Source organism: Pristiophorus japonicus, chromosome 6, assembly GCF_044704955.1.
Source record: "Pristiophorus japonicus isolate sPriJap1 chromosome 6, sPriJap1.hap1, whole genome shotgun sequence".
NCBI lineage: Eukaryota > Metazoa > Chordata > Chondrichthyes > Pristiophoridae > Pristiophorus > Pristiophorus japonicus.
This window is the reverse complement of record NC_091982.1, coordinates 224,487,742-224,559,830: the sequence shown is the minus strand read 5'-3', so window position 1 is coordinate 224,559,830 and position 72,089 is coordinate 224,487,742. Positions and strand designations below refer to the sequence as shown.

Genomic DNA, 72,089 nt, shown 5'->3' with positions numbered 1-72,089 from the left:
CAAATCTAACTAAGGGGCCAGAAACGAAGGAGCAAACAGAATGGAGGTCGGCAGGGTATAAACTTACAGCCTTCCAGGGATGGTACCAGCCCAATTATGATAATAACCGTCAGCCTCCCTTCCTAAGCATTACTCCCAGAATAGGAAATCCTGAAGGTATAATATGCCTAGTGAGTAATGAGATTAAAGGACCAGAAATGGGATGCAGCAAGTGTTCTCAAATGACTAAATGGCAAGCCACAACTAATCCCACTGATGGGAGAAAGATAGCAACCGTTGGCTGGACAATGGTCCATAACAAAGCCCCAGGTGAAGGGTGGGAAGGTGAGACCACTCGAGTAGGGATGGCGCGAAAGGACCAGGAGCTGACGTCCTATAATTGCACCTACTTTATTTGTGGCCAGAAAGCCTACCCATGGTTACCAGCCAACTGGACAGGGTCCTGTTACTTAGGATATGTGGTACCCTTTATGAGATCAATAAAGACTCTAAGGGATGCCTATGGAAGTCATAGATTTAAACGGGATTTGACATGGCTAAACGGAATATTCAAGGTAATGGTGCCACCCTATGGAATAGCTTCAACCGAATGGCAGTTACGGGAACTGGCTAACTTAGTCAAATCAGTAGCCAATGCAACTTCCCAAGCCTTTGAAGGGGTAAATGATGAAATGGTAGCTATTCGAACAGTGGCTCTCCAAAATCGTATGGCCTTAGATTATCTCCTAGCCAAGGAGGGAGGGACATGCGCATTAATAGGTGAAGAATGCTGTACGTATATCCCAGATAAATCAGAAGAAATCGGCAGTCTAGCTGAATACATCAGGAAAAAGGTAATAGAGTATAAACAGACAGTTGGCCAGGACGGTATCACCTTGTGGGGCTGGGCATCGGGATGGTTGGGATCCCTAGGGAAATCTGTGGTACAGGGTTTGATCATATTCCTGCTGATAGTCATCGCCCTGTATCTATTATTTGTCGTCGTTAAGTGTTGCTGTGCCAGGGTGGGAGAAACTATGTTACCTACCGAGACCATGGCTAGAGTTATGGTAGCAACAACTGCTGAAGGCTCTTGTGTGGAAATGGAAATGGAGAGACGGTACAAGATCAGAATGGATTGAGTTGTCCTTGTGAAGGACAAAATGGGGGAATGTGGAAATGTATTTTTATCTAAGCTGATACCATACGGTATTTGTGTGCCCTTTGCAATATATATATAACAAAATGGAGCCCTGGTCCTTCCAGAACTTTCTGCATTTTAGCAGTCAGCTTGCATAAACAGCTAAACCTGGTTTGAGATGGCTGATGGCCATCAGACAGCTAGGAGACAAGTCATGCTGAGACAAGTACCCCCCCCCCCATGGTGCTCTCCTATTGTCTACATGACAAGAGTTCCATGTCACCCCACCCATTTCTTCTAGACTCAAACCACCAGCCATTATCTCTCGTAGAGACCTCATCCATTTGATGCAAACAGATAAACTGACTAGGAAACTGAACAATCCTGACACAATGCAAGACAGGTAATAGCTCATTACCTCACTCTCATGGAGTAATGGCCGGCTGGCCAACTAATAACCCTGACAAAAGGAAATATCTGGAAACCATGTCAGGACAAGGATGTAGTAATTAACTCTTTATCTGTATTCACGGACTACAAGACAGAGCCAATACACAGGGAGAGGCCATAACTTGGGTTTTACTGTATAAATATCTCGTGAAACTGTACCATTGTGGAGGTGTTCACTTAGCCCTTGACTGAGTGTGACCTGCCCCTTGCTAGCAAGTAAATTAAAGAAACTGCCGGAGCTGTAAATGTCGGAGTCATTCTTTTCGGAGGTCGAGATTTCGACACCCCCTTGGCTGTGACGTCACCTTTCGATTTCTTTCTACTTCTTTGTTTACCTTCTCACCCTGCTGCAGCTGCACGATAGGCATTTATAGAGCTCACCCACGCTGCTGCTCCGCCTCTCCGACTGCCGCCGATCCCTGGACTCCTGCTGGGCCTTTATAGGCCTCACCCAAGCTGCTGCTCTGCCTCTCCGACTGCCGCCAATCCCTGGACTCCCTCTGGGCCTTTATAGGCCACACCCACGCTGCTGCTCTGCCTCTGCGACTGCCGCGGATCCCCGGACTCCCGCTGGGCATTTATAGAAACATAGAAACATAGAAAATAGGTGCAGGAGTAGGCCATTCGGCCCTTCTAGCCTGCACCGCCATTCAATGAGTTCATGGCTGAACATGCAACTTCAGTACCCCATTCCTGCTTTCTCGCCATACCCCTTGATCCCCCTAGTAGTAAGGACTTCATCTAACTCCTTTTTGAATATATTTAGTGAATTGGCCTCAACAACTTTCTGTGGCAGAGAATTCAGGCCTCACCCACGCTGCTGCTCCGCCTCTCCGACTGCTGCCGATCCCCGGACTCCCGCTCGGCCTTTATAGGCCTCACCCACGCTGCCGCTCCGCCTCTCCGACTGGAGGTAGAGGGCTAACTCAGTATGAAGCGGCTGTCACCAACACAAAACAGCCAGCTACCTCTCTTACTCCTTTCACTCAGGAAGCACCTAGAAGGAGCAATAGGTTTGGTTCAAATCATGTATTATTTGGCTTGGCATTTAGGGTACAATGCACTAGGCACAAGCGTACTACATTTTAAGGAGATAAATTTCTGGTTGCACTGAAGTTTAGCTGTTTAGTATTCAGGATGTGGTGTTGGACACTGTATCAACAGTTATTAGGAATGAGACCCTTGGTAGTGTATTTGCAGTTTCAGACTCTATATGAAGGTAGATGTGGAGAGGACGGTTGATGTATTGGGTGAATGCGATACTCATCGTTGAGAACCTATTATATGTCTCTGGCAGCTTACAAAAGAACTTCTGGATGTTCCTGCTCTCCTTTATTTCCTTGCTGCTTTTGTTGTCCTTTTCCTCCAAATGTGCAAAAGTTATGCCTTGTTGGCCAACAACATTTTGTCACACAGCAGGCAATGATAGCCAAGAGATAGTGGCAAGGCTGCATTGAGGAATGTTCCGAGATCTGTCAGGCCATTTAAACGCAACTTCACCATGCTTATGATACATTCTATAATGATTTTGGTTACTTTGTGCACCTCATTGTACCTCTAGCATTTGAGGTTTATCAATGAAGCTTGCATAGCCACATGGGTGCTATCAATGGTATCTTGGACTCGAAGGAACCCTGTCCTTTGGAAAAGGTGCATGTGCCTTTCGTGCTGTTGTTGGTTGTCCATGGGAAATTGGATGAATTTGCTTGCTTTGTCAAACAGGGCATCAATTAGTTGCTTGATGCATCTGTGCAATGCTGATTGACTAATGTTTTTTTTAAATTATTTCTGGGATGTGGGCGTCGCTGGCAAGGCCAGCATTTATTGTCCATCCTAATTGCCCTCGAGAAGGTGGTGGTGAGCCACAGTCCGTGTGGTGAAGGTGCTCCCACAGTGCTGTGAGGGAGGGAGTTCCAGGATTGTGACCCAGCAACGATGAAGGAATGGAAATATATTTCCAAGTCAGGATGGTGTGTAACTTGGAGGGGTGCTTTCAGGAGATGGTGTTCCCATGCGCCTACTGCCCTTGTCCTTCAAGGTGGTAGAGGTCGCAGGTTTGGGTATTGCTGCCGAAGAAGCCTTGGTGAGTTGCTGCAGTGCATCTTATACATAGTACACACTGCAGCCATGATGCGCTGGCGATGAGGGAGTGAATGTTGAAGGTGGTGGATGGGCTGCTTTGTCCTGGATAGTGTCGAGCTTCTTGTGTTGTCAAAGCTGCACTCATCCAGGCAAGTGGAGAGTATTCCATCATACTCCTGACTTGTGCCTTGTTGATGGTGGAAAGGCTTTGGGGAGTCAGAAGGTGAGACACTCATCCAGAATACCCAGCTTCTGACCCGCTCGTTGCCACAGTATTTATGTGGCTGGTCCAGTTATGTTTCTGGTCAATGGTGACCCCCAGGATGTTGATGGTGGGGGATTCAGCGATGGTAATTGTTATGTTCAGAATAACTCCACAAGACTCTATGCTGTAAGCTCAAACTGATGTGACCTTAGTCTCTTTAATCAAACTCCAGAGTGCCTAAGTAGCATGGCAGACAACCTTTTATACATGCTTGCATGAGGTGCGCAGGTGATCCTTGGGTCTCCAATAGGTGCGTCCTCTGGTGACAAGTTTTACACTATTATAAAGTTTACATACATAACATCACCCCCCCCCCAAAGTTTTAGATACAAGTTATTTATAAGTTGAGGCAATCCGGGGCTCTTCGTTCCCGGGTTGATCACCTGAGTTGAAGTCCTGGCATGGGTGAGTTGCTGCGCTGCGGTGATCGGATTGTTGGGCATGGTGGGTTCATCCTCGTGATTGACAGCGAGGTCGATTGCTGGTTGGATGTGTGTTGGTGGATCAATGATGGTAATGTCCTCTTCAAACTATTCTTGGTTGTCAGTAAATTGCAGTTTGGTCTGATCCAAATGCTTTCTGCACGTTTGACCATTCAGAAGTTTGGCAACAAACACACTCTTCCCCTTCTGGCTAAAACAGTGCCAGCAACCCATTTGGGACCATGACCGTAATTAAGAACAAATACAGGGTCATTAACCTCAATGTCACGTGATACAGCCGTGTGATCGTGGTACATGTTATGTCGGTGACGGCGGGTTTCTACATGATCATTGAGATCTGGGTAGACTAAGGAGAGCCTGGTTTTAAGTGCTCTCTTCATTAACAATTCTGCCGGGATCCCTGGTAAGCGAGTGGGTCCGGTAGCTGAGCAGAACCCGAGATAACTGGGTCTGCAGGGAACTGTCCTTCAAGCTCTGCTTGATAGTTTGGACTGCCCGTTTCAAGCGTTTCAAGTTCGGCTTCATAGTTTGGACTGCCCGTTCCGCTTGACCGTTGGATGTGGGCTTAAACGGGGCAGAACTGACATGTTTGATGCCATTGCGGGCCATGAACTCGTTGAATTCTGAGCTGGTGAAACATGGTCCATTGTCACCAATAATGATGTCGGGCAAACCATGGGTAGTGAACATGGCCCGGAGGCTTTCAATGGTGGCAGTGGACTTACATGATGACATTATTACACATTCAATCCATTTAGAGTAAGCATCCTCTGCTACTAGGAACATCTTTCTTAGAAAAGGGCCAGAAAAATCTATATGGACCATGGACCACGGTTTGGAGGGCCATGACCACAGACTCAGTGGGGCCTCCCTTGGGGCATTTGTTCAACTGTGAGCAAGTGTTACATTGGTGAACGCATGACTCCAATTCCGAGTCAATGCCGGGCCACCAAACGTGCGACCTGGTGATATTCTTCCTCATGACTATGCCTGGGTAGGTACTGTGTAGGTCGAATATAAATGTTTCCCTGCCTTTTTTTGGCAAAACCACGCGATTCCCCCGTAGGAGACAATCCAATTGGATTGACATTTCATCCTTGCGTCGGTAAAACAGCTTAATTTCATCTTGCATTTCCCCGGAACAGCTGATCAGCTCCCATTAAGGACGCAGTTTTTTTTACTAGTGATAGCACAGGGTCCTGGCTAGTCCTCAAAAGCATCCATTACAAGAAGCAAGTCTGCGGGTTGCGCCATTTCCACCCTGGTGGTGGGCAATGGTAGCCGACTGACGGCATCAGCACAGTTCTCAGTGCCTGGTCTGTGGCGGATTACATAGTCAAAAGCAGATAATGTTAGTGCCCATCTTTGGATGCGGGACGAAGCAGTAGTGTTAATACCTTTGCTTTCTGAAAACAGCGAAGTGAGCGGTTTTGGTCGGTTTCGAGCTCGAACCGGAGTCCAAATAGGTATTGGTACATTTTCTTAACCCCATATACGCATTCTAATGCTTCTTTCTCAACCATACTGTAGGCTCTTTCAGCCTTAGATAAACTTCTGGAAGCATATGCAACCGGTTGCAATTTGCCTGACACATTGGCTTGCTGTAACACACAACCGAGTCCGTATGAATATGCATCGCAAGCTAGTACTAAACGTTTACACGGGTCATACAATACAAGTAACTTGTTACAACATAGCAGGTTCCTGGCCTTATCGAAGGTATCTCTTGAGATTTACCCCAAACCCAGTCGTTACCCTTACATAGCAATAAATGCAAAGATTCCAGCAAAGTGCTCAACCCGGGTATAAAGTTACCAAAATAGTTGAGGAGTCCCAGGAACGAATGCAGCTCCATCACATTCTGTGGTCTCGGTGCATTCTTGATGGCCTCCGTCTTGGAGTCCGTGGGTCTGATGCTGTCAGCCGCAATCTTTCTCCCCAGAAATTCGACCTCTGGCGCCATGAAAACACACTTGGAGCATTTCAGCCTGAGTCCCACTCTGTCCAGTCACTTTAGAACCTCTTCCAGTGTTTGGTAGTGTCTCGACCAGTGATCAGGATGTCGTCTTGGAACACAATGATGCGCGGAACCAATTTCAGCAGACTCTCCATGTTCCTCTGGAAGATGGCAGCAGCCGAGCGAATCCCAAAAGGGCATCTGTGGTATATGAACAGTCCTTTGTGCGTGTTGATGCATGTCAATCTTTTCGAAGATTCAGCCAGCTCCTGTGTCATGTAAGCAGAGGTTAGATCCAGCTTGGTGAATGACTTCCCCCCCCCACCACCCCCCCCCCCCCTGCTAGCATTGCAAACAGGACATCTGCTTTGGATAGTGGATACTGGTCCTGTAACAATATTCGGTTGATCGTTACTTTGTAGTCTCCGCAGATTCTGACCGTGCCATCGCCTTTCAACTGGAACAATTGGACTGGCCCACTCATTGAACTCGACTGGCGATATGATCCCCTCTTGTTGAACTCTGTCCAGTTCGATCTCGACCTTCTCCCGCATCATGTATGGAACCGCTCGGGCCCTGTGATGAATGGGTCATGCATCAGGACTAAATGGATCTGCACTTTGGCACCTGTGAAGTTGCCGATGCCTGGCTCAAATAGCGACGGAAATTTGTTTAGCACTTGAGCGCACGAGGCATCATCCTCCAAAGACAATGCTTTGATGTTGTCCCAGTTCCATCGGATCTTTACTAGCCAGCTTCTGCTGAACATCGTTGGGCCATCACCTGGTACAATCTATAGTGGTAAATCATTGATAGCTCCATCGTACGATACCTTCACTGCTGCACTGCCAATGATTGGTATGAGCGCTTTGGTGTAAGCGCACAGCTTTGTATGAATCGGGCTTAGTTTTGACCTTTGTGCCTTGTTGGTCCACAGTTTCTCAAAAGCCTTCTGGCTCATAATTGACTGACTCGCCCCCATGTCCAATTCCATGGAAACTGGAATGCCGTTTAATTTGACTTTCAACATTATCGGAGGGATTTTGGTGGTGAAGGAGTGTACCCCATACACTTTCTCTTCAGCCTCGGGTTGAGTTGCCTCTCTTACTCGTTCAACGTGATCTGTGCCGGATCGGTCATCTGGCGACTCTGCCACGTGGTGATAGGCTCGATGATTACCCCCACAGCGCCAACATGCTGCGAATGGGTTCGCATTCACGCCCCACAGCGGACTCTGAGTCATCCTAGGTCTGACCTCTGTAGGCGTGTAGAAACATAGAAACATAGAAAATAGGTGCAGGAGTAGGCCATTCGGTTCTTCGAGCCTGCATCGCCATTCAATAAGATCATGGCTGATCATTCCCTCAGTACCCCTTTCCTGCTTTCTCTCCATACCCCTTGATCGCCTTAGCTGTAAGGGCCATATCTAACTCCCTCTTGAATATATCCAATGAACTGGCATCAACAACTCTCTGCAGTAGGGAATTCCACAGGTTAACAACTCTCTGAGTGAAGAAGTTTCTCCTCATCTCAGTCCTAAATGGCCTATCCCTTATCCTAAGACTATGTCCCCTGGTTCTGGACTTCCCCAACATCGGGAACATTCTTCCCGCATCTAACCTGTCCTGTCCCGTCAGAATCTTATACGTTTCTATGAGATCATCTCTCATCCTTCTAAACTCCAGTGAATAAAGACCCAGTTGATCCAGTCGCTCCTCATATGACAGTCCAGCCATCCCTGAAATTAGTCTGGTGAACCTTTGCTGCACTCCCTCAATAGCAAGAACATCCTTCCTCAGATTAGGAGACCAAAACTCTTCACAATATTCCAGGTGAGGCCTCACTAAGGCTCTGTACAATTGCAGTAAGACCTCCCTACTCCTATATTCAAATCCCCTAGCTATGAAGGCCAACATACCATTTGCCACCCTCACCACCTGCTGTACCTGCATGCCAACCTTCAATGACTGATGAACCATGACACCCAGGTCTCGTTGCACCTCCCCTTTTCCAAATCTGCCGCCATTCAGATAATATTCTGCCTTCGTGATTTTGCCACCAAAATGGATAACCTCACATTTATCCACATTATACTGCATCTGCCATGCACTTGCCCACTCAACTAACCTGTCCAAGTCATCCTGCAGCCTCTTAGCGTCCCCCTCACAGCTCACACCGCCACCCAGTTTAGTGTCATCTGCAAACTTGGAGATATTGCACTCAATTCTTTCATCCAAATCGTTAATGTATATTGTAAAGAGCTGGGGTCCCAGCACTGAGCCCTGCGGCACTCCACTAGTCACTGCCTGCCATTCTGAAAAGGACTCGTTTATCCCGACTCTCTGCTTCCTGTCTGCCAACCAGTTCTCTATCCACATCAGTACATTACCCTCAATACCATGCGCTTTGATTTTGAACACCAATCTCTTATGTGGGACCTTGTCAAAAGCCTTTTGAAAGTCCAAATACACCACATCCACTGGTTCTCCCTTGTCCACTTTGCTAGTGACATCCTCAAAAAATTCCAGAAGATTCGTCAAGCATGATTTCTGTCATGTATGTAACCTTCATGTAACTGTAACCTTCATGTAACAACACTGTACACTGTATACACCTAAGAAATGCACACCTTGACCACAGGGGGTGAACTTGTGGGAGACACTCCTCACCTGGTCATCCAGGTATATAAAAGGAGGCCCCACGCAGGGTCAGCACTCCTTGGTCCTGTGAATAAAGGTACAGGTCACAGAGTGACCTTGTCTCCAGTATGTGCCTCACGTTGATTTGCAGTAGAGTGTAAGGACATAACATTTGGCAACGAGAAACGGGAATCAACGACTGACGAGAATGGCCACCGGTAGCACAGAGGAACGGTACTGTGTTGGTGAGGACTGGGACGATTTCGTTGAAAGGCTTCAGAAGAGCTTTGTCACGAAGGACTGGCTGGGAGCGGCAGTGACTGACCAGCGAAGGGCTCATCTACTGACCAGCTGTGGACCTAAGACGTACGTGCTGATGAAAGACATGCTCGCACCCGAGAAACCAGCGGACAAGACCTTTGAGGAGCTCAACAAACTGATCGGTGAGCATCTCAAACCGGCGAGCTGTATACACATGGCCCGACACCGTTTCTATACGCACCGACATCGGGAAGGGCAGAGCACACCGGACTTTGTTGCGGACCTTCGGCATTTGGCCAGCCTCTGTAAGTTCACAGACGCCTGCAGGGGGGAGATGTTGCGGGATTTCTTCATTGAGGGCATTGGTCATGCCGGGATTTTTAGGAAGCTAATTGAGACCAAGGACTTGACCTTGGAAGCAGCGGCGTTGATGGCTCAAACCTTCATGGCGGGGGAGGAGGAAACCAAGATCATATACGTGCGCATGTGGCGATGGAACAGGGAGTTAACATGGTAAACGCGACTCAGAACCCCGCAGGCAGGCAAGGGCAATTTGACACCAACCAGGCAAGTAACAGACTATAGGGTGGGTCCTCAACAGAGATAATGGCAGGTCGAACGGACAATTACACCATCACAAGGGACAATACGTCCCGGGATGGGGCCATTGACACCCACAAACAGAGTGCTCAAGAGTAATCAAAGAGACAATCAGAGAGGAATGCCTGGTAACAGCTCTTTTGTTCACAACAATCTGAGCTCATGCTGGAGGTGCGGGGGCAGACATGCTGCGAAAACCTGTAGGTTTCAACAATTTATCTGCAGAAATTGTAACTTCAGTGGACATTTGGCCAGAATGTGCAGGAAGCCCGCAGCGAGGCTGGTTTACTAAGCGGATGGACCACAAGAGGGGTCTGCAAGGCAGGGTTATGCTTGGGACACAGCAATGGACGTTGAAGTTCAGTGGGTTCAGGTGGCAAACATCCACAGCTCATACACAAAGACACCACCAATGATGATGATAGTACTGTTAAAAGGCATCCCGGTACGCATGGAGCTGGACACAGGAGCCAGCCAGTCACTTATGAGTGTCCAACAATTCGAGAAACAATGGCCACTCAGAGCTAGCAGATCCAAACTAGAACTCATTGACATGCAATTACGGACGTACACCAAAGAGATCATCCCAGTGCTAGGCAGTGCAATGTTGGTGGCCACACATAATGGATCAGAGAACCGGCTGCCACTCTGGATTGTCCCGGGAAATGGTCCCGCACTTTTGGGGAGGAGCTGGCTAGCCGAGATGAACTGGAAATGGGGGGATATGCAAACCATTTCATCTGTGGAGCGAAGTTCATGCTCACAGGTCCTACAAAAGTTTGAGTCACTATTTCAACCTGGTGTCGGTACTTTCAAAGGTACCAAAGTAGTGATACGCATCACCTCGGACGCCGGACCAGTGCACCACAAAGCCAGAGCTGAGCCATATGTGATGCGGGAGAAAATTGAGAGTGAGTTGGACAGGTTGCTAAGAGAGGGCATAATTTTGCACGTTGAATTCAGCGACTGGGCAAGCCCCATTGTCCCTGTCCTACAAAAGGATGGCTCGGTCAGGATCTGTGGCGACTACAAGGCCACCATCAACCGAGTGTCACTACAAGACCAATACCCGCTTCCGAGAGCGGAGGATCTTTTTGCCATCCTGGCAGGCGGCAAGCTGTTCACCAAGTTGGACCTCACTTCAGCCTACATGACCAGGGAACTGGCCGACGAATCTAAACTACTGACCACCATCATCACGCACAAGGGCTGTTTGTTTGCAACAGGTGTCGACTTGGCATTCGTTCAGCAGCCGCTATCTTTCAAAGGAACATGAAAAGCCTACTCAAATCCATCCCCGGAACAATGGTATTTCAGGACGACATCCTTATCGCGGGTTGAGACACTGAGGAACACCTCCACAACCTGGAGGAGGTGCTACGCCGACTGGACCGGGTAGGCCTGCGACTAAAGAAGTCTAAGTGTGTGTTTTTGGCCCCAGAGGTCGAGTTTTTGGGCAGGAGGGTTGCTGCAGACGGGATCCGGCCCACCGAATCTAAAACGGAGGTGATCCGTCACGCGCCCAGGCCCAACAACATATCGGAGTTGCGTTCATTTCTGGGACTATATTGAACTATTTCGGGAACTTTATGCCGAACTTAAGCACATTGTTGGAGCTGCTACACGTGCTCCTGCGTAAGGGTTGCGATTGGTTTTGGGGGGACTGTCAGGAACGGGCTTTCAATCGCGCGCGGAACCTGCTTTCTTCTAACAAGCTGTTGACTCTGTACAACCCCTGTAAGAAATTGGTTTTGACATGTGATGCATCATCCTATGGGGTTGGATGCGTGTTGCAGCAGAGTAATGATGAGCGCCAACTCCAACCTGTGGCTTATGCTTCCAGGTCGCTCTCCCAAGCAGAAAGGGGATATGGGATGGTTGAAAAGGAAGCACTTGCATGTGTCTATGGGATGAAAAAGATGCACCAGTATCTTTTTGGCAGAAGGTTCGAGTTAGAAACGGACCACAAGCCATTAACATCCCTGTTGTCCGACAGCAAAGCTGTCAATGCCAATGCATCAGCTCGCATACAGCGATGGGCTCTCACGCTGGGTGTGTATGACTACACCATACGGCACCGGTCAGGCACCGAAAATTGCGCTGACGCGCTCAGCAGGCTTCCAATGGCCACCACTGAGGGGGCAGCAGAGCAAAGCGCTGAGATGGTCATGGCTGTCGATGCTTTCGACAGCGCAGGCTCCCTCATCACAGCCCACCAGATCAAAACCTGAACAAACAGAGATCCCCTCCTATCCTTGATTAAGAAATGTGTCCTTACTGGGGATTGGGCGCCCGCACACAGAGCATGCCCTGAAAAGGTCAGACCGTTTCACAGACGGATGGATGAGCTCTCCATCCAAGCAGACTGCCTACTATGGGGCAGCCGGGTAGTCATGCCCCAGAAGGGAAGGGAAGCATTCATCAGGGAACTCCAAAGCGAGCACCCAGGCATTGTGCTAATGAAGGCCATTGCCCGGTCACATGTATGGTGGCCGGGAATTGATGCAGATCTGGAACATTGTGTTCGCAGGTGCACGACGTGTGCCCAGCTGGGCCATGGCCCCCAGGGAGGCCCCACTCAGCCCGTGTCCCTGGCCCATCAAGCCATGGTCACGTATTCACGTAGACTACGCGGGACCGTACATGGGGAAAATGTTCCTCATTGTTGTTGATGCATACTCGAAATGGATCAAGTGCATCATATTGAATTCATGCACAACATCCACCACAGTGGAGAGTCTGCGTGCGGTCTTTGCAACCCACGGCTTGCCAGGCATCCTGGTTAGTGACAACTGCCCAAGCTTCACTAGCTATGAATTCCGGGAGCTCATATCGGGTAATGGCATCAAACATGTCAGGACAGCACCATTCAAGCCAGCTTCCAATGGCCAGGCGGAACATGCGGTCCAAATCATAAAACAAGGCATGGTCAGGATTCAAGGACCCTCCCTTCAATGCCGCCTATCGCGCCTCCAGCTGGCCTATAGGTCCCGACCGCATTCGCTCACGGGAGTCCCGCCAGCGGAACAACTCATGAAGTGTACACTTAAAACTCGGCTGTCGCTCATTCATCCAGTCCTGTCAGACATTGTTGAGGGCAAGCGCCAATCCCAAAATGAGTGCCATGACCGTAACTCAAAGGGGAGATGTATAGAAATCGATGACCCTGTATTTGTTCTTAATCACGCTTTGGGGCCCAAGTGGCTTGAGGGTACTGTCATTGGTAAAGAGGGGAATAGGGTCATAATGGTCAGACTTAACAATGGACAGATATGCAGCAAGCATCTGGACCAATAAAAAAAAGGTTCAGCATGGACACTGAGGAACCTGAGGAAAATCATGAGATGTTGCCCACACCACTGCCAGTGAACGAGCAACAAGAACCTTCAGCAGCATGCACAGTCCCTGCGGCCAGCCCGTCAAGCCGGAATCACCACAGGTGTCAAAGACACATGCCAAGGCTCAACAACCAGAGCCCCAACTGCGGCGCTCCACGAGAGAGCATCGACCACCTGAAAGACTCAATCTTTGACCCAAAGACGTTGGGGGGGGAGGTGATGTCATGTATGTAACCTTCATTTAACTGTAACCTTCATGTAACAACATGGTACACTGTATACACCTGAGAAATGCACACCTTGACCACAGGGGGTGAACTTGTGGGAGACACTCCTCACCTGGTCATCCAGGTATATAAAGGGAGGTCCCACGCAGGGTCAGCACTCCTTGGTCCTGTGAATAAAGGTACAGGTCACAGAGTGACCTTGTCTCCAGTATGTGCCTCGTGTTGATTTGCAGTAGAGTGTAGGGGGATCAAGGGGTATGGCGTGAAAGCAGGAATGGGGTACTAAAGTTGCATGTTCAGCCATGAACCCATTGAATGGCGGTGCAGGCTCGAAGGGCCAAATGGCCTACTCCTGAATCTATTTTCTATGTTTCTATGTTTCTATGTAAGGACGTAACAATTCCCCTTTCATAAATCCATGCTGATTTGGACCGATCCTGTCACTGCTTTCCAAATACGCTGCTATTCATCCTTAATGATTGATTCCATCATTTTCCCCACTACTGATGTCACGCTAACCAGTCTATAATTACCCGTTTCTCTCTCTCTCCTTTTTTAAAAAATGGTTTACATTAGCTACCCTCCAGTCCATAGGAACTGATCCAGATCAATAGACTGTTGGAAAATGATCACCAATGCATCCACTATTTCTAGGGCCACTTCCTTAAGTACTCTGTGATATGTCCTTACAATACAGTATAAATGCACACGAGGCCCATACTTGAGAGAAGGTCACTCTATGACCAGTTACCTTTATTAACAAGACCTCAAGTGATGAAGGTGGGTGGAGCTTCCCCTTTTATACCTGAAAGTCCAGGTTAGGAGTGTCTCCCACAAGTTCAACCCCTTGTGGTCAATGTTCTCAAGGTGTACAACTTCGGTCAGCTTAGTACATGGGTTACACTGATCGTTGAATACATGACATCCCCTCCCCCCCAAAGTCTTATTGGGATCACAGGTTAAGTCTCTCTGGTGGTTTACGCTCCCTTGTAGAGCGCCTGAGTTGGGGCTCCGGTTGTTGGACGCTGGTCTGAGTGTCTGCTGTTTGCGGTGCCTCAGGCCTGTCCGGACTGCCCACAGTGACTGGGCTCTCCGCCACTTGGTTCCGGTGTTCGGTCACCTGTTCTGGGGTAAACTCTACGTGTAGTTGCTGAAACTCCTTTTAGTTTGATCCACGTTTGCGGCAGATTTGTCCATTAGTAAGTTTTACTACCAAAACCCTATTCCCCTCTTTGGCAATCACAGTGTCTGCAAGCCATTTGGGCCCTGCAGCGTAATTAAGGACAAAAACAGGGTCATTGACATCAATACATCACGCCCTCGCATTCCTGTCATGGTAGTCATATTGTGACTGATGCCTGCTCTCGGCAATTTATAAGGGATTATAAGGGATAACCTGGTTTTGAGCGTCCTTTTCATTAGTAGCTCTGCGGGTGGAACCCCTGTGAGTGAGTGTGGTCGGGATCTATTGGTCAACAGGAGGCGTGATAAGCGGCTTTGTAGGGAACCCTCTTGGATTCTGAGCATCTCCTGTTTGATTATCTGCACTGCTCGTTCCGCCTGGCCGTTTGAGGCCAGCTTGAATGGTGCCGTTCTGACATGGTTGATTCCATTGTCTGGCATGAAGTCCTGGAATTCAGTGCTTGTGAAGCACGGGCCATTGTCACTGACCAAGACCTCCGGTAGACCATGGGCGGCGAACATTGCCCGTCAACTTTCTACCGTAGCAGAGGATGTGCTTGAATTTAAAATGGCACATTCAATCCATTTGGAGTAGGTGTCTACTACAACCAAAAACATTATGAATTAAGAGTCTATCCTTGCGCCTATGAAACGGTTTAAATTCCTCAGGGCATGTCCCGTATGTAGCTGCCCAGTCCCCATTCAGGACACATTTCTTAACTAATGACAGTCGCGGGTCTTTATTTGTCCAGACTTTAATCTGACGGGCTGTCACAGGTGAGCCTTCACTTTCGAAAGCTTCAACAGCCATGACCATCTCAGCATCATGCTCAGTTGTCCCCTCAGTGGTGGCTAGTGGGAGCCTGCTGAGTGCATCGGCGCAGTTTTCAGTGCCCGGTCTGTGCCGAATTGTGTAGTCATTGGCGACAGACGTGAGTGCTCACCTCTGTATGTGGGCCGATGCATTCGCATATATGGCCTTGTTGTCGGCCAAAAGGGACGTTAGGGGTTTGTGACCTGTCTCCAGCTCAAATTTCCTGCCAAACAGGTACTGGTGCATTTTTTTTACTGCATAGACACATGCTAGTGCTTCCTTTTCTACCATCCTGTAGCCCCTTTCTGCCTTGGACAGACTTCTGGAGGCATAAGCTACCGACTGTAACTGACCATTGGCATTCACATGCTGCAACACACACCCGACCCCATAGGACGATGCATCACACGTTAAAACAAGTTTCTTTCATGGGTCATATAACATTAACAGTTTGTTGGAGCATAACAAATTGCGTGCTCTATCAAAAGCCCTAACCTAGCTGTCCCCCCAGACCCAATCGCGGCCTTTGCATAGGAGTACGTGTAGCGGCTCTAACAGCGTGCTCAATTTGGGAAGAAAGTTACCAAAATAGTTCAGGAGCCCCAGGAACGAACACAGCTCCATTGTGTTACGGGGTCTGGGTGCTCTCTGGATCGCTTCCGTTTTGGATGCAGTAGGTCTGATCCCGTCTACTGCTACCCTCCTCCCCAGGAATTCTACCTCTGGAGCTAAGAAGACGCACTTCGCCTTTTTCAGTCGCAGCCCTACCCGGTACAGTCTGCGTAGCACCTCCTCCAGGTTGTGGAGGTGTTCTTCAGTATCGCGACCCGTGATGAGGATGTCGTCTTGAAAAACCACTGTCCTTGGAATCGACTTGAGGAGGCTTTCCATATTCCGTTGAAAAATCGCGGCGGTCGAACGAATCCCGAACGGACATCTGTTATACTCAAATAACCCCTTGTGTGTCGTGATGGTGGTCAGCTTCTTCGACTCACTCGTCAGCTCCTGGGTCATGTAAGCTGAGGTCAGGTCCAATTTTGAAAAAAAGTTTGCCACCGGATAGCGTCGCAAAGAGGTCCTCCGCTCTCAGTAGCGGGTACTAGTCTTGGAGTGACACCCGATTGATGGTGACCTTGTAATCACCACATATCCTCACCGACCCATCCGCCTTGAGCACCGGCACAATTGGGCTCGCCCAGTCACTGAATTCGACTGGCGAGATGATGCCTTCCCTCAGCAGGCAGTCCAATTCACATTCTATCTTTTCCCGCATCACGTACGGCACCGCTCTGGCCTTGTGGTGTACTGGCCTGGCGTCCAGGTTTATGTGAATCACTACCTTGGCCCCCATGAAAGTGCCGATGCCGGGTTGAAATAATGAGTCAAATTTGTGCAGGACCTCTGAGCATGATACTCGCTCCACAGAAGAAATTGCATTGACATCGCCCATTTCCAGTTCATGACAGCAAGCCAACTCCTCCCCAGTAGTGCGGGACCGTTCCCCGAGACAATCCAGAGTGGCAACCTGTTCTCCGAATCTTTGTGGGTCACGACTACCGTGGCGCTGCCTAGCACCGGAATGATCTCATTTGTTTTTGTCCATTGCTGTGCGTCAATCAGCAATAATTTTGGCCTCCTGGCCTTGGACACCCACACCTTTCAAACTGTTTGATACTCATCAGGGACTGGCTGTCCCCCGTGTCTAGCTCCATTAATACTGGGATGCCATTGAGGAGCACTTTCATCATTATCCTGGTATATGAACTATATATGTGCTCCACATGAGCTCGCTGACCTTCAGCTTCCAGCGATATCCCCCAGTATTCATTTGGCCTCATAGGGCGTACATCGGGCCCGTCCTCCTCATACATCAACCTGGCTGCAGGCTTCCTGCACATACGCACCAAGTGACCGCTGACGTTGCAGTTTCTGCAGGTATATTGCTGATATCTGCAAGCTCTGGCTGGGTGTTTGCCTCCACGTTGTTGGAAACAAAAGGTCCATTCCCAGTCGATCGTCTCTGACTGTCTCTGTAACTGTCCTTAAGCGCACCATTAACAGGTGTTGATGGCCCCATTATTGGCTGCATTGTCCATTGCGATGGCATGAATCGCCATTCAGCTAGCCATTGTCTCTGTTGAATTCCCCCTTTTGGTTCGACTACATGCTGGGGCATGTCTGATTGCCCTTGTCTGCCTAGAGAACTGTGTGCCGCGTTAACAATGTTGACTCCCTGGTCGTTTGCCGCATTTGAGCTAAGGTTTTTGTCATACATCATTCTGGTCTCTTCCTTCCCTGAGATAAATGTCTGGGCCATCAGAGGCACTGCTTCCAAGGTCAAGTCTTTGGTCTCAATCAGTTTCCTGAAAACCCCAGCGTGCCCAATGTCCTCAATAAAAAAGTCTCGCAGCATCTCCACTCTGCATGCATCTGGGAACTTACATAGGCTCGCCAGTCATCGGAAATCTGCCATGAAGTCTGGAACGCTTTGCCCTTCTCGCCGCCGGTGCATGTAAAACCGGTGTCTCGCCATGTGCATGCTGCTCGCCGGTTTAAGGTGTTCCCCGATCAACTTACTGAGCTCTTCGAACATCTTGTGCGCCGGCTTCTCTGGCGCTAGAAGGTCCTTCATCACAGAGTACGTTCTGGATCCACAAACTGTCAGGAGATGAGCCCTGCGTTTGTCAGCCGAATTCTGTCCCAACCATTCCTTAGTGACAAAACTTTGCTGTAGTCTCTCAATAAAGTCATCCCAATCATCACCAATGCAGTACCTCTCTTCTGTGCTGCTAGTGGCCATGCTCGCGTGGTTTAAATCCCAGTTTCTCGTCGCCAATGATATGTCCTTACTATACAGTATTAATGCAAATGAGGCCCATACTTGAGGGAAAGTCACTCTGTGACCAGTTGCCTTTATTGCCAAGACCTCAAGTGATGAAGGTGGGTGGAGCTTCCTGTTTTATACCTGAAAGTCCAGGTTAGGAGTGTCTCCCACAAGTTCACCCCGTTGTTGTCAATGTTCTCAAGGTGTACAACTTAGGTCAGCTTATACATGGGTTACACTGATTGTCTGCATCCCAGAGTGTCATGTATTCAACTGTCAGGCCTCGGGTATTTATCGGCCTTCAATCCCATCAATTTCCCTAACACAATTTCCCGCCTAATAAGGATATCCTTCAGTTCCTCCTTCTCACTAGATCTTCAGTCTCCTAGTACATTCGGAAGGTTATTTGTGTCTTCCTTCGTGAAGACAGAACCAAAGTATTTGTTCAATTGGTCTGCCATTTCTTTGTTCCCCATTATAAATTCACCTGAATCCAACTTCAAGGGACCTACATTAGTCTTCACTAATCTTTTTCTCTTCACATATTTATAGAAGCTTTTGGAGTTAGTTTTTATGTTCCCTGCAAGCTTCCTCTCGTACTCTATTTTGCCTCTCTTAATTAAATCCTTCGTCCTCCTCTGTTGAATTCTAAATTTCTCCTAGTCCTCAGGTTTATTACTTTTTCTAACCAATTAATATGCCTCTTCCTTGGTTTTAACACTATCCTTAATTTCCCTTGTTAGCCACGATTGAGCCACCTTCCCCGTTTTATTTTTACTCCAGACAGGAATGTACAGTTGCTGAAGTTCATCCATGTGATCTTTAAATGTTTGCCATTGCTTATCCACTGTCAACCCTTTAAGTATCCTTTGCCAGTCTATTCTAGCCAATTCATGCCTCATACCGTCGAAGTTACCTTTCCTTAAGTTCAGGATCCTAGTTTCCGAATTAACTGTGTCACTCTCCATCTTAATAAAGAATTCTACCATATTATGGTCACTCTTCCCCAAGGGGCCTCGCACAACAAGATTGCAAATTCGTCCCTTCTCATTACACATCACCCAGTCTAGGATGGCCAGCTCTCTAGTTGGTTCCTCGAAATATTGGTCTAGAAAACCATGCCTAATACACTCCAGGAAATCCTCCTCCACCGCATTGCTACCAGTTTGGTTAGCCCAATCAATATGTAGATTAAAGTCGCCCATGATAACTGCTGTACCTTTATTGCACACATCCCTAATTTCTTGTTTGATGCTGTCCCCAACCTCACTACTACTGTTTGGTGGTCTGTACACAACTCCCACCAGCGTCTTCTGCCCTTTGGAATTCCGTAGCTCCACCCATACCAATTCACATCATCCAGGCTAATGTCCCTCCTTACTATTGCATTAATTTCCTCTTTAACCAGCAATGCTACCCTGCCTCCTTTTCCTCTCTGCCTAATCTTCCTAAATGTTGAATACCCTTGGATGTTGAGTTCCCAGCCTTGGTCACCCTGGAGCCATGTCTCCGTGATGCCAATTACATCATATCCATTAACTGCTGTCTGCGCAGTTAATTCGTCCACCTTATTCCGAATACTCCTCGCATTGAGGCACAGAGCCTTCAGGCTTGTCTTTTTAATACACTTTGCCCCTTCAGAATTTTTCTGTAATGTGGCCCTTTTTGTTTTTTGCCTTGGGTTTCTCTGCCCTCCATTTTTACTATTCTACTTTCTATCTTTTCCTTCTGTCTCCATTTTATTTCCCTCTGTTTCCCTACATAGGTTCCCATCCCCCTGCCATATTAGTTTAACTCCACCCCCCCCCCCCCACAGCACAAGCAAACACTCCCCCTAGGACATTGGTTCCGGTCCTGCCCAGGTGCAGGCCGTCCAGTTTGTACTGGTCCCACCTCCACCAGAACCGGTTCCAATGCCCCACGAATTTGAATCCCTCCCTCTTGCACCACTCCTCAAGCCACGTATTCATCTGGGCTATCCTGCGATTCCTACTCTGACTAGCATGTGGCACTGGTAGCAATCCTGAGATTACTACTTTTGAGGTCCTACTTTTTAAATTTAGCTCCTAGCTCCCTAAATTCGTCGCGTAGGACCTTATCCCGCTTTTTACCTATATCGTTGGTACCTATATGCACCACGACAACTGGCTGTTCACCCTCCCTTTTCAGAATGTCCTGCACCCGTTCCGAGTCATCCTTGACCCTTGCACCAGGGAGGCAACATACCATCCTGGAGTCTCGGTTGCGGCCGCAGAAATGCCTATCTATTCCCCTTACAATCGAATCCCCTATCACTATCGCTCTCCCACTCTTTTTCCTGCCCTCCTGTGCAGCAGAGCCACCCACAGTGCCATGAACTTGGCTGCTGCTGCCTTCCCCTGATGACTCATCCCCCTCAACAGTACCCAAAGCGGTGTATCTGTTTTGCAGGGGGATGAACGCAGGGGACCCCTGCACTATCTACCTTGCACTGCTCTTCCTGTTGGTCACACATTTACTATCTGGCTGTGTACTCTTTACCTGCGGTGAGACCAACTCGCTCAACGTGCTATTCACGTCATTCTCAGCATCGTGGATGTTCCAGAGTTCATCCACCTGCAGCTCCAGTGCCGCAATGCGGTCCGTCAGGAGCTGGTGGCCGATACACTTCCCACACATGTAGTCGTCAGGGACACTGGAAGCGTCCCTGACTTCCCACATAGTACAGGAGGAGCATAACACGTGTCCAAGCTGTCCTGCCATGACTTAAGCCTTTGACAAACTTAATTTGGCAACAACAATGCTAAATGTTACTTACTGATATAGGAAGGGAAAAGAAAAACTACTTACCAATCACCAGCCAATCACTTACCCCCTTGGCTGTGATGTCACCTTTCGATTTCTTTCTACTTCTTTTTTGCCTTCTCTCTCCACTGCAGCTGCACCGGCTGGGCCTTTATAGGCCTCACCAACGCCCCGAACTCCCGCCTCTCCTCTGCCGCCGCCTCCCGCTGCCGCTGGGCCTTTATAGGCTTCTCCACACACCTCAAACTCCCGCCTCTCCTCCCTGCCATGTACAGTTCTGCCTGCTGAAGGCGTTATTTTATGCACAGTACTTGCCGGTGAGCTTCGATGCTGAGAAGATATCTGCTTAGTGTTATTGTTCGTGGACATGAAAGCCTGGGCTATCGTGATGGCCTTGCTCAGATCTAGGGATACAGCAGAGAGCAGTTTGCGAAGAATGACCTCATGGCCGATGCCAAGCACGATAAAGTCCTGCAGCATTTCCTCCAAAAATCCAGCAAATTCGCACGGTCCTGCAAGGTGCCTTAGGCGGCGACATAGCTCACCACGCCCTCGCCCTCGGAGCAATGGTGCATATAAAAACGATACATGGCCATTAAGATGCTCTCCTTCGGCTTGAGGTGTTCCCGAACCAACGTGCATGACTCTTCATATGTCTTGTCCGTTGCTTTTGTCAATGCTAGCAGATTTTTGATGAGACCATATATTGTGGACCCACAAACGGTGAGGAGAATCACCCTGCACTTGACCGCGTTAGTGTCTGTATCCAGCTCGTTGGCCACGAAGTACTGGTCAAGATGCTCAACGAAGGCTTTCCAATCATCACCCTCAACAAATATCTCAAGAATACCAAAGGCAGCCTTGACCGCGTGAAAGTTTGTGATCTGTTACTCGTCGCCAATTGTTATGTTCAGAATAACTCCACAAGACTGTATGCTGTAAGCTCAAACTGATGTGACCATAGTCTATTTAATCAAACTCCAGAGTGATGAAGCAGCATGGCAGACAACCTTTTATACCTGCTTGCACGGGGTGCACAGGTGACCTTGAGGTCTCCAACAGGTACACCCCCTGGTGGCAAGTCTTACACTAGTATAAAGTTTATAAACATAACAGTAATGCCGTTGAATATCAAAAGGAGGTGGTTAGACTCTCGCTTCTTGGGGATGGTGATTGCCTGGCACTTGTGTGGTGTGAATGTTACTTGCCACTTATCAGCCCAAGCCTGAATGTTGTCCAGGTCTTGCTGCAGCAGGCATGGACTGCTTCATTTTCTGAGGAGTTGTGAATGGAACTGAACACAGTGCATTCATCAGCAAATCATCTGACAATATGATGGAGAGAAGATCATTGATGGAGCAGCTGAGGATGGTTGGGCTTGGACACTGTCCCGAGGAACTCCTGCAGTGATGTCCTGCCACTGAGATTCAACTACCATAACCATCTTCCTTTGTGCTAAGTACGACTGCAGCCAGTGGAGAGTTTTTCCTTGATTTCCATTGACTTCAATTTTACTAGGGATCCTTGATGTCATACTCGGTCAAATGCTGCCTTGATGTCAAGGGCAGTCCCTCTCACCTCATTAATATCCTTACTGGCATCCTAGAATGAGCCTGTTGTGCATGGAGAAAGAGTCAGACTGAACACTGTGAGCTCAAAGTAAAGTGTGACCTTAGTCTTTTATTGCACAATAATAGGAGACAAATGTATAACGCATGTTACGGATGAATCATATAATATCACCCAAGCCATTGATGCTATAAGAAAGCAGCTTGACGAGTTTAGACAAGGCCCAAAGAAGGGGAATAGCTGGCTTGACTGGCTATTAGGGGAATCCTGGGGATCCTATTTAACGCATGGAGTAGTTATTCTCGTTGTAATAATAATTACCTGTTGCTTGATCATCAGTTGTTTTAATGTCTGTTGTAAAGTCATGATGGCAAAGTTGGAAAACTCTCTTACGGCCATGGGCCCCCGGATTTTGGTCCAACAAACTAAAGACCGACTCGATGACAAAAAAGAGGATCAGGAGCGGGAATGCGAATGGCTAAACGCAATACTCCTGGATTAGCCACCAGAGTTATCATGAAATGATAAAAGGGGGGAATGAGAATGTGAGAAAGTGTAGAGGAATGTTGAAAGAATGTGAAATATGTATAAGGGATTGAACAGAATAACATGCTATGTCTCCATGAACTGTGGTCACCAGCTGGGGTGCTAAGTCAGCCTGAATCAACTAAAATGTGGTACAATAACAGGATTTGAAAAGGGAAGGACGGTGTAGCAGAACCAGATGGTGCATTACCAATATATTGTAAACATAGTCACGAGTGTAGAGGGAGAGGGAACTAAAGTAAGGCGGGCTGTGTCTGCCGACCATGTGCAGCTGAAAAGCCCTATTGGCCCAGAATGAAGTACGGAGGAAAATGATTGGATGAATCAATTACGCATGAGCCACTTGGAAAATGTATAACTACCGTGTGTATGCACTAAAACCTTGCTTGTCTTTATAAAGTCAACAAACTCCCAGAGAGTCGGTGCTCCTTTGCTCAGACAAGCCAGCATCGATGACGCATTAATAAAGTATAACTTGGTGTTCGTGTCAGTGTTTTCGCTGAGACAGATTGAGGGAAAAGAATCCATATCAACAAGAGAGCATGGTGACACACACATGCTGTGACGTTACTGTTGTGTATGGAGAAAGAGTCAGACTGAACACTGTGAGCTCAAAGTAAAGTGTGACCTTAGTCTTTTATTGCAGGTCTCCTGAGTGCCTCTCCAACCTGTGAGGCCTCCTTAAATACCTGTGCTTCCAAGGGATTATGGGACCCCTTGGGACTCCGGGGAATGAGCCCTCTGGTGGCTGTACAGAGTAAATACAAGTCCACATATATAACAACATTCCCCCCCAAAGTCAATAGTGTAACTATTTACAATGTGAGTCAATCTGGGGCCCTTCTTACCCTGGTTGATCATCTCGGTGTGAAAGCTGCTGTTGTTGAATCATTTGTTGGGCTCTCGCTGGGCTGCTGTGCAGCTGGCCTTGCTGGGCTGCCTGGTTTGTTGGGCCCTGCAGGGCTGCTGTGAATGATGGGTTCTGCTTCGTGTTCAACTGTGGTGTCGGTTGCCACTGGTGTGTGTGTTGGGGGATCAAAAAAGGTAGGGTCCAAGGTGGGTTGCTCAGGATAGTCCGTGAATCTGAGTTTGATTTGGTCCAAGTGTTTCCGGTGAATGAGTCCATTTGAAAGTTTGACCCGAAACAACCTGTTCCCCTCTTTGGCCATGACAGTGCTGGGAAGCCACTTTGGACCTTGTCCATAATTTAATACAAATACAGGATCATTGATTTCAATCACACGTGACACATTTGCGCTATCATGGTATGCACTTTGTTGAAGCCGCCTGCTCTCTACCTGTTCAAGTAGATCAGGGTGAACTAACGAGAGCCTTGTCTTAAGTGTTCTTTTCATGAGCAGTTCAGCAGGTGGGATCCCAGTGAGTGAGTAGGGTCTCGTGCGGTAGCTAAGCAGAACTCGGGAGAGGCGAGTCTGCAGTGAGCCTTCAGTTACCCTCTTCAAGCCTTGCTTGATGGTTTGCACTGCTATCTCTGCCTGACCATTGGACGCTGGTTTAAATGGGGCAGATGTGACATGTTTGATCCTGTTACGGGTCATGAATTCTTTGAACTCAGCACAGTAAAACATGGCCCGTTGTCGCTCACCAGGACATCGGGTAAGCCGTGTGTGGCAAACATGGCCCACAGGCTTTCAGTAGTGGCAGCAGACGTGCTAGTCGACATTATCTCACATTCAATCCACTTGGAGTACGCGTCTACAACCACAAGGAACATTTTACCTAAGAATGGGCCTGCATAGTCGACGTGTACCCTAGACCACGGTTTGGAGGGCCAAGACCATAAACTTAGCGGCACCTCTCTGGGTACATTGCTTAACTGCGAGCATGTATTACATCTGTGAACGCAGGACTCTAAGTCCGCATCGATACCGGGCCAACACACGTGAGATCTAGCTATCGCTTTCATCATTATGATGCCTGGGTATTGTGGAGGTCATTGATGAAGGTGTCTCTGCCCTTCTTGGGGACCACTATTCGATTGCCCCACAGAAGGCAGTCTGCCTGTTTAGACATTTCATCTTTGCGCCGCTGGAACAGCTTTATCTCTTCCTGCATTTCCACTGGGACACTGAACCAGCTCCCGTGAAGCACACAGCTTTTGACTAGAGATTATAAGGGGTCCTGACTTGTCCAGATTTTGATCTGCTGGGCAGTGATGGGTGATTGTTCACTGTCAAATGCTTCCATAATCATGGCTCGATCTGCGGGCTGTGCCATTTCCACCCCTGTGGTGGGCAATGGCAGCCTACTGAGAGCATCAGCGCAGTTTTCTGTGGCAGATGGCATAGTTGTATGTGGACAACGTGAGCGCCCATCTCTGGATGCGGGCCGATGCATTGGTATTTATCCCTTTATTCTCGGAGAATAGGGATATAAGTGGCTTATGGTCAGTTTCCAATTCGAATTTTAGCCCAAACAGGTATTGATGTATTTTCTTTACCCCATAGACACATGCTAACGCTTCTTTCTTAATCATGCTGTAGGCTCTCTCAGCCTTAGACAGATTCCTGAATGCATAAGCAACTGGTTGCAGTTTCCCAAAATCATTAGCTTGTTGCAATACACACCCAATGTCATATGACGAGGCATCACATGCCAGCACCAAACGCTTATATAGATCATACAACACAAGCAATTAATTTGAGCATAACAATTTTCTCGCTTTTACAAAGGCATTTTCTTGGCTTTTTCCCCAAACCCATTCGTCCCCTTTTCATAGTAAGACATGCAGTGGTTCTAACAGTGTGCTGAGACCCGGTAAGAAGTTACCAAACTAGTTCAGGAGTCCCAGAAATGAACTTGGCTCCGTCACGTTCTGTGGCCTCGATGTGTTCTCGGTTGCCTCTGTCTTCGCGTTGGTGGGCCTGATGCCGACCGCCGCAATCCTCCTTCCCAGGAACTCCACTTCAGGCACCAGGAAAACGCACTTTGAGCGTTTTAACCTGAGCCCCACGCGGTTGAGTCGACTAAGAACTACCTCCAGGTTCTGCAGATGCTCGACTGTGTTTCGACCTGTGACCAAGATGTCGTCCTGAAATACCACGGTGTGCGGGACCGACTTCGGTAAGCTTTCCACGTTTCTCTGGAATATCACCACCGCCGATCGGATTCCAAATGGGCAACTGTTATAAACAAAAAGACCTTTGTGCGTGTTGATGCAGGTGAGGGCCTTCGATGATTCCTCCAGTTACTGCGTCATGTAGGCTGAAGTCAGATCCAGCTTCGTGAACGTCTTTCTTCCCGCCAGCGTTGCAAAGAGGTCGTTGGCCTTTGGTGGTGGGTACTGGTCCTGCAGGGAGAAACACAGAAATTAGGTTCAGGAGCAGGCCATTTGACCCTTCGAGCCTGCACCATCATTCAATAAGATCATGGCTGATTATTCAACCTCAGTACCCCTTTCCTGCTTTCTCTCCATATCCCTTGATCCCTTTGGCCGTAAGGGCCATATCTAACTCCCTTTTGAATATATCTAACGAACTGGCCTCAACAACTTTCTGTGGTAGAGAATTTCACAGGTTAACCACTCTGTGAGTGAAGAAGTTTCTCCTCATCTCGGTCCTAAATGGCTTACCACTTATTCTTAGACTGTGACCCCTAGTTCTGGAACTCCCCAGCAACGGGAACATTCTTCCTGCCTCTAACCTGTCCAATCCCGTCAAAATTTTATATGTTTCTATGAGATCCCCTCTCATTCTTCTAAACTCCAGCGGATACAAGCCCAGTTGATCCAGTCTCTCCTCATATGTCAGTCCTGACATCCCAGGAATCAATCTGGTGAACCTTCGCTGTACTCCCTCAACAGCAAGAATGTCCTTCCTCAGATTAGGAGACCAAAAATGAACAGATTATTCCAGGTGTGGCCTCACCAAGGCTCTGTACAACTGCAGTAAGACCTCCCTGCTCCTATACTCAAATCCCCTAGCTATGAAGGCCAACATGCCATTTGCCTTCTTCACCGCTTGCTGTACCTGCCTGCCAAACTTTAATGACTGATGTACCATGACACCCAGGTCTCGTTGCACCTCTCCTTTTCCGAATCTGTCACCATTCAGATAATATTCTGTCTTCCTGTTTTTGCCACCAAAGTGGATAACCTCACATTTATCCACATTATACTGCATCTGCCATGCATTTGCTCACTCACCTAACCTGTCCAAATCACCCTGCAGCTTCTTAGCATCCTCCTCACAGCTCACACCGCCACCCAGCTTAGTGTCATCAGCAAACTTGGAGATATTACATTCAATTCCTTCATCTCAATCGTTAATGTATATTGTAAATAGCTGGGGTCCCAGCACTGAACCCTGCGGCACCCCACTGGTCACTGCCTGCCATTCTGAAAAGGACCCGTTTATTCCGACTCTCTGCTTCCTGTCTGCCAACCAGTTTTCTATCCACGTCAATACATTACCACCAATACCATGTGCTTTAATTTTGCACACTAATCTCTTGTGTGGGACCTCGTCAAAAACTTTTTGAAAGTCCAAATACACCACATCCATTGGTTCTCCCTTGTCCACTCTACTAGTTACATCCTCAAAAAATTCTAGAAGATTTGTCAAGCATGATTTCCCTTTCATAAATCCATGCTGACATGGACCGATCCTGTCACCGCTTTCCAAATGCGCTGCTATTTCATCTTTAATAATTGATTCCAACATTTTCCCCACCACCGCTGTTAGGCTAACTGGTCTATAATTCCCCGTTTTCTCTCTCCCTCCTTTTTTAAAAAGGGGTATTACATTAGCTACCCTCCAGTCCATAGGAACTGATCTAGAGTCAATAGAATGTTGGAAAATGATTACGAATGCATCCACTATTTCTAGGGCCACTTCCTTAAGTACTCTGGGATGCAGCCTATCAGACCCCGGGGATTTATCGGCCTTCAATCCCATCAATTTCCCTAACACAATTTCCTGACTAATAAGGATTTCCTTCAGTTCCTTCTTTTCACTAGCCACTCGAACCCCTAGTATTTCCGGAAGGTTATTTGTGTCTTCCTTACTGAAGACAGATCCAAAGTATTTGTTCAATTGGTCTGCCATTTCTTTGTTCTCCATCATAAATTCACCTGATTCTGTCTGCAAAGGACCTACGTTTGTCTTCACTAATCTTTTTCTCTTCACATATGTATAGAAGCTTATGCAGTCAATTTTTATGTTCCCTGCAAGCTTCCTCTCATACTTTATTTTCCCCCTCCTAATTAAACCCTTTGTCCACCTCTGCTGAGTTCTAAATTTCTCCCCCTCCTCAGGTTTGCTACTTTTTCTGGCCAATTAATATGCCACTTCCTTGGATTTAACACTATCCCTAATTTCCCTTGTTAGCCACGGTTGAGCCACCTTCCCCGTTTTATTTTTACTCCAGATAGGGATGTACAATTGTTATAGTTCATCCATGTAATCTATAAATATCTGCCATTGCCTATCCACTGTCAACCCTTTAAGTGTCATTTGCCAGTCTATCCTAGCCAATTCACGTCTCATACCATCGAAGTTACCGTTCCTTAAGTTCAGGACCCTAGTCTCTGAATTAACACTGTCACTCTCCATCTTAGTGAAGAATTCTACCATATTATGGTCACTCTTTCCCAGGGGGCTTCACACAACAAGATTACTAATTAGTCCTCTCTCATTACACAACACCCAGTCTAGGATGGCCAGCTCTCTAGTTGGTTCCTCGACATATTGGTCTAGAAAGCCATCCCTTCAGGAAATCCTCCTCCACTGCATTGCTACCAACTCGGTTAACCCAATCTATATGTAGATTAAAGTCGCCCATGATAACTGTGTACCTTTATTGCACGCATCCCTAATTTCTTGTTTGATGCCATCCCCAACCTCACTAATACTGTTTGATGGTCTGTACACAACTCCCACTAGTGTTTTCTGCCCTTTGTTATTCCGCAGCTCTACCCATACAGATTCCACACCATCCAAGCTAATGTCCTTTCTTACTATTGCGTTAATTTCCTCTTTAATCAGCAACGCTACCCCACATCCTTTTCCTTTCTGTCTATCCTTCCTGAATGTTGAATACCCCTGGATATTGAGTTCCCAGCCTTGGTCACCCTGGAGCCATGTCTCTGTGTGGCCAAATATATCATAATGATCAATAGCTGCTTGCGCAGTTAATTCATCCAACTTACTACGAATACTCATCGCATTGAGGCACAGAGCCTTCAGGCTTGTCTTTTTAACACTCTTTATCCCTTTAGAATTTTGCTGTAATATAGCCCTTTTTGATTTTTGCCTTGGGTTTCTCTGCCCTCCACTTTTACTATTCTCCTTTCTATCTTTTGCTTCTGCCCCCATTTTATTTCCCTCTGTCTCCCTACATAGGTTCCCATCCCCCTGCCATATTAGTTTAACCCCTCCCCAACAGCACTAGCAAACACTCCACCTAGGACATTGGTTCCGGTCCTGCCCAGTGCAGACCATCCGGTTTGTACTGGTGCCACCTCCCCCAGAACCGGTTCCAATGTCCCAGGAATTTGAATCCCTCCCTTCTGCACCACTCCTCAAGCCACGTATTCATCTGAGCTATCCTGCGATTCTTACTCTGACTAGCACGTGGCACTGGTAGCAATCCTGAGATTACTACTTTTGAGTGAGGTCCTACTTTTTAATTTAACTCCTAGCTCCCCAAATTCGTCTCGTAGGACCTCATCCTGTTTTTTTACCTACATCGTTCGTACCTATATGCACCACGACAACTGGCTGTTCACCCTCCCTTTTCAGAATGCCCTGCAGCCGTTCTGAGGCATCCTTGACCCTTGCACCAGGGAGGAAACATACCATCCTGGAGTCTCGATTGCAGCCGCAGAAACACCTATCTATCCCCCTTACAATCGAATCCCCTATCACTATAGCTCTTCCACTCTTTTTCCTGCCCTTCTGTGCAGCAGAGCCACCCACGGTGCCATGAACTTGGCTGCTGCTGCCCTCCCCTGGTGAGCCATCTCCCCCAACAATATCCAAAGCGGTATATTTTGGAGGGAAATGACCGCAGGGGAATCCTGCACTACCTTCCTACTCCTGTTCTCCCTGATGGTCACCCGTTCCCTATCTACCTTTGTAACCTTTACCTGCGGTGTGACCAACTCACTGAACATGCTATCCATGATATCCTCAGCATCGCGCATGCTCCAGAGTGAATCCATCCGCAGCTGCAGTGCCTTCATGCGGTCTAACAGGAGCTACAGCTGGATATACCTCCTGCACACATAGTCGTCAGGGACACTGGAAGCATCCCTGATTTTCCACATGGCACAGGATTGATAGTTACTTTGTAATCGCCACAGATTCTGACGGTGCCGTCTCCCTTAAGGACTGGGACGATAGGACTCAATCGGTGAAATGATGCCCTGTCTGTGCAGCTGGTCTAGCTCGATCTCTACCCTTTCTCTCATCATGTACAGTACTGCTCTCGCCTTGTGATGGATGGGTCGTGCTCCCGGAATGAGGTGGATCTGCACTTTTGCTCCTTGGAATTTCCCCTTGCCTGGTTCGAACAGCCAAGGAAATTTGTTTAAGACCTGGGCACACGAAGTGTCGTCAGTGGGCGATAGCACTCAGACGTCATCCCAGTTCCAGCGTATCTTTCCCAGACAGCTCCTGCCGAGCAGCATGGGACCATTGCCCGGTACCACTCAGAGTGGTAGCTTGTGCACCGCTCCATTGTAGGAGACCTTTGCGGTAACACTGCCGATTACAGGAATCAGTTCTTTCATGTAAGTTCTTAGTTTCGTGCGAACTGGAGTTAAGACTGGCCTTGAGGCCTTGTTGCACCACAGCCTTTCGAAAGTCTTTTTGCCCTAATGGACTGGCTCATGCCCGTGTCCAGCTCCATTGACACTGGGAGTCCATTTAGTTCAACCTTCAGCATTATTGGGGGACAATTCGTGGTGAACATGTGCACCCCATGTACTTCTGCCTCCTCTATCTGAGGCTCTGGTTCATCGTGATCCTCTGTGGATCTGTCCTCCTCTGCAACATGGTGGTTTGCAGGTTAACAGGCTTTGCAGCTCGCCTGCACACTCGTTGGAGGTGTCCCATTGTTTCACAGCCCTTGCAAACGTACTCTTTGAATGGGCATGAATTGAAACGATAATCACCCCCGCAGCGCCAACAAGGTGTTAATGGCCTTGCATTCATTACCCTTGATGGTGGACTCTGAGACATCTGTGGACGTGTAGCTGCAGGTATGTGTCACCTGCTCTGTACGTTACGATTCGAAAACAACATCACTTTGTTCACAGTACTTGTAGCAGCACTTGTGTGCTGAGAGATTTGCTTCGTATTGTTACTGGTGGCAATGAACACCTGGGCTATCACTGTGGCCTTCTTAAAGGTTGGGGTCTCTATGGTCAAAAGTTTGCAAAGTATGGTTTCGTGGCCAATGCCAAGTATGAAAAAGTCTCTGAGCATGTGCTCCAAATGTCCTTCAAATTCGCAATGTCCTGCAAGGCGTCTTAGCTCGGCCACATAACTCGCCACTTCCTGGCCTTCAGATCTTTTGTAGATGTAGAACCGGTACCTCGCCATCAGAACGCTTTCCTTCGGGTTCAAATGCTCTCGGACCAGTGTGCACAAATCGTCGCATGATTTCTCTGTGGGTTTCGCTGGAGTGAGCAGATTCTTCATGTGGCCATACGTTGGTACCCCACAGACGGTGAGGAGGATCGCCCTTCGTTTGGCAGCGCTCTCTTCTCCATCTAGCTCGTTGGCCACGAAGTATTGGTCGAGTAGCACCACAAAAGTTTCCCAATCATCTCCCTCCGAGAATTTCTCCAGGATGCCCACTGTTCTCTGCATCTTTGGGTTCACTATCTTCATCTCGTCACCAGTTGTAGTGTATGGAGAAAGAATCAGACTGAACACTATGAGCTCAAAGTAAAGTGTGACCGTCGTCTTTTATTACAGGTCTCCAGAGTGCCTCTCCAACCTGTGAAGCCTCCTTAAATACCTGTGTTTCCAAGGGATTATGGGATCCTTTGGGATTCCAGGGGATGAGCCCTCTGGTGGCTGTACAGAGTAAATACAAGTATACATATATAACAGAGCCTAAGGTGTTAAAGTTGTGTTGTGATGACCTTGAGAGTTACTGATGGAGTTTGACTGAAAGTTAGGTTCCAGTGTGCAACACAACTCTTATCACAGCCTCACTGATAAAGTTTGGTCTTTACAAACTGACAAATCCATGTAAATTCTGTACTCAGTATATCCAGGTTCTCGGGTAGCAGCAAATGCAGGCTGGTCTGTCTTTGATGCAGTCTTGCCTACCTGGTACTCTTTGTTTCTGCTCCCCCACCCCCACTTCCACAAAACACAGAAGGGCCAAAATTGCCCCTTTCCTGAAGGCCCCTTAATACCGGAAAGGGGCAGCTACGCTGCGGAGTGCAATGGTCGGCGACTTTTCGTGTAATGGCCGCCATTATCAAAATTCTGCTCCAGTGTTATCCCGGTGATGGCCTGCTCCTCCCCTAACACTCCACTGCTGCTGTCCATGCTAAGTGTGTCATCATAGTGTGCACCGCCGATGTACCCCCACAATGGCGAAATTGCACCGTCAAAATCTTCAGCCCACCGGGCGGTACCAAAACAAGCTTTTTTGCAGCGGTGCAGTGAGGTGTGACCTTCTGCAATGGCGGCATGCTCCCCTTAAAGGGATGGACCTACTGCCACTGCTGCCATGTATTTTTTTGTCGGCCAACTTGCTACGTTATTTTAGTGCAAGAAGCCTTATATACACTCTCACAATGCAGATACGTGCATCTGACTTGTCTAGTTACAAACATCTACCACCATTCAGTAACCAAGGAAGCAAAGCATTGACAACAAACTGCAACGGTTTAAAAAGGCGGCTCACCACCACCTTCTCAAGGGCTATTAGGGATGGGCAATAAATGCCGGCCTTGTCAGCGACCCCACATCTCAGGAACAAATTGTTTAAAAAAACAGTAACAGCAAAATACTGCGGATGCTGGAAATCTGAAACTAAAAACAGAAAATGCTGAAAATACTCAGCGGGTCAGGCAGCATCTGTGGAGAGAGAAACAGAGTTAATGTTTCAGGTCGATGACCTTTCATCAGAACTGTTGATGAAAGGTCAGCAAGATTCGTCAGAATCGATAAAAAACACTTGCACACTTTGCTTTTTGGCTTAACATTTTAACAACGTATGCACAAAAAGGTTAAAGTGCACATGTATACATGTATGAGTGAGTATTGGTCATCTCTATGGCTTTATGTCCATTACTCATTTTTTATTTACTAATCAGAAATGCAATTCACCATATCGAAACTCCCAATTGGCCACATGTGAGAAATGGCTAACGTATTGGACAGCGCTGTGGAGGAGCATTGGCTTTGTATCTGCAAGACTCAAGGTTCAATCCTGGCTGTAGTACTCGGTGTTCCAAAACACACTAGTTCTGTCAATCTCTATCATATAATTGAGTAGAGAGAGGTAAGATTGCTCAAAGGAATGAAGTCCTTTCCTGTACAATGCACCCATATCTATGGTAGGAATGAGAACCAAATCAAATTCTGAACTCAAGAAGATCCAAATTAGGTCCTTTAGCGCTATCCTTCAAATACCTGAATTTTGGCCAATTTTGATATTTTTCAGATTTGTTTATCCATTACAGAAATTGGAAACATGCATACTGAGAAGGACACAATGTATCTCTGTGTATGTCCACCTCTGTTGAGTGTTTCTTGCCATTTACTCCCTGCATTTTGATCGGTGGCTACAACAATAATAGTTGCCAGTTTTTAGAAAAATTGTTTTGAAAATTATTTTTCTTACCTTGCAACTACATTAGCAGGTAGTTATGTTTCCACTTTCCCTAAAAGTCAAATGAGGTGTTTAATTGCTGTGTGTATCTTTTTTCCACGGGGAAATTGGGGAACCAATCTCTATCTGTATGTCTTATTGGACAAGGCGAGAAGCATATTTGATCCCTCATTCCTGGCAGTCTGGAGAGGTTGGGGATGTTGCAAAATAAGGACAAGTTTGATTAATTATTTCCTCTTTCACAGAATTCTGCATACACCCAATTTAGCCTTTGACATTCGCCTGGTCGGCTTATTGAGTTCATCAAATAGGTCACATTCAATCATTTCTTCCTGCCAGGGGATGGTGACAGCACATGTAGAAAATTTATTATAGAACTGCTTATCGTTGTTGGTGATTTCAATACCATGGACCTCCGAGGAGTCAGCAATGTCTCCAATATCCTTACAGTACACCGTATTGGGGTCTGGCACAAACAGAGGATCAATACGTCCAGCTTCTAACCGTTGAAAGTTGATAGATTTGAAGAAAGGGTGTTTTCTAGGGTCAACATTTTCTCCCCTAAAATGAAAACATGGTACTAAATATATGATATATGATTAACCTAAATTTTCTGTTGGTTTTATAAAATTCAAGCATTAAGGCCAGTTTCAGGAAAAAAATAACGTGAAGTCATGGCACATGAACAAGGGACCATTTATTCCCTGAGTAATCTGTCCCCAGTCATTGACTATTTTAGATAATATAGCCTATATACATATAACAGACATTATGACAACATATCAGGGGTAAAATTAGCATTTTATTTTCTTTATCTCTGCTGAGGAACAATTTGGAGATTTGACTTGAGTAACAAAATAGTCATAATTCACAGGGAGATCAGTTTTCAATCTTCAAACCCATCATAGTCCAGAATTACAAAAGAAAATCTGCAAAAGATGTGCGATATGAAAACCATGGGGCCGAAATTCAGGTGTGGTGAGTCGATCCACGGTGGGCCTTAGACTCAAAGCCAGGCTGACTGGCTGAAAATAGGTCAGAAGGTCCGCCCACCGCTGTCAATCAGCGTGGCAACTGTTATATATGTGGACTTGTATTTACTCTGTACAGCCACCAGAGGGCTCATTCCCTGGAGTCCCAAGAGATCCCATAATCCCTTGGGAGCACAAGTATTTAAGGAGGCTTCACAGATTGGAGAGGCACTCAGGAGACATGCAATAAAAGACTAAGGTCACACTTTACTTTGAGCTCACAGTGTTCAGTCTGACTCTTTCTCCATACACAACAACTGGCGACGAGATACAGATAGCGAACCCAAAGATGCAGAGAACAGTGGGCATCCTGGAGAAATTTTCGGAGGGAGATGATTGGGAAACTTTTGTGGAGCGACTCGACCAATACTTCGTGGCCAACGAGATAGATGGGGAAGAGAACGCTGCCAAACGAAGGGCGATCCTCCTCACCGTTTGTGGGGCACCAACGTATGGCCTCATGAAGAATCTGCTCACTGCAGCAAAACCCACGGAGAAATCGTACGACGATTTGTGCACACTGATCTGAGAGCATTTGAACCCGAAGGTAAGCGTTCTGATGGCGAGGTACCGGCTCTACACCTACAAAAGGTCTGAAGGCCAGGACGTGGCGAGTTATGTCGATGAGCTGAGATGCCTTGCGGGACATTGCTAATTTGAAGGACATTTGGAGCACATGCTCAAAGACTTTTTCGTACTTGGCATTGGCCATGGAAGCATACCTCGCAAGCTTTTGACTGTAGAGACCCCAATCTTGAGTCAGGCCATAGCGATAGCCCAGGTGTTCGTTGCCACCAGTGACAATACAAAGCAAATCTCTCAGCACACAAGTATTGTGAACAAAGTGATGTTGTTTTCGAATCGTGACACATACTTGCAGCTACACGTCCGCAGATGTCCCAGAGTCCATGATCAAGGGTGATGAATGCAAGGCCATTAACACCTTTTTGGCGCTGCGGGGGTGATCATCGTTTCCATTCATGCTGACTCAAAGGATATATTTGCAAGGGCTGTGGAAAATGGGACACTTCCAACGAGTGTGCAGACGAGCTGCGAAGCCTGTTAAGCCTGCAAACCACCACGTTGCAGAGGAGGACAGATCCACGGAGGATCACTACGAACCAGAGCCTCAGATCGAGGAAGCAGAGGCACATGGGGTGCACACATTCACCACGAATTGTCCCCCGATAATGCTGAATGTTGAACTAAATTGGCTAGGATAGATTGGCGAATGATACTTAAGGGGTTGACAGTGGATGGGCAATGGAAGTCATTTAGAGACCGCATGGATGAACTAGAACAATTGTACATCCCTGTCTGGCGTAAAAATAAAAAAGGGAAGGTGGCTCAACTGTGGCTATCAAGGGAAATCAGGGATAGTATTAAAGCCAAGGAATTGGCGTACAAATTGGACAGAAATAGCAATGAACCCGGGGAATGGAAGAAATTTAGAACTCAACAGAGGAGAACAAAGGATTTGATTAGGGCAGGGAAAATAGAGTACGAGAGGAAACTTGCAGGGAACATTAAAACGGACTGTAAAAGCTTCTATAGATATGTAAAGAGAAAAATGTTAGTAAAGACAAACATAGGTCCCCTGCAGTCAGAATCAGGGGAAGTCATAATGGGGAACAAAGAAATGGCAGACCAATTGAAGAAATACTTTGGTTCGGTATTCACTAAGGAGGACACATACAACCTTCCGGATATAAATGGAGTCAGAGGGTCGAGTAAGAAGGAGGAACTGAGGGAAATCCTTCTTAATCGGGAAATTGTGTTGGGGAAATTGATGGGATTGAAGGCCGATAAATCCCCAGGGCCTGATGGTCTGCATCCCAAAGTACTTAAGGAGGTGGCCTTGGAAATAGCGAATACATTGACAGTCATTTTCCAACATTCCATAGACTTTGGATCAGTTCCTATGGAGTAGAGGGTAGCCAATGTAACCCCACTTTTTAATAAAGGAGGGAGAGAGAAAACAGGGAATTATAGACCGGTCAGCCTGACATCGGTAGTGGGTAAGATGATGGAATCAATTATTAAGGATGTCATAGCAGCGCATTTGGAAAGAGGTGACATGATAGGTCCATGTCAGCATGGATTTGTGAAAGGGAAAACATGCTTGACAAATCTTCTGGAATTTTTTGAGGATGTTTCCAGTAGAGTGGACAAGGAAGAACCAGTTGATGTGGTGTATTTGGACTTTCAGAAGGCTTTCGACAAGGTCTCACACAAGAGATTAATGTGCAAAGTTAAAGCACATGGGGATTGGTGGTAGTGTGCTGACGTGGATTGAGAACTGGTTGGCAGACAGGAAGCAAAGAGTAGGAGTAAATAGGTACTTTTCAGAATGGCAGGCAGTGACTAGTGGGGTGACGCAAGGTTCTGTGCTGGGGCCCCAGCTGTTTACATTGTACATTAATGATTTAGATGAGGGGATTAAATGTAGTATCTCCAAATTTGCGGATGACACTAAGTTGGGTGGCAGTGTGAGCTGCGAGGAGGATGCTATGAGGCTGCAGGGTGACTTGGATAGGTTAGGTGAGTGGGCAAATGCATGGCAGATGAAGTATAATGTGGATAAATGTGAGTTTATCCACTTTAGTGGTAAAAACAGAGAGACAGACTATTATCTGAATGGTGACAGATTAGGAAAAGGGGAGGTGCAACGAGACCTGGGTGTCATGGTACATCAGTCATTGAAGGTTGGCATGCAGGTACAGCAGGCGGTTAAGAAAGCAAATGGCATGTTGGCCTTCATAGCGAGGGGATTTGAGTACAGGGGCAGGGAGGTGTTACTACAGTTGTACAGAGCCTTGGTGAGGCCACACTTGGAGTATTGTGTACAGTTTTGGACTCCTAACTTGAGGAAGGACATTCTTGCTATTGAGGGAGTGCAGCGAAGGTTCACCAGACTGATTCCCGGGATGGCGGGACTGACCTATCAAGAAAGACTGGATCAACTGGGCTTGTATTTACTGGAGTTCAGAATAATGAGAGGGGATCTCATCGAAACATTTAAAATTCTGCCAGGTTTAGACAGGTTAGATGCAGGAAGAATGTTCCCAATGTTGGGGAAGTCCAGAACCAGGGGTCACAGTCTTAGGATAATATGGTAAGCCATTTAGGACCGAGATGAGGAGAAACCTCTTCACCCAGAGAGTGGTGAACCTGTAGAATTCTCTACCACAGAAAGTTGTTGAGGCCAATTCACTAAATATATTCAAAAAGGAGTTAGATGTAGTCCTTACTACCAGGAGGATCAAGGGGTATGGCGAGAAAGCAGGAATGAGGTACTGAAGTTGCATGTTTAGCCATGAACTCATTGAATGGTGGTGCCGGGTCGAAGGGCCGAATGGCCTACTCCTGCACCTATTTTCTATGTTTCTATGTTTCTATGTTTACCGTAGTGGGCAGGGTTTTTAACAATAAAATGTGTTTTTAAAATTTTATTTTTAATGTTTTTGTGTGTTTTAAAACTCTTACGCCTGTAAAAGTATACTATATGTGCCGGCTTTTATCAGGCACAAGAGTTTTAAGGACATTTGCCGGGCAAGATATGGGTAAATCCCGCAATCTTGCCCATGCAAATGTCCTCGCTCCCGAGACGCAGAGGATCTGTCGAGCTGGAACTTGACAGATCGGAAAGGTCGGTTTTCAACGCATGCGCATTGTGTGCTGAAAACCGGCTTTTGCGATGCCTTCCCGGGTCAGTACACAGTCCGTACGCACCCCGTACGCACTCCGTACGCACTCCGTACGCACCCCGTACGCACCCTATACTGACTCGGGGAGGCTGGGACTTCTGGGCCAGTATTTATGCATTTTTTTACATCTTACTAATACAAAAACCTCTTTTGCATATCAACATTAACACCGTCCATTATATCAGTGACTCTGGGAAACAAAAAAGTATTTTAATGAGAAAGAATAATATTATGTAATATTAATGATATTGTTGCTGATGGATACAAAGAAAAGTACTGTGGCACACCAAGCTACAGGAAATGGACATGTGCCGTTTGCAAGTTTGAAATATATTTCAGAGTATGCAGCACATTACTGATTTACGAATTTCCAGCTCCTTACCTGCAGCCGAAACGTTCTTCCGAGTTCTTTATCAAAAACAGTCCGCAAATGTCTTTTGCATCTTCTGTGAAGTTGGGGTGCTCATATTTCACTTCATCTTCCAGTGTTCTCCTTTTCACTTCATCTTTACTGACCTTTTCTTTATAATCCTTGAAAGATGTTCGGCCTGCAATCATTTGGTAAATGCTGCATCCCAGAGCAAACCAATCCACCGAGTATTTGTACTCTTCTTCTTTTAAGATCTCTGGAGCCATATAACCATTAGTTCCAGCCAGCAGTAAAAAAAAATAACATTTATAAGTACATAAGTAAATTCAAAAGCATCCCTAAACTATTAAACAAATTAAAATGCCATATATTCCCAACAAAATTGTTTATCTAATAATAACTGGCTACCATAAGTCTTTGGGGCCAAAACTGTTCGACATACTGCCCCCTACCGCCTGCATATCGCCAAAAAATTTGATTTTGGTCAAAAAACACTTACATACCGCTGACATACCGCTTGGCGGAATATTCATCATTGACATACCGCCAAGCGGTATGCACACTGTCCGCTGTGCAGGTCCGCCTGCATGCGGATCAAAAAGTCCGATTTTCATCGCATACCGCCGTCATACCACTGGAGCTGCATACCGTCCCGGAAAAGGTGGTTTTACATGATGTTAATTGGGCGGGAATGGGCGATAGTGCTTGCAGTCGCCATTTTAAAATTGGGAACAGTCAGCAAAAGCAGCCACTCTATTTCTGAGGTGAACAGTGACTTTACCGTGCGAGTTACCGTGCGATTTACCATACGAGTTACCGTGCAATTTACCATACAAGTTACCGTGCAATTTACCGTACGAGTTACTGTGCGATTTACCGTGCAATTTACCATACGAGTTACCGTGCAAGTTACCGTGCGAATTACCGTACGAATTACCGTGCGATTTACCATACGAGTTACTGTGCGAGTTACCGTACGAGTTACCGTGCAATTTACCGTACGAGTTACCGTGCGATTTACCGTACGAGTTACCGTGCAATTTACCGTACGAGTTACCGTGCGATTTACCGTACGTGTTACTGTGCGATTTACCATACAAGTTACCGTGCGATTTACCATACGAGTTACCGTCCAAGTTACCGTGCGATTTATGTGCGATTTACATAGAAACATCGAAAATAGGTGCAGTAGGCCATTCGGCCCTCCAAGCCTGCACCGCCATTCAATAAGATCATGGCTGATCATTCCCTCAGTACCCCTTTCCTGCTTTCTCTCCATACCCCTTGATCCCCTTAGCCGTAAAGACCATATCTAACTCCCTCTTGAATATATCCAATGAACTGGCATCAACAACTCTCTGCGGCAGGGAATTCCACAGGTTAACAACTCTCTGAGTGAAGAAGTTTCTCCTCATCTCAGTCCTACTGGGTACCGTGCGATTTACCGTGCGAGTTACTGTGCGGGTTACCATGCGATTTACCGTGCGATTTACCGTGCGAGTTACCGTGCGATTTACCATGCGAGTTACTGTGCGAGTTACCATGCGATTTACTGTGCGATTTACCGTGCGATTTACCGTGCAAGTTATGTGCGAATTACCGTGCGATTTACCGTGTAAGTTTCCATGTGAGTTACCGTGCAATTTACCGTATGATTTACCGTGCGATTTACCGTGCGAGTTATGTGCGAATTACCATGCGATTTACCGTGTAAGTTACCGTGTGAGTTACCGTGCGATTTACCGTGCGAGTTACCGTGTGATTTACCATGCAATTTACCGTATAAGTTACTGTGCGAGTTACCGTGCGATTTACCGTGCGAGTTACCGTGTGATTTACCGTGTGATTTACCGTGCGAATTACCGTGCGATTTACCGCGTAAGTTACTGTGCGAGTTACCGTGTGATTTAGCGTGCAATTTACCGTGTAAGTTACCGTGCGAGTTACCGTGCGATTTAGTGGGAAAGGTATTTTTATTGTTACAAAGTAACTTATTAAGATAGTTATATATTGTGGAGATTTAAAAAGAATGGGGCCTGTACTATCTCAGCCTGTATTGCTGACAACCTGTCTAATGGAGGAACCAGATGGGAGAAGGTTTATTGAGCAGAATTATCAGGGTAATGGAGGATGTCGCAGACTGATGAGGAGGAAGCCTTACCTGAGGATTTTTAGGGAGAAGCGTTCATACTTGGACCTGACCGACCAACAGTACGTTCGAAGGTTGCGCTTCCGAAAAGAGGTGATCACTGAGGTTTGCCAGCTCATTAAGGCAGACCTGCAGCCCAGTACCACCAACATTACTGCACTCTCTGTCGGGGTGAAGGTGACTGTGACACTTTCCTTTTATGCATGTGGCTCTTTTCAGGCATCAGTTGGGGACATGTGCTGTATTTCTCAGTGCACTACTCATCGCTGCAATCAACAGGTAACGGAAGAACTGTATGCACGCTGGATGGAATTTATAAACTTCCCAATGACCAGGGAGGCACAGAGTGAGAGGGCTTTGGGATTTGCATGCATTGCCGGCTTCCCCAAGGTGTAGGGTGCTATTGCCTGTGAGCACCATTACAGGAGGCGGAGGTGTACCAAAACCGTCAGGGATTCCACTCCCTCAACATGCAGCTCGTCTGTGACCATACACAGCGCATAATGGCAGTGAATGTCAACTTTCCAGGGAGCATCCATGATGCGTGAGAGCATGTGTCTGACCTGTTGAAGTCTGAGCCACAAGGTAAATGCTGGATGCTGGGGACAAGGGTATGGTCTCGCCACCTGGCTCTTGACCCCCCGGCGGAACCCTCACACAGAAGCCGAGCAACAATATAATAAGAGTCATATAGCCACACGTAATATAATTGAAAAGACAATTGGAGTGCTGAAGCAGCGCTTTCGATGCTTGGACCACTCGGGAGGCAGGCTGCAATACCACCCTAAGCATGTTGCTCAGTTCACAGCGGTGTGCTGCATGTTGCTTCATTTAGCAATGATGCGGAGACAGGAATTGCCACAGGGGACCGCAGGACCACCTGAGGAGAGAGTGAAGGAGACGGAGGAGGAAGAAGAGGAAAATGAGGGGGAGCAGGATGAGGAGGAGCTTCCAGATGAACCCATGGCACCACCCCACCCACCCCAACACCACAGTGGAGAGCATGCGGAGCGTATTCCACTGTAAAATTGTTGTGTCAGCAGCTCATAAATTAACGGTTTGCTTGAATGTGGAGTGCTGCGTTTTGTGACCCTGATGACTATTATCCCAAAAGTTTAACACTGTGCTTATATTCAATTCAAACGTTTATGTAAAAATCTCAAAAATATACAACAATTTAAGAACTTTGTTAAAGTTGTTCTGTAGTTATAAGTTTAACAAAGTTTTTACAACTTTAATAAACTTTTACAATCAAACTTCAATTATTCAATGAGCAAGGACAACAAAAAGACCCTTTACTATCCTCGGCCACGACCTCGGCCCCATTCTCGACCGTGTGTTACACCACCCTTGGGACTATTCCCCCCCCCTTTCTGACTCCCGCCCTTTCCCATTGCCCCTGAGCCCGGATCGCCCCGTGGTGGTACCAAGCTGGCGTGCAGCACTGCACCCTGAGTGCTGTTGCTGCCGTTGGAGGTCAGACATTCAGCCGCAATAAATGGGGTCTCGGGAGTAGCTCGTGATGTGGAAGGCATGGCTTCAGGGCTGGAAGAGGATGTCAGCTGCCCACCCAAAGGTGCTGTCGACCTGACTACTATGGCACGGAGGTGGGGTGGGGGGGTTCCGCGCCATGTCCCGAACCCGTCGATTGCTGCTTGGCTTTGACGGCGGCGACGGTTCGTTCCATCGCAGTGATCATACACGACATAGCCTCCAACTGGTGCTCTGATTAAGCCGCGATGTTTACGGCTATCGTAGTCATGGCCTTGAGCAGCTCACGACCTATGTCGACGCTGGTCTGTGACAGACACACCATGTGCTGGAACACACCTACAGCAACCGACCTTTCCTGCACCAACCTCGGTCGCTGCGGCAAAGTGCTGCAACACTGGGGGTGCCTTGCTGCGCACAGCTCGGTCCGGCAGAATCCGAGGAGCCATGGGGGGAATCCCCTGAATACAGACTCCATGATGGAGGATGTTCCAGCTGGCCAACATGGAACTGGTGTATTCTCTTCCTTCTCCACCTCCACCTCCACCTCCACTGGCTCCAGGATCAGCGGCTCTTCCTCCTCCTCTTCCTCCTCTCTGCCAGGGGTGAAGTTGGGAGAGGGCGATGCCAGAGGTGGAGGCAGTGGGTCTGTGTCGCTGTGGTCTGAATCGTCTGAGTCTGGAAGTACAAAACAACATTTTAAAAAGCTTGGCACCAGGGAAGGGATCAGGTTACATGAGTACATAGTACAGTGACTTATCGCAGTCTTACTTAAATGTCCACCACTGCTGCAGTACATATCACAGACAGATAGACAATACATATATGCAATATATGCATTGCGTTACATGCCTCCACCATTGCAGTACATCACGAGGCCAACATTACAGTGCAATAAACTTACATTATATTACATCAGGCCAACATTACAGTTACATTACATCAGGCCAACATTACAGTTACATTACATTAGGCCAGGCCAACATCACAGTTACAGTTACATTACATGACATGAGAGGACCGCAATACAGACTGCATTGCATTCAACTTACCATTCTGTGTGGGTGGGTCAGCTCCAATGCTGGTGGTGGCATAGTTGCTATCCCCAACCAGGGACAGGGCACAGGTCTTGATTTCAGTCAGAGGCTCCTGGGTTGTGGGTCCTCCCCCTGTACGCCGCTGATCGGCTGCTATTGCAGATGTCTTCCTCTGCAGAAAGTAAAGTAAATCAAAGTAAAAATCTTCAACCCATTTAACATCACAGACACACAGGGTCTCACACACACACACACACACACACACACACACATACACACAGGGTCACACACACAGGGTCACACACACATACACACAGGGTCACACACACACACAGGGTCACACACACACAGGGTCACACATACACACACACACAGGGTCACACACACACAGGGTCACACATACACACACACACACACACACAGGGTCACACACACACAAGGTCACACACACACACACACAGGGTCACACATACACACACACACACAGGGTCACACACACACATAAACACATTAAAAAACTGTGTTGATCCTCTTGTCATTGTCTGCAAGCACAAATACATCGCTGTAACCTTAAGGTAAATAACATCATCTGTGTGACACAGAACCTACATTTATATGGTAGATGGCACATGGGGGCTGCATAAATAAAATCATTACTTACTCTTGCCACCTTCACCAGGACATTCCACCTCTTACGGCACCTTTCCCTGGTGCGTGCCATGGTACTTATGGAGGACACAGTCTCCCCGATCTCGTCCATATCCTGTTGTACTCCTTTGGGAGGGACTTTCTGCCACCACCCTTTGTTAGCTCGGAGAAGCTCGCCGTTATATACTCGAGAAGGGCAGGTAACTCCATAATCTCCTATCCTTTTCAATGTTCCTGCGCTTTGATATATTTTTTTAACATATCCAAAATATTTTTGTTATGATTTTTGCTTTGTAAAATATGTCTTCTTGTTCTTCAAACTGTAGAATTACTAGCTGTTATGAATATTTTTTAACTCTGCAATATATTTTTTAAGTAACTGCCCATCGACTAGCTTGCTGCTTCTTCTCACTCTTTCTCCCTCCTTTTCAAGTCACTGTGAATGCGCTGGTGACCCTTGACCCCCGAAATTGCAGGTAAAACGCTTCTGTGAAAAAAACAGGAAAAAATATCTCAGATACGCAGTTCAGTGCCGCACTGTCCATCGAAGAGAAAGTCAATCTGGATCGACTACTAGGTAACATACCGCCCGTTGCAGACCGCTGGCATACCGCTGACAACATTTTGACCAATTTTGTCCTCCTCAGTCTCGGCGGTTTGAAATGACGCACCACCAGCATACCGCCGAGAAATGGGCGGATCTTATGCATTGACCAATTTCAGTCCTTAGCGTAATGTGAGATGGAACCTTTGTGTAATCTAGGTGTAATGGAAGTGCATCAATGTTGTGCATGGAAAAGCCTGAGTTAATGTACAATTATTGTTAGGCAGTGATCACAATACTGTAATGTAATAAGAAGGTTCAGATGGCATAATGATCTGAAAGATTGAAGCTGAAACAGTTTATAAACCTTATGTAGACTTGAGAGTAAATTCAGTAAACAGAGTGCAAATTAGGACTGGAATAGTAAATATGAGTCATGGATGCAACTCGATGGAGCAAAGATCAGCCTACTTTTTAAAATTCCAAAATATTGCTGTTGTTATCTGCTAAAATAAAATGGACTAGCATTAATCTGCATTGATGCTTATTTGGCAAAGTTCATTTACTGCAAGTTTCACTTTCCATTAAATGTTTCTATTCTTTCTCACCATTTTAATTGTGTATCAATCTTTTTATTTGTTTTGTTATCGTCTTTTGGATGAGATGTTAAACCGGGGCCCTGTCTGCTCTCTCAGGTGGATGTAAAAGATCCCATGGCACTATTTCGAAGAAGAGAAGGGGAGTTACTCTGGTGTCCTGGCCAATATTTATCCCTCAATCAACATAACAAAAACAGATTATCTGATCATTATCACATTGCTGTTTACGGGAGCTTGCTGTGCACAAGTTGGCTGCCGCGTTTCCTACATTATAACAGTGGCTATACGACAAGAAAAGTACTTCATTGGCTGAAAAGTGCTTTGGGATGTCCGATGGTTGTGAAAGGCGCTATATAAACGCAAGTCTTTCTTTTCTTTCTCTTTACTTTCACATTTAATTTGATCTTTTTCACTTTTATTTCTTTTTTACTTTCTCTAACTTTGTCAATTACCTTATCCTTTCTCTCTGTTGACTTATGCTGAAAAACAGTCCCAGGCGCACTGGTAACCCCCACGATCTTGCCCAAATGGCCATTCTTCTATTAATTGAAAGATTCAGTGATACAGGTAGTGAGTTATTCAACCTTGTGGCCCGTCCTATCTGAGTCCTGGCCTCACCCGCACACAACTGCACTCCCAAAATCGGCATCAGGAACGCTGGCTGATTTGTTTTCCTTTAGGGACATGCTACCCTGGCTGAGATAGGTCAGCAAAGTCTGGAGATCAAAAGTAACAGAACATAATGCAACTGGGGAAGATTAACACATTTCTATGTTATCCCATTTCTCATTATTCTTTTGTTTCTTTTACTGCATACCTTGCTTTCTGATTCTCTCTTATTTTATTTTCATGTCTTTGTGTACCCCTGGTTTTAGTGCCATTACAATAGTCTTGCCATTCTTCTTGCCTTGCCAGCCTAACAGCATAGACAGGTTGCAAATGCAAATCTGATATCACAGCAGCTTTATTCCTCTCTCCCACTTTTCTAAAAAAAATTCTTTAGCTTTTCACGAGCCATGCATTAGTCATTCCCAACTGAGGAGATGAGCAGATTACTGCGTTTTGGAGCTCTCCCAATACTACTACTTACTAAAAACCAGACGAGGATGGGTATAGGCAGCTTCCTGGAAGGCCACCTCAGGCTTCGTTAATCACAGTTACTGCCTGAAGTGCAATTTCTGCGGTCTCATTAATGTATAAACCACTCAAACTTCACTTTCTGATTTATAACGCCATTACAACCTTTCCATTATTGTAGCCTTGTTACACACGTCCACCTAACTATTATAATTCCCATGTTTTAAATTAAGAGACCAATTCACTAATATGTTAGATCTTACCCAATGAGTTACAAATTAAATTGCACGCTATTAATGTTTCACAGTTATTAATAGGTAAGTTTTATATTTCATTTTTTGTCTGCCATTTTGCATATGCCAATTGAAACCGAGGATACTTGTGCTTACACAAGTATAGAGGCTTAAATGGGATTAAGAGGATTTTCTGAGATGAAACAAATGAAGACAATGATGTCTCCCAAAAATAATTAAGCTAATTATCTATATTGAAATTAAAGAAATGACTTGAGTTCCAAATATCAATGGCAGTGAATCAAGCAAGTACGTTCTGTAACTTTAGTTCTTTAGGTATATTTATTGAAAATCTCAATCAAGGTATGCATTTGATTACAGTATTTATAAAATTCTTGACAGTTATTCTTAAAATTGGATTCAATACAATTGTGATTTGTTAGTAATTTACAAAGAGTGTTCAAGCTGTGAAATTGATCAATACTTTGTAAGACAAATGTTAATAATTAATTCAATAGTATTATAGTATTAGTAGAGAAGGCGAAGGACTTGAACTGAAATTGTGGTCACTCAAAAAGGAGTAAACATTTCACTTGTAGCATTATTGATCCGGATTTTGTAGTCAGCGGCGAATGAACGGACTTGATGGACTTTTGCACAGCAACTTATGGTAATTAGAAAGCCTTTTCAGTGCAGCATCTTTTACAGGGGATCTAGGACCTGTATGAACAGGACAAGCAACAGCACGTCTCTTCAACCAATCAGGTTGAAGACTCCTCACTGAGACTCAATGTAAAGTCATGTACAGAAAGCAAAATAAAGAACGGGAAAGAAAGGTAGGATTAAGAGACAGAAAGAAAAATAAAAAAAAATGTACATTTTTAAACTCTCCAACAATCATTAAAATCTGAAGGAGTGAGACCTAGACTTGTAAAAGTTAAATTTTCAGTGCCAAAGAGATTGTTTGGTAATAATTAAGGTACCGAATTTGATGAAGGCCCGCCCAAGTGCCGCCCAAAGAACCGCCGATGGCCGCCAAGGTCCCTAATGGTTAATTGGGCAGGGTTTTCATCACCCAGGTCCCTCGAAGGTCGACGGGCGGCAAATCTGTGACATACACTGCTAATCTGGGCGGCAGCCAACGGGAGCACTCATTCTCGGCGGCAAAGGCGCTTGCCGCCCAAGTGCCGCCGAGGATGGAGTCGGGCCCACGGAGGGTCGAAGACCTGGAAATTAAAATCATCAGAAAGAAAAAAAAACATCGGAAGACCTTCAGGAGACACGCTGTGAAATTTTTTTTTTAAGCTTACTAACCTTTTTTTCAGGATCTTCATATCTACCGTCGGGGATAGACCAGCCTCCAACCAGCAGTCCACCCCGGTTCTGGAGCTGACTCCCGCCGTCTCCCGCCCACATGAATCTGGCATCTCGGCGGGCGGGAGTCCACTTACGCCACTTGGCCGTCCGCTGACGTCAGCGGGCAGTTCCCGGGGGCTCTCCCCTCCCGCCCGCTCCAGGCCACATCCAAAAGTGGCACTGGGCAGATCTTCATGAGGAATGTCGGCGGCAGTGGGTGGCAGTGGGCGGTAAGGTGATCAATTTCGGGCCCTATAGACTTATTATGCCATTATAAATTCACTTAAATGGACAAGCCCTAACTTTTTCAGGTGGGTTTAGTTGGTATCTAGTGGGTAAGTACCACAACTTCACGCCTTTCATGTGTTTTAATGCTAAATCTATCAGCGAGGTACCAGTCTGGCGCAACTTGTGGAGGAGCAGCAACTTCCTGATTTCCACATTTTACTGTGCATGTGTAACTGTCCGATTTGCTCCCGTTCCTACCGCAAAATCCCGATCAATGTGAATTTTACAGCAGAATTACAGTAAAGAAGTCAGGAAAATCATTGATGAATTCCTCATGTGCTGATATAACAATAAAATAAGGGCTTTATTGGCCTATTTGTGAATGGATTTTACCTGATACCATTAGGGGATTTACAAATTTCTAGACCACAATAATTTTGTAGGGGCCTAAGTGTCCACATGCATGTTTGTACTTACTTTGTGAGTAACGGCTTTGCCCTCTTTAATTCTGACTGCAAGCCCTAAATCTGAGAGCCTGCAGTTGCCATTGTCATCCAGTAGGACGTTCTCAGGTTTCATGTCACAGTACACAATATTCAGTGAGTGAAGGTGCAGGATTCCACAGGTAATCTGGGCTGTGTAAAATATTGTACGGTTCATTTCAATTCCGTTTTCTCCAATGTTGTAAATATGAAATTTCAGATCCCCTCCATCCATCAAGGTCATGACCAAGCAGGTGTGATTCTTGGTTTCATAAGCGTAGGCTAGATAGACAATAAATGGGCAGTTCACCTTTTCCAATATCTCTTTCTCAAGGAGGGCCACTTCCTTCCCCTGTTTCTTTTTCAGTCACTTCTTGTCTAACTGTTGACAGGCATACATTTTGCCAGTTGTTTTCACTTGTGTAGCACACACCTGAACAAGGCAAAGTTTGACAAAATTAAAATAATATTTACTTTAAACTTTAGACAATACTTGTGCAAGTCCAAAAGCTTAAACAATATTTCTGCCACCAAATAAAAATAATGTTTGCTGTACGTTTTTTCATCTGATTGAATGTATCTAAATACTTTGTTAAATTACTAGGAAGATAATTATTTTGAAACAAATTACTTTATAAATGTTTTTTTCAAAATTTTAAGTTTTACAAAGTAGCGATCTTACCTCTCCAAGTCCCCCTTTGCCTAAAACTTTGAATTGATAAAAGTACTTTTCAGTTATAGGCTGCAGTTCAAAGGTTTTCCACTGCAAGAACTTGTCAAAAAATGGACTGTTTTGAAAGTCTTGGAAAGGTTGTCCCATGAGGAACTTTTTAATTTCTGATTCAGCCATAGCCAGGAGATTCTCAAAGTCCTTTTCTGCTGCATCTGTACATTTATCAGCCAGTTCTTGGCTGAGGAAGGAGAGGCAATTTTTGGAATCGGGTTTCAGAAAATTATATTCTGACGCAGGTTATCCTTTACCCCATTTTCAGACAGATAAAAGTCGGTAACTGCATTTACAAAATCAACTGCAACTTTATATTCTGGGACTGTCACTGTAAACAGATGAAACAACTTCTTTCCAATTGGTTGTTCGTCACACACACTCTTGTATTCAAAATCGATATTTTTCTTTGCTGAATCACAGTGCTCACGGCTTGGTAGAGCCAAACTTTGTCGTCTCTTCTGCATTTCCTTGATATCTCCATCCACGCTTTTCCTGGCTTGCAGATAAACTGTGTTGGCAATTAGATTATCGAGTGCTCCCATATCACAGATGTTGTTTTGTTTTGTAGATCCTCAACAGGTGTGAAAACGTCTGATAGTTTGCGCCTTGTGTTGCTATGAACAAACTGAGTTTTCATACCATTAAACACCTCACGGATTTCCCTAAGTAACTTCAGGTGTTCTATTCAGGGATTACGATGCATAAGCAGTTTCTATCTTAAGCAGATTTTAACTTTCTATGTTTAGTTGCCAGTGACATTTATGAAATGCGATTGATAACATTTAAATAGGTGATCAGCCCCACATCAGTTGAATTCTGTAGCTTTCATAACTTGTCCTTTCACCTTATAAAATATTTTATTGGTAAATATTTGAACTGCAAGATACATTTTTTAAAACCTGATTCTGTTCACAACAAATTAATTGTCCATTATGTGTAATGAAACTTACATTTTAAGTAACCAAAGAAAAATGGCCTTTTTATGAATTTTGTAAAGTTACAAACGGAACTATAGGTGTGTTTCATGTAGCTTCTGGAAGAAGGGACTGAGTGTAACGTAGCCAAGTTTGCTGATGATACAAAGATGGGAGGAAAAGCAATGTGTGAGGAGAACACAAAGAATCTGCAAAAGGACATAGACAGGCTAAGTGAGTGGGCAAAAATTTGGCAGATGAAGTATAATGTCGGAAAGTGTGAGGTCATGCACTTTGGCAGAAAAAAATCAAAGAGCAAGTTATTATTTAAATGGAGAAAGTTTGCAAAGTGCCGCAGTACAGTGGGATCTGGGGGTACTTGTGCATGAAACACAAAATGATAGTGTTATATATGCAGACTATAGATATACTCCGTGTAGTCACTGTGTAGTTGCATAAGATGGAGACTGGTTCACCTGATGTACTATCAATACGGTTTATACTGTGTATATACTATGCTGGCACCACTAGAGGGTGCAACTGGTGGAGACCGGGGTTTCCTGCCCTGGTGGCAGGGGCTATATAAAAGGGTAGTCACCATGCGGCTGCCTCACTCTGGAGTTACGAATAAAGGACCAAGGTCACTACAGTTTGAGTACAACCCATTGCCTCGTGGAGTCATTCATAGATACATTACAGACATAACAATTGGCGATGAGAATATGGAGTTTCACGCGATTATGGCTACCTTTGACATACTAAAAGATTTCGCAGAGAGTGATGATTGGGATGCCTTCACGGAAAGGCTCAAGCTATATTTCATGGCAAACGACCTGGCAGGGGAGACGGACACATTGGCGGAGAAGCGCAAGGCTATACTGCTGACCAGTTGTGGGCCCAAGGTCTACCGCCTCGTCAGGGACTTGCTGGCACCCATGAAGGACAAGGATAAGACAGATGATGAGCTGACTGAACTAATTTGCGACCAACTAAAACCAAAAGAGAGCATCCTCATGTCCAGGCTCAGATTCTGCACTCACCACAAACCTGAGGGCCAGCAGATTGCAAAATATGTTGCCGACCTCAGGAGACTTGCGGCATCGTGTGATTTCAGCACGCACCTCAACGAAGCATTGCGAGACATCTTCGTTATAGGAATTCGCCACGAGAGGGCCTCCTTCACAAGTTATTATCTGCCGACACCACAGTCAACCTGCAGAAGGCCATCAGCATCAGTCAGGCGTTCATGACCTCGACCTGCAGCGCCAAGCAAATTATTCATCCTGTAGACTCAAACCCGGCAAGTACTTTACAATGGTGCCTTTCACAGGCAACACTGTAGAACGTGGCTCTGCCCAGGGCAGAGAGCACAGACCTCAGAGTCCACTGAGGGCAAGAGGAAACTGCAGGGAGAAGGAACTGTCTCTGTGTCACTATGTGATCGGGGCCCAGGAGAGGCGTGAGTTCGGAGCCCAGCAGAGACGAGGGCCCAGGGGCAGCATGGGCCAGCCCACACTGTGATATGTGCGCACTAGACCCATGCAGCAGAGCAGATCTCCAGTCGTCTTGGGTAATCCTTGCCACTGGACCAAGACCTGACTCTGTCAAGCCCGTGTGGTGGCTGGTGTGCAACGGCCACCACACGTTAAAAAAATCCACACACAGACATGTTCCACCCTTCAGGATGTAGTTCGGGACCTGGAGTATTAGGTCCTTCCTTGAAACACCTGTGAACTCATCCCTTTTTTGGCGTGAAGCAAGTCATCCTCAAAATGAGGGACTGCCTATGATGATGATGATGATGATGACCATGCTGGCATAGGGCTCACCAGTGTCGGTTTGTTGAGTACGTATGCAAAGCCTGTAACACGAAGGGCCACCTCCAGCGTATATGTAAAAGAAATACGACTCACCGTCTAGCAGAGCAGTCGGTAGATGACTTTGAATCCAGCGGGGTGTATGATGATTTGGCCAGAGAGGCAGCTCAGCCCCAAGAAGAAGTGTATGGAGTGTATACCTGCACCACCGATTGTCCTACAGTGAAGATGGGAGTTGAGATAAACAGTGTTCCAGTCTTCATGGAAGTGGACACGGGAGCGAGCCAGTCAGTGATGAGCCAGGATGCCTTTGAGAGGCTATGGAACGAAAAATGATCAGAGCTGTTTCCAGTACTGGAAAAGTTGCGCACCTACACCAAGGAGCTGATCCTTGGTAGTGCGGATGTAAGTGTAATCCATAATGGCGTGATGCACAAGTTACCTCTGTGGATTGTTGCAGGTGATGGTCCAAAGCTACTCGGAAGAAGGTGGATGGGGAAGATCCAGTGGAAATGGGAAGACCTCTTCACTCCAGCAATTGATGTCCCCTGTGCTCAGAGGCAGAGCAAAACCTCACCTTTGCTTGGGCCAGGCACCAGAGATCAGACCAGCGCAGCACCTGAGGCACAGACCGTCCATCATGACTGCGTGGCAATGATCCGACCGGAACGACCTAAAAGTACCTTCCCGGCTCCAGTGGCAGAACTCCTGGCGAGGAAGATCGAATTCACAGGCATTCTTCCAGCTTTTGTGGCAGAATCGCGGGAGAGAAGGATCAAGGCAGTCGACCTCGAGGACAGAGGCAGATGGTGTCCCTGCTGCAGCGAGGTGCAGCGTGGCTGAAAAAAAAGTTGGCCGTGGCAATACCACGAGGTGTAACGCTGAGAGACCAACACGTGGTGTCTAACAAAGGATTTGATTGGGGTAAAGCCAGCAGGGTTCTCTTAAAGGAGACCTGTAACCAACTGAACTTAAAGAGACATTGTATGCATGGCAATCAATGTAACGAATCGATTAGGATTGTGAACAAAATGTTCTTGCGAGATTTCGGGAATAGAGTGTCCCCAAAAGTAACAAGCAAGCGAATTCGGGAGGGTAAAGGCGCTGATCCTGATGCCTTGCCCCAGGTCTATCCCACGCTGCAGGCACCCGATGGCACTATTCGCCATGGACCTGGAAACAAAAACGGCGCCAATACGCGCAGTCGGCTGCCATTGCCCACCAACCGGGTGGAGACAGCGCAGCCCCCAGACCCAGTCACTACCTTGGCCATGTCCAGGAGCGAAAGGTCAGAACCAACGAGTTCCCCAAATGGGACCTGGAACATCCAGGTTCTCAACACCATTAGAGAGCAGGCAGAAGATTCTGCAGTCCTCAAAGGAGGAAGGGAGACCACACACATCTGTGGCTTTGCCCACCACTAGGCAACGGTAATGGCCCTGAGTCCTGGCAAGGTGAGCCAACCTAGCCCACCCCACTAGCAGGGGCGCAGCGCTGCCATCAGACAACTAGGACCCCATCCAGTTGCTCTGAAACCAGCGTCCTCGCATACCTGTACTGCTACCTCAGTACTGACCATGACTGAACCATGAATGCAATCTATCGCTTCTCGGCCTTTTGGCTAAGATCAAGTGTAGTATCTGTTCTTATCAGTTTAATATCCCCCATGGGACATGATATTGAATTGATTTTTGGACAGGGAGCTGGATCAGGGACACGCCCCGTCCACTCCATGCACCGACCTGGTATTGCAATATTTCCAGGAACGGTGCAACTTCGCCTCTCGGCCTTTTGGCCTAAGATCAAACACATTGGCGCAAAGTGATCTTAGGCGTTAGAGTTGATCTGGAACGAAATTGGATAAAAAAAATTTAAAAAAATGAATGCAATCTATCCAATCCTGGCGCACGACCGTAAAACATAATAAATATAAGTCACTGAACCAAGGTGTCACGATACAAACTGCAACTTCCTTTCTTTGTACTTGCACTGCGTCTGATCCTGTATGTTAATGTGCCTGCAGTATGATCTCGCTGTGGAGGCTGTGGGGGGGAAATGGATGTATGTAGCCATGGACACACACATGGATCACACCTAGAACCCACTGGAATCTCCACTGCATCATCGAACCATCCAAACTGGTAACCATTACTCAACATTGTGGCAAAAGGACTTGGGGGTTAACAGGGAGAGAGCTAAGCCAAAGCACAGCCAAGATGCAAGGGCTATTGGCACTTAAGTCTGGGGAGAACTAAACCAGAGCACATAGTGCAAAGGTAATTGGCACAAAGGACTTGGGGAAAGTGATGTTATATATGCAGACTATAGATATACTCTCTATGTATTTGCATATTTTGGAGACTGATTTACCTGATGTACTATCAATAAGGTTTATACTGTGTATACTATGCTGGCACCACTAGAGGGTGCAACTGGTGGAGACTGGGGTTTCCTGCCCTGGTGGCAGGGGTTGTATAAAAGGGGAGCCACCATGCGGCTGCCTCACTCTGGAGTTACGAATAAAGGACCAAGGTCACTACAATTTGAGTACAACACATTGCCTCGTGGGGTCATTCATAGGTACATTAAGGACATAACAGATAGTATGCAGGTACAGCAAGTGATCAGGAAGGCCAATGGAATCCTGGCCTTTATTGGAAAGGGGATGGAGTATAAAAGCAGGGAAGTCTTGCTACAGCTATATAAGGTATTGGTGAGGCCACACCTGGAATACTGCATGCAGCTTTGGTTTCCATATTTACAAAAGAATATACTTGCTTTGGAGGCAGTTCAGAGAAGGTTCACTAGGTTGATTCCGGGGATGAGGGGATTGACTTATGAGCAAAGGTTGAGTAGGTTGGGCCTATACTCATTGGAATTCAGAAGAATGAGAGGTGATTTTATCGAAACGTATAAGATAATGAGGGGGCTTGACAAGGTTGATGAAGAGAGGATGTTTCCATTGATGGGGATAACTAGAACTAGGGGGCATGATCTTAGAATAAGGGACTGCCCATTTAAAACAGAGATGAGGAGAAATTTCTTCTCTCAGAGGGTTGTAAATCTGTGGAATTCGCTGCCTCAGAGAGCTATGGAAGCTGGGACACTGAATACATTTAAGACAGAGATAGACAGTTTCTTAAACGACAAAGGGGATAAGGGGTTATGGGGAGTGAGCAGGGAAGTGGACCTGAGTCCATGATCAGATCAGCCATGGTGGAAAATGGTGACATGATAGGTCCAAGTCAGCATGGATTTGTGAAAGGGAAATCATGCTTGACAAATCTTCTGGAATTTTTTGAGGATCTTTCCAGTAAAGTGGACAAAGGAGAACCAGTTGATGTGGTATATTTGGACTTTCAGAAGGCTTTCGAAAGGTCCCACACAAGAGATTAATGTGCAAAGTTAAAGCACATGGGATTGGGGGTAGTGTGCTGACGTGGATTGAGAACTGGTTGTCAGACAGGAAGCAAAGAGTAGGAGTAAATGGATACTTTTCAGAATGGCAGGCAGTGACTAGTGGGTACCGCAAGGTTCTGTGCTGGGGCCCCAGCTGTTTACATTGTACATTAATGATTTAGACGAGGGGATTAAATGTAGCATCTCCAAATTTGCGGATGACACTAAGTTGGGTGGCAGTGTGAGCTGCGAGGAGGATGCTATGAGGCTGCGGAGTGACTTGGATAGGTTAGGTGAGTGGGCAAATGCATGGCAGATGAAGTATAATGTGGATAAATGTGAGGTTATCCACTTTGGTGGTAAAAACAGAGAGACAGACTATTATCTGAATGGTGACAGATTAGGAAAAGGGGAGGTGCAACGAGACCTGGGTGTCATGGTACATCAGTCATTGAAGGTTGGCATGCAGGTACAGCAGGCGGTTAAGAAAGCAAATGGCATGTTGGCCTTCATAGTGAGGGGATTTGAGTACAGGGGCAGGGAGGTGTTGCTACAGTTGTACAGGGCCTTGGTGAGGCCACACCTGGAGTATTGTGTACAGTTTTGGTCTCCTAACTTGAGGAAGGACATTCTTGCTATTGAGGGAGTGCAGCGAAGATTCACCAGACTGATTCCCGGGATGGCGGGACTGACCTATCAAGAAAGACTGGATCAACTGGGCTTGTATTGACTGGAGTTCAGAAGAATGAGAGGGGACCTCATAGAAACTTTTAAAATTCTGACGGGTTTAGACAGGTTAGATGCAGGAAGAATGTTCCCAATGTTGGGGAAGTCCAGAACCAGGGGTCACAGTCTAAGGATAAGGGGTAAGCCATTTAGGACCGAGATGAGGAGAAACTTCTTCGCCCAGAGAGTGGTGAACCTATGGAATTCTCTACCACAGAAAGTAGTTGAGGCCAATTCAATAAATATATTCAAAAGGGAGTTAGATGAAGTCCTTACTACTCGGGGGATCAAGGGGTATGGCGAGAAAGCAGGAAGGGGGTACTGAGGTTTCATGTTCAGCCATGAACTCATTGAATGGCGGTGAAGGCTAGAAGGGCTGAATGGCCTACTCCTGCACCTATTTTCTATGTTTCTATGTTTCTATGATCTTATTGAATGGCGGAGCAGGCTCGAGGGGCCATATGGTCTACTACTGTTCCTATTTCTTATGTTCTTATGTTCACATGTTACCAGGATGTAGCTTAGATAAAGGTAATTATATCACAAGGTTATTTCAATTGTAACTAAACCCCATGCTCATGTTCTATGGCAGCTGTCGATTAAGGTTGATAGAAACATTAGTGATGTATTCATTTAAGCAAATTGTAAATATAATGTGAGAGCATAGAATCATAGAAGCTTACAGCACAGAAGGAGGCTATTCGGCCCGTCGTGCTTGTGCTAGCTCTTTGAAAGAGCTTAGTCCCACATCCTGGTGTTTTGACTGTAACCCTGTAAGTTCCTCACGCTCAGTACCTGGCAATTATTTATGGAATCGACTTCCACCACCTTTTCAGGTAGAGCATTATCTTGAAAACCTCTATTAGGTCACCTCTTAACCTGCTCTGTTCCAAGGAGAACAATACTAACTTTTCTAACCTTTCCTCATTACTGAAGTTCCTCATGCCTGGTAACATCCTGGTAACCTTCTCTGTACCCTCTCCTATGCCTTCTCCTCATTCCTGGTGTTGTGCCCAGAATTGTCCACAATATTCCAGCTGAGGTTTAACCAGTGATTTATAAAGTTCCAGCATGCTCTCTTTGCTTTTATATTCTATGCCTCTATTTATAAACCCAACTATGCTGTTTTAACCACCTTACAACTTGCCTGGCAACCTCTAAGGATTTGTGTGTATGGACACCAAGATCTCCCTGCTCATCTACACTTTTCAAAATCGTACCAGTTATAGTATACTGTCTTTCCATATTAGTCCTCCCAAATTGCAACACTTCACACATCCCCGCATTGAACTTCATCTGCCATGCATCCACCCATTTCACCATCCTGTCCGCGTCATCCTGAAGCCTATAACTATCCTCATCACTATCTACTACTTTGCCAAGTTTGGTACCATCTGCAAACATTATAATGCTGCTTCCTACATCCAAGACTAGGTCGTTCATAAAAATTGAAACATGAAATGGACCCAAAACTGATCCTTGCAGAACACCACTGCAAACCACCTCCCAGTCTGAAATCCATCCAATCACCACACGAGCCTTTGCGTTCTGTCCCTGAGCCAATTCTGTATCCATACCTCCACTTTCCCCTTAATTCCATGGGTTTCCATCTTCTTAATAAATCTCTTGTGTGGCACTTTGGCAAATGTCTTCTGAAAGTGCATGGATATATCTGCTGCATTACCTTGATCAACCTTCCCTGTTACCTCATCAAAGAATTCAGTCAAATTAGTCAAGACACAATTTGCCTTTAACAAATCCATGCTGGCTTTCCTTGATTAACCCATGGCTTTCCAAATGAAAGTTTGTTTTGTCCCTGATTGTGAATTCCAATAACTTCCCCACCATCGATAATTAGGCTGACTGGCCTGTAGTTTCCTGGTTTATCCCTCTCCTGTTTCTTGAATAGAGATATTGAATATTTTACTGTACATGGAATATGTATAAGGAAATAGTGTGATTAAAATTAACTGTGTTATAAAAATTAAGTAGATTTTACAAAATATTTTTTTAATGTTATTTTGAAAGAGCAAATTATACTGTAACTAGCAATTTCAACTGTTGAATTTTAAATGTACACAGCCTGGGTAGGAGGGTTGGTATTTTCAAGAGTTTTAATTAACCACTGGGTAAAGTTTATAAAGTGTCCAACGGGACAACAGACCCACTCGAATGTTGTAAATGGAGTTCACACCATAATGGAATTATGCACTGTGCAATGTGAAACCCAAGTTGTGTGTTCAGTTACCACAAAAGCTATACTGGAACTTTAACAAAATGAAAACCACTTCACAGTTGTAGAAAAATTGCAGTATAAATTTAACAACAATGTGTATTTAAGAACTTGTGCATGTTACAAAGAGATATTAACAGCCTTGGGAAAAGTAGAATTATATTCAAAAAATACTGTAGATTTTAACACTACTATATTAACAATTGACTGAAGGAGGCAAACACACACGGAAAATGAAATCAGTTTTAAGACATTTATGATCTCCTATTACTGTCCTCTCTCTGGTATTTGTCTGAGGTTATCTGATATTTTAGCAGTGGTATTAATCCATTTATAACAATTTTATTACTCCGTACCAACCAGTGATTTTTGAACCTGTTACATTTTGTATTTTAAATCTTTAATGTTGCAAGACCCAAACCTCTCCACATTTACCCCCTCAGCCTCCCTTTTAAAATATATTCTCACTTTCTCTGTCTCATGCCTTGGCAGGCAATCTGCCTTTGGTCCTCTGCCAATACTACGTTTGAATGGCTGTTTGGGTATGCCCAAAAGTGCCCCATGGTGACTCACACTACAATTTCCTCTCCTTCCCTTTGAGGAATTACCTACTCGCTGGTTGGCACCCCTTCCTGACAGCGTGACCAAACTTCTCAAGTGTAGAATCATTGGCACTAAGCCATATCCAGCCATTCTGTGCACTGCATATTGAAGCAACAATGTCTGATTGCTTTTACATGCGTATTGCAGCAATCAAAGGAAATTGAATAACTGATAAAGAACATACGAAAACATACAAACAATGATGGACAGGTAAAGACCATCTGGTCCAATGAGCCTGACCCACACAATCGCGATACCTTGTGTATCACAACAGATACACTCCACCCCACCCCAAACCCTCTCATCACCTGGGAGAGACAAAAAAACACATAAAAAACACAGGCCAATTTGGGGGGGAAAATCTGGGAAATTCCTCTCCGACCCATCGAGGCGATCGAAACTAGTCCAGGCAATCACTCTGGCCATTAAATTCCCTGCAGCACCTACCTTCTGTAAGAGCAGATCTCCGCCACAGCCAGAAACAAATCCAGCTTTTGCGCGAAGGAATTCAGCGAGTCTGCATCCACCACATGAAACGACAGCTTGTTCCAGAGGTCTACTATTCTCTGGGAAAAGAACCATCTCCTGACATCTAACCTAGATCTAGCCTTATACAACTTCAATTTGTGACCCCTGGTCCTGCCTAACCTATTTATAGAAAGATAGAAACATAGAAAATAGGTGCAGGAGTAGGCCATTCGGCCCTTCGAGCCTGCACCACCATTCACTAAGATCATGGCTGATCATTCACCTCAGTACCCCTTTCCTGCTTTCTCTCCATACCCCTTGATCCCTTTATCCATAAGGGCTATATCTAACTCCCTCTTGAATATATCCAATGAACTGGCATCAACAACTCTCTGCGGTAGGGAATTCCACAGGTTAACAACTCTCTGAGTGAAGAAGTTTCTCCTCATCTCAGTCCTAAATGGCTTACCCCTTATCCTTAGACTATGTCCCCTGGTTCTGGACTTCCCCAACATTGGGAACATTCTTCCTGCATCTAACCTGTCCAGTCCCATCAGAATTTTATAGGTTTCTATGAGATTCCCTTTCATCCTTCTAAACTCAATGAATACAGGCCCAGTCAATCCAGGCTCTCCTCATATGTCAGTCCTGCCATCCCGGGAATCAGTCTGGTGAACCTTCGCTGCACTCCCTCAATAGCAAGAACGTCCTTCCTCAGATTAGGAGACCAAAACTGAACACAATATTCCAGGTGAGGCCTCATTAAGGCCCTGTACAACTGCAATAAGACCTCCCTGCTCCTATACTCAAATCCCCTAGCTATGAAGGCCAACATACTATTTACCTTCTTCACCGCCTGCTGTACCTGCATGCCAACTTTCAATGACTGATGTACCATGACACCCAGGTCTCGTTGCACCTCCCCTTTTCCTAATCTGCCGCCATTCAGATAATATTCTGCCTTTGTGTTTTTGCCACCAAAGTGGATAACCTCACATTTATCCACATTATACTGCATCTGTCATGTATTTGCCCATTTACCTAACCTATCCAAGTCACCCTGCAGCCTCTTAGCGTCCTCCTCACAGCTCACACCACCACCCAGCTTAGTGTAATTTGCAAACTTGGAGATATTACACTCAATTCCTTCATCTAAATCATTAATGTATCTTGTAAATAGCTGGGGTCCCAGCACTGAGCCCTGCGGCACCCCACTAGTCACTGCCTGCCATTCTGAAAAGGACCCATTTATCCCTGCTTTCTGTCTGCCAACCAGTTCTCTATCCACGTCAATACATTACCCCCAATACCATGTGCTTTAATTTTGCACACCAATCTCTTGTCTGGGACCTAATCAAAAGCCTTTTGAAAGTCCAAATACACCACATCCACTGGTTCTCCCTTGTTCACTCTACAAGTTACATCCTCAAAAAATTCCAGAAGGTTTGTCAAGCATGATTTCCCTTTCATAAATCCATGCTGACTTGGACTGATCCTGTCACTGCTTTCCAAATGCGCTGCAATTTCATCTTTAATAATTGATTCCAACATTTTTCCCACTACTGATGTCAGGCTAACCAGTCTATAATTACCCATTTTCTCTCCCTCCTTTCTTTAAAAGTGGTGTTACATTAGCTACCCTCTAGTTCATAGGAACTAATCCAGAGTCGATAGACTGTTGGAAAATGATCACCAATGCATCCACTATTTCTAGGGCCACTTCCTTAAGTACTCTGAGATGCAGACTATCAGGCCCTAGGGATTTATTGGCCTTCAATCCCATCAATTTCCCTAACACAATTTCCCGCCTCTCATTCTTCTGAACTCCAATGAGTGCAGGCCCAACCTACTTCGCCTATCTTCATAAGTCAACCCCTCATCTCCGGAACCACTTCCGGCCACTTTGTATGCCCTTGTTTTCAATTTGATACCATCCCTTATTTCCTTAGTTAGCCGCGGATGGTTATCCCTTCTCTTACAGTCTTTCCTTCTCATTGGGATACATTTTTGTTGCGAGTTGTGAAGTATCTCCTTAAATGTCTGCCACTGCTCATCAATCATTCCACACTTTAATCTATTTTCCCAGTCCACTTTAGCCAACTCTGCCCTCAAAGCTTTGTAGTCTCCTTTATTTAAGTTTCGGACCCTGGTTTGAGAACCAACTTTCTCACCCTCCCAACACCCTCCTGAACCGAGTGTCAAGAATGTCAGGCCTGTGAACAGATGTCAGTCTGGTGAGGCGGGTAACTTGCTGCTAGGATTTTAACCTCCCGCATGCCCTATCCTGTCAGTCGTGAGTGGAGGTGCTAAAATCGTGGCTCATGTATTTTAACTTGCTTCTTGCAGCTTATGTTATAGTCTCTCCCTCACTCCCTATCTTCTCGTTTGTATTTTTTAAGTTATGCTCCTTCCGCTGTACCCCTCCTCCTTGCTCCTGTCTTTATGCTATTGCCTCACTCCCATCAGTTTTCCTACCTTTTAACATCACCTTTAATTCTTCTCCTTCGCAGCATGGGGTCACCTTTTCCGCTTTTGTAGTGGTCTCCGAGCTCTAAGTCGGTGGTCCACCTCATCCACCTATCCGTCACCTCATATTGTCCAATCTAATATTCTTATCATCCCTACTTAAGTCCTATCCCCTGTCTGCACAATGCCCTTCACTGTTTTGTGTTTACTATTCTCCCTCCAACTTACTTCTCGCCTGTTGCTTACCCTAACTATTTGTTTCTCTGACTGGCCTCCATCCTCCCTTCACTCCCACTCCTCCCTCCCCCCAATGTTCCCCATTCCTCTATGTAACTGCCCCATTCCCCCCTCTGTGACTGACCCACACTCTTTCCCTGCAACTGCTTCATATCTAGGACTGTACACTTTAGAGAAGCGTAGACTCAAGGATGATCTGATCGAGGTTTATAAGGTGATGAAGGGAATAGATTGTGTTCGTGTTGACACTTTGTTCCAATTAAATAGATTAGGGAGGACGATTTTCAGTTATGTAAGACCAGATCCAGGTTAGATGTCACAAGTTGATTCTTTTCCCAGAGAACCTCGGGAACAGGCTGCCATTTCGGCGGTCGATGCAGATTCGCTGAATTCCTTTAATCGAGAGCTCGTGTGGAGATCATCTCTTCCCGAAGGTTGATACTGTAAGGAATTATCAGGGCCAGAGTGATCTAGAAACATAGAAACATAGAAATTTACAGCGCAGAAGGAGGCCATTCCAGCCCATCGTGTCCACGTCGGCCGACAAAGAGCCACACGGCCCTTGGTCAGTAGCCCCGAAGGTTACATATAAACCTATGAACAATGATGGAAAGGTAAAGAGCACCCAGCCCAACCAGTCGGCCTCACACAACTGCGACACCCCTATAGTGAAACATTCTACACTCCAACCGGAGCCATGTGATCTCCTGGGAGAGGCAAAAACCAGATAAAAACCCAGGCCAATTTAGGGAGAAAAAATATGGGAAAATTCCTCTCCGACCCATCCAGGCGATCGAGACAAGTCCAGGAGATCACCCTGGTCATATTCGATTCCCTGCAGTACTTACCATTATGTCTGCTCCGCCCAACGAAAGGTCATCCAGTCTAATCCCAAGTACCAGCTCTAGGTCCGTAACCCTGCAGGTTACTGCACTTTAAGTGCCCATCCAACCATCTCTTAAAAGTGGTGAGGGTTTCTGCATCCACCACTCTTCCAGACAGCGAGTTCCAGATCCCCACAACCCTCTGCGTAAAGAAGCCCCCCCTCAAAACCCCTCTAAACCTTCTACCAACCACCTTAAAACTATGTCCCCTCATAATAGACCCATCCACCAATGGAAATAGGCCCTTACTATCCACTATGTCCAGGCTACTCAATATTTTATACACGTCAATGAGGTCTCCTCTCAACCTCCTCTGTTCCAATGAGAACAAACCCAGCCTATCCAATTTGTCCTCATAACTAAGATTCTCCATTCCAGGCAACATTCTAGTAAATCTCCTCTGTGCCCTCTCTAGTGCAATCACGTCCTTCCTATAATACGGCGACCAGAACTGCACGCAGTACTCCAGCTGTGGCCGAACCAAAGTATTATACAATTTAAGCATAACCTCCCTGCTCGTATATTCTATGCCTCGGCCAATAAAGGCAAGCATTCCGTATGTCTTCTTAACCACCTTATCCACCTGGCCTGCTACTTTCAGGATTCTGTGGACAAGCACCCCAATGTCCCTTTGTTCATCTACACTATTAAGTGGCCTACCACTTAATGTGTATACCCTTTCCTTATTAGCTCTCCTAAAGTGCATCACCTCACACTTCTCTGAATTAATTCCATTTGCCACTGCTCTGCCCACCTGACCATTAGATTTATATCCTCCTGCAGCCCATGACTCTCCTCTTCATTATCAACCACACAGCCAATTTTAGTATCGTCTGCAAACTTCTTAATTATACTCCCTATATTCAAATCTAAATTGTTAATATATACCACATAAAGCAAGGGTCCCAGTACTGTGCCCTGCGGAACTCCACTGGAAACATCAATCCAGCCACAAAACATCCATCAATCATTACCCTTTGCTTCCTACCTCCAAGCCAATTTTGGATCCAACTTGCCACGTTGCCCTGTATCCTATGGGCTTTAAGCTTCATGACCAGTCTGCCATGTGGGACCTTATCAAAAGCTTTGCTAAATTCCATATATACTACATCGTATATACTGTCCTCATTGACCCTCTTGGTTACCTCCTCAAAAAATTCAATCAGGTTAGTCAAACTTGATCTTCCCTTAACAAATCCATGCTGATGTCCCTAATTAATCGTTGCCTTTCCAAATGTAGATTTATCCTGTCTTTTAGGATCTGGACTAATTTCAATCGCCTGGGAGGGTCTCGCAGAGGAATTTCACAAATTGGCCTGGGTTTCTAGATCTAGTTTTCTGCCACTCCCAGGAGATCACATGGTTTTTGGCTGAGGTGGAGGGTGCTTATATTTGGATACATTTGGCCCATGGGATCCAGAGCAAAGTGGCAAGTTGGATCCAAAATTGGCTTGGAGGTAGGAAGCAAAGGGTAATGATTGATAAATGTTTTTGTGGCTGGAAGGATGTTTCCAGTGGGGTTCCGCAGGGCACAGTACTCCTTGCTTTATGTGGTATATATTAACGATTTAGATTTGAATACAGGGAGTATTATTAAGAAGTTTGCAGACGAATCAACTGCGCAGACAGCAATTAACGGATATGATGTAATTGGCATCACGGAGACGTGGCTCCAGGGTGACCAAGGCTGGGAACTCAATATCCAGAGGTATTCAACATTTAGGAAGGATAGGCAGAGAGGAAAAGGAGGCATGGTGGCGTTGCTGGTTAAAGAGCAAATTAATGCAACAGTAAGGAGGGACATTAGCCTGGATGATGTGGAATCGGTTTGGGTGGAGCTGCGGAATACCAAGGGGCAGAAAATGCAAGTAGGAGTTGTGTACAGACCACCAAACAGTAGTAGTGAGGTTGGGGACAGCATCAAACAAGAAATAAGGGATGTGTGCAATAAAGGTACAGCAGTTATCATGGGCGACTTTAATCCACATATTGACTGGGCTAACCAAACAGGTAGCAATGCGGTGGAGGAGGATTTCCTGAAGTGCATTAGGGATGGCTTTCTAGACCAATATGTCGAGGAACCAACTAGAGAGCTGGCCATCCTAGACTGGGTGATGTGTAATGAGAAGGGACTAATGAGCAATCTTGTTGTGCGAGGCCCCTTGGGGAAGAGTGACCATAATATGGTAGAATTTTTTATTAAGATGGAGAGTGACACAGTTACTTCGGAAACTAGGGTCCTGAACTTAAGGAAAGGTAACTTCGACGGTATGAGGCGTGAATTGGCTAGAATAGACTGGCAAAGGATACTTAAAGGGTTGACGGTAGATAAGCAATGGCAAACATTTAAAGATCACATGGATGAACTTCAGCAACTGTACATCCCTGTCTGGAGTAAAAATAAAACGGGGAAGGTGGCTCAACCATGGCTAACAAGGGAAATTAAGGATAGTGTTAAAGCCAAGGAAGAGGCATATAAATTGGCTAGAAAAAGCAACGAACCTGAGGACTGGGAGAAATTTAGAATTCAACAGAGGAGGACTAAGGGTTTAATTAGGAGGGGGAAAAGAGAGTATGAGAAGAAGCTTGCAGGCAACATAAAAACTGACTGAAAAAGCTTTTTTAACTATGTGAAGAGAGAAAGATTAGGTCCCTTGCAGTCAGATTCAGGTAAATTTGTAATGGGGAACAAAGAAATGGCAGACCAATTGAACAAATACTTTGGTTCTGTCTTTACGAAGGAAGACACAAATAACCTTCCGAATGTACTAGGGGACAGTGGGTCTAGTTAAAAGAAGGAACTGAAGGATATCATTATTAGGCGGGAAATTGTGTTGTGGAAATCGATGGGATTGAAGGCCGATAACTCCCCGGGGTCTGATAGTCTGCATCCCAGAGTACTTAAGGAAGTGGCCCTAGAAATAGTGGATGCATTGGTGATCAGTTTCCAACAGTCGATTGACTCTGGAACAGTTCTTATGGACTGGAGGGTAGCTAATGTAACACCGCTTTTTAAAAAAAGGAGGGAGAGAGAAAACGGGTAATTATAGACCGGTTAGCCTGACATCAGTAGTGGGGAAAATGTTGGAATCAATCATTAAGGATGAAATAGCAACGCATTTGGAAAGCAGTGACAGGATCGGTCCAAGTCAGCATGGATTTATGAAAGGGAAATCATGCTTGACGAATCTTCTGGAATTTGTTGAGGATGTAACTAGCAGAGTGGACAAGGGAGAACCAGTGGATGTGGTGTATTTGGACTTTCAAAAAGCTTTTGACAATGTCCCGCACAAGAGATTGGTGTGCAAAATTAAAGCGCATGGTATTGGGGGTAATGTACTGACGTGGATAGAGAACTGGTTGGCAGACAGGAAGCAGAGAGTCGGGATAAACGTGTCCTTTTCAGAATGGCAGGCAGTGACTAGTGGAGTGCCGCAGGGTTCAGTGCTGGGACCCCAGCTCTTTACAATATACATCAATGATTTGGATGAAGGAATTGAGTGTAATATCTCCAAGTTTGCGGATGGCACTAAACTGGATGGCGGTGTGAGCTGTGAGGAGGATGCTAAGAGGCTGCAGGGTGTCTTGGACAGGTGAGGTGAGTGGGTAAATGCATGGTCGATGCAGTATAATGTGGATAAATGTGAGGTTATCCATTTTGGGGGCAAAAACACGAAGGCAGAATATTATCTGAATGGCAGCAGATTAGGAAAAGGGGAGGGTCAACAAAACCTGGGTGTCATGGTTCATCAGTCACTGAAAGTGGGCATGCAGGTACAGCAGGCGGTGAAGAAGGCAAATGGTATGTTGGCCTTCATAGCTACCCAATTTGAGTATAGGAGCAGGGAGGTCTTACTGCACTTGTACAGGGCCTTAGTGAGGCCTCACCTGGAATATTGTGTTCAGTTTTGGTCTCCTATTCTGAGGAAGGACATTCTTGCTATTGAGGGAGTGCAGCGAAGGTTCACCAAACTGATTCCAGGGATGGCTAGACTGTCATATGAGGAGAGAGTGGATCAACTGGGCCTTTATTCACTGGAGTTTAGAAGGATGAGAGGGGATCTCATAGAAACGTATACGATTCTGACGGGACTGGACAGGTTAGATGCGGGAAGAATGTTTCCGATGTTGGGGATGTCCAGAACCAGGGGACACAGCCTTAGGGATAAAGGATAGGCTCAAGGTGTGAGCACAATATAACCACTTCTTGTGCATATGTGTCATATCTACGTAAAATTCAATTCCAACATACTTACACAGTTCTTAAAAAAGCAAATAAACTCTACTTACAAATAACTTCATCCCTTGACAGCAGATAAATGTAATATAAAGCAGCCACTGTAAGGGGCTAAGTGTGGTTCCAGCCATTCCCCAATGCGATTTGCCCCATTCCCCCCCGCCCCCAACGTATGAAAGTTATTTTGTCCATCACCTCTTTTTTTTATTATGGCATTTCCAGGGTTAAAATAGATTCTTAAAAAATACTACAGTATTAGATAGTCCCTCGTACCAAGGATGACTTGCTTCCACACCAAAAAGGGATGAGTTCACAGGTGTTTTGATGAGGGACCTGATATTCCCCAACCCGAACTACACCTTGAAGGGTGGAAGATGCCTGTGCGTCGATTCTTTTAACGTAGGGTGTGCCACAGTCTAGGCTGGAGAGAAAACCCTCCTCCAGAAAGCCACAGTGACATAAATTGGCTTTAGTATACTAGGGGAGAAAATTTGTGTTCGCCAGCAAAGTTGCCAGTGTTAGCGGCAACTACAATTAACGGCCGCTGGAAATGGCCGCAACGCTAACCGAATGAAAATGATCGAGGAGGCATGGAGATTGGTGGTGCAGCACTCACCTTCCGTGCAATGCCATCCTGCTGGTGTTGCTGGAGGGATATGGGACAAAGTTGCTGTCCTTGCAGCTCACAAGGAATTGTGGGCAATGAAGAGATCTGAGCATTAAAGGGGCCATGCACACTGAACCCAACACAGAATAAAATGCAGTGAAGCTCTTTCTGCTTTTTAAGAAATATTCAATATTTAAAATAAGTTCCAAATGTAACTATTCAGCTCTTAAAGCTGAATTACCTTCCTAACCTCAACAAATGGAAAAACTGCCTCAGCACTAACAAATGGCTCAGCAGGGGCACCGAGGGTCTCATACGCAGCACTCCAGTTTTGTGCAGGGGATCAACACTGCAAGAGCTGCCCTCTACCCACATCTAAATGAGTGGGTTGTGGAGGGTCATACTTAACATCAAAAGTAGGAACTAAAGGCTGAATTTTTGCCACCATTCTGCGGCGTTTTATTTTTGGCCTACTCTGCTTTTTTGGAGCAGACTAAAATTTGCAAGTTTCACAAACGTTTCTGCACCGTTCTAAAGTACTTACATCCAATTATTTTAGCTCCCGATTTTTTAGGAGCGGAAACGGTGCGCCATTTTCTGGCCATTTAAGCGAGTTTGTCCAAGTAGGATTTTTTCAAAAACGGCTCAGTGCACCGTTCTGAAAAACCTTACCTACACTTAAGAAAATCGGCGCAGAGAAGACGTCATTGTTTTAGCGGAGCTGAAGACACGGCACCTGGGGCGGGCCTTTTGGACCGGGATAACAGCGGCACCAGTGGCCTGTGAACACTTGCATGTTGTGCAACATTTCTCTACATATCGTTCATAGGCTCCTGGTTTCATATATTGAGATTTCAGTCCATTGTCCCAAATCTAACAGTGATCTATTTTACAAAGGGGAACTGCTTTATTTGTGCCTCAGCCCTTCAGTGTGTCTCTTGTTACCTTGGCAACCTCAGTTTTTCGGCGCAGACCTCAAGCTCCACCCATAGAGTTTAAGGACCACTCCAAAATGAAAGATTATGCCGGCAAAACTTGGAACTTTTTTTTGCCATAGTTGGGCCACTAAAAAAAATGGACGTACTTCTACAACTGCGCCAAAAAAAGTACACATGGAATTTTGGGCCCTAAACCTTTCACCTCAAACATGGGTCTGGATCCGGGATGGCAGGCAAGGTTGTGCAGTGAATGGTGACAGATTAGGAAGGGGGAAGGTGCAACGAGACCTGGGTGTCATGGTACATCAGTCATTGAAGGTTGGCATGCAGGTACAGCAGGCGGTTAAGAAAGCAAATGGCATGTTGGCCTTCATAGCGAGGGGATTTGAGTACAGGGGCAGGGAGGTGTTGCTACAGTTGTACAGGGCCTTGGTGAGGCCACACCTGGAGTATTGTGTACAGTTTTGGTCTCCTAACTTGAGGAAGGACATTCTTGCTATTGAGGGAGTGCAGCGAAGATTCACCAGACTGATTCCCGGGATGGTGGGACTGACCTATCAAGAAAGACTGGATCAACTGGGCTTGTATTCACTGGAGTTCAGAAGAGTGAGAGGGGACCTCATAGAAACGTTTAAAATTCTGACGGGTTTGGACAGGTTGTATGCAGGAAGAATGTTCCCAATGTTGGGGAAGTCCAGAACCAGGGGTCACAGTCTGAGGATAAGGGGTAAGCCATTTAGGACCGAGATGAGGAGGAATTTCTTCACCCAGAGAGTGGTGAACCTGTGGAATTCTCTACCACAGAAAGTAGTTGAGGCCAATTCACTATATATATTCAAAAGGGAGTTAGATGAAGTCCTTACTACTCGGGGGATCAAGGGGTATGGCGAGAAAGCAGGAAGGGGGTACTGAAGTTTCATGTTCAGCCATGAACTCATTGATTGGCGGTGCAGGCTAGAAGGGCTGAATGGCCTGCTCCTGCACCTATTTTCTATGTTTCTATGTTTCTATGTGAAGGAAACTGAGGCTACGCTTTGCTGTTTTAAAAAAAAATTATATGCAAAAAGATGGATGGGGGGGCAAGGAGAGAAAGAGATAGAAACATAGAAACATAGAAAATAGGTGCAGGAGTAGGCCATTCGCCCCTTCAAACCTGCACCACCATTCAATAAGATCATGACTGATCATTCCCTCACTACCCCTTTCCTGCTTTCTCTCCATACCACTTGATCCCTTTAGCTGTAAGGGCCATAACTAACTCCCTCTTGAATATATCCAATGAACTGGCATCAACAACTCTCTGCGGCAGGGAATTCCACAAGTTAACTACTCTGAGTGAAGAAGTTTCTCCTCATCTTAGTCCTAAATGGCCTACCCCTTATCCTAAGACTATGTCCCCTGGTTCTGAACTTCCCCAACATCGGGACAATTCTTCCCGCATCTAACCTGTCCAGTCCCGTCAGAATCGTATATGTTTCTATGAGATCCCCTCTCATCCTTCTAAACTCCAGTGAATAAAGGCCCAGTTGATCCAGTCTCTCCTCATATGTCAGTCCTGTCATCCCTGGAATCAGTCTGGTGAACCTTCGCTGCACTCCCTCAATAGCAAGAACGTCCTTCCTCAGATTAGGAGACCAAAACTGAACACAATATTCCAGGTGTGGCCTCACTAAGGTACTGTACAACTGCAGTAAGACCTCCCTGCTCCTATACTCAAATCCCCTAGCTATGAAGGCAAACATACCATTTGTCTTCTTCACCGCCTGCTGTACCTGCATGCCAACTTTCAATGACTGATGAACCATGACACCCAGGTCTCATTGCACCTCCCCTTTTCCTAATCTTCCGCCATTCAGATAATATTCTGCCTTTGAGTTGTTGCCCCCAAAGTGGATAACCTCACATTTATCCACATTATATTGTATCTGCTATGCATTTGCCCACTCACCTAACCTGTCCAAGTCACCCTGCAGTCTCTTAGCGTCCCCCTCACAGCTCACACCGCCACCCAGTTTAATGTCATCTGCAAACTTGGAGATATTACACTCCTTCATCCAAATCATTAATGTATATTATGAAGAGCTGAGGTCCCAGCACTGAGCCCTGCGGCGCTCCACTAGTCACTGGCTGCCATTCTGAAAAGGACCCGTTTATCTCGACTCTCTGCTTCCTGTCTGCTAACCAGTTCTCTATCCATGTCAGTACATTACCCTCAATACCATGTGCTTTGATTTTGCACACCAATCTCTTGTGTGGAACCTTGTCAAAAGCCTTTTGAAAGTCCAAATACACCACATGCACTGGTTCTCCCTTGTCCACTCTGCTAATTACATCCTCAAAAAATTCCAGAAGATTCGTCAAGCATGATTTCCCTTTCATAAATCCATGCTGACTTGGACCGATCCTGTCCCTGCTTTTCAAATGTGCCGCTATTTCATCCTTAATGATTGATTCCAACATTTTCCCCACTACTGATGTCAGGCTAACCGGTCTATAATTACCCGTTTCGCTCTCCCTCCTTTTTAAAAAGTGGTGTTACATTAGCTGACCTCCAGTCCATAAGAACTGATCCAGAGTGGATAGACTGTTGGAAAATGATCACCACTATTTCTCGGGTCACTTCCTTAAGTACTCTAGGATGCAGACTATCAGGCCCCGGGGATTTATCGGCCTTCAATCCCATCAATTTCCCTAAGACAGTTACCCGCCTAATAAGGATATCCTTCCGTTCCTCCTTCTCACTAGACCCAATATCCCCTAGTACATTCGGAAGGTTATTTGTGTCTTCCTTCGTGAAGACAGAACTGAAGTATTTGTTCAATTGGTCTGCCATTTCTTTGTTCCCATTATAAATTCACCTGAATCCGACTGTAAGGGACCTACATTTGTTTTCACTAATCTTTTTCTCTTCACATATTTATATAAGCTTTTGCAGCCAGTTTTTATGTTCCCTGCAAGC

The 72,089-nt window shown here is 46.0% G+C and overlaps 1 protein-coding gene and 1 pseudogene across 1 annotated transcript; one reads left to right on the top strand and one right to left on the bottom strand.

The window, feature by feature from the left end:
• Positions 1 to 34,161: 34,161 nt before the first annotated feature.
• grk7a (G protein-coupled receptor kinase 7a) lies at positions 34,162 to 58,032 on the bottom strand. The gene is given in 6 exon segments (XM_070884093.1): positions 34,162 to 34,483; positions 39,043 to 39,318; positions 48,874 to 49,307; positions 49,557 to 49,831; positions 49,834 to 50,172; positions 57,678 to 58,032. Coding segments are annotated over 6 exon segments (2,001 nt in total).
• On the top strand, positions 53,934 to 54,111 carry LOC139266519 (U2 spliceosomal RNA; annotated as a pseudogene).
• Positions 58,033 to 72,089: the final 14,057 nt, after the last annotated feature.